We start from the raw sequence: 72,089 nt of genomic DNA on the forward strand, positions 1-72,089 counted from the left end.
CGGATCATTTGAAAATATTTTTTGATATATTAGAAAATGAATGGAAAATAAGGTCCGCAGGCAACATACAGCTGCCCTCCCCCCCTCTTGACTCAAATCCCCATTAAATGTATGGTTTAAAGATTCAATGCGGATCTCTTTCTTTTAATGTTTTTTGAATATAACTAATTTTGAATGTTGGCTCAGCTATCAGTGTAAATATTTATTGTTCTTCTACTTGTATTCTATGTTTATACAGTATTTATTTATAAGATATTTATTGGTTATTTATTGAATTATTTATTGCATGTTAATATTTATATGATTATTTATTTGCCTAGTTATTAGTAAAACTTATTTACCAACCTTGGTTATTTTGCATGTAATTGAATTTTGTAAATGTATTTTTTGATGTACCCCTTGAGGGAAATCAATAAATGATGATGATGATGATCAAGTTGAGTCAATTTTAAGCAACTCGCTTTTGCTTATGATTCAAAACTCTAGTCAATGCTCTCTCGATGATCGTTCAATTGGTTCTAAATTGATCCTTACATGTGAAAATTATCACAACTGTCCCTCACTACTCCTGTTTTCCTACACCTAAAGAGTCTGTACAGTTATAACTCAGTTTAAATTTGATCGATTTATCTTTAAAAAAATGTGCATTACTACTTTGTTGAATATCAATGTGTGTACTATGATTTAAAATTATATGTATATGGCAAATGGATTTGTATTAAATAAGCACAAATGATTCAAATACATTAGCTTAAATAATTTTAAAAACATCATTGACCATAAATGTATTGAGATTGTCTTGTCGTTCACACACTGTAATGATATTATTTCATCTTGCAATGTGTCACCTTTTATTAACTATATAGTTTATATTTACTCCAGCTATCCTACTGAAACGACTTCAAGCATGTCTCGCACCAAAGAAAATAGAACCTATTTTCTTTGCTCGCACCCATGAAAGAGTAGTGACATTTTATACTAGCCCTATTTATACTACTTTTTACTTTTCTAACTGTGAAGATTGGAGGAGCACCAGATTAGTAGACAAAGCTCGTTTCAAACTAAGGATTGTACAAGTTGAGTCAGTTTGACGCAAATCACTTTGGAATTATGTCAGTCAATGTTCTCTAAAAGATCATTTAATTTATTCTATAAATATGAACAATTGACTAGTCTGTATATCACTATTTATATTTTCTACACTAAGATAGTTTGTACACAGTTGCTATTTGTTCATTTTAATTTTTTAGTTAGTATGTGGATGATCAGTTTATTGAAGATCAATGTGTAAAATTTAAAAACGCAAATTATATGCTTATAATCTTGTATAAATCAACATTGATTTTCAAATATAAATCTAATATGTTAACTCCCACTTCCACCCGGTTTTCCCCTGAGACAAGCGTACGGTTACAAGGGTTCCTAATAGTAGGCCTAAGTGAAAGTATGAGTCTTACTTGAACCGTTGAATCTAAGTTTGTACTTAAGTCGTAGACATCCTGCTTTCACTCTATTTTTATAACCAGCCCTTGTCTGCTACTATATAAACATATCTGTGCTCTGGGGGAGACACACTCTTAGCGAACGCACTTGTGACGCCTAAGCTAACGAGTATTTACCACATCTTGAACACATCATCATCTGAATAATGAGGTGACATCGACTCTGAGGCGGGACAGAAGACGGTGAAGCTTTGTGAGATGGTGGAGGACATGTATTGTGACAGTGAATTTCAAATTTCCCACGAGATAAGTAAATCTCAGGTCTGTCGTGGAGTACATCAGGCGCCACCGTCATATAGCTGGGTAGCTATATGACCCACCACGACCTTGAGAGGGGAAGGAGCTCTAGGAGGTGACCAGAGGACATTCAGTGCGGTACCGTCAAGCTATCGAGTAATGAATTTTCGAAGATGTGTAAGTGAGTGTCGTGTCGCTGAGTACCGAGCGGGGGGGATATTTCCAAAAGGGCAAGTGTCTCTCCGAAAGTTGAAAGTTGTTAATTCTTTAAAAATCTCAGATTTTCTAAGTTTGTCTCGATTTTAATTTTCCTGTATTTAATTCAAAAAGTATCTAACGTTCTTGCTCTCGGTTAGAGGCAAATATCTCTCACCTCGAGACTCTAAATCCAGAAATTTTACACTATATAATCGAACGGAGGCATCTGTCTCGTCGGTTCGATTATAAAAGGCCCTTAATTTCAATTAATGAATCATTTTGGTTGGGGTTTTGTTAAGTGAAAAGTTAGTAGAAGTTTATTTCGGAGTGCACCATTTTGTTGTTCTGTAGGTTAAGTGAGGATAAAGTATAATTTTATTTTCAGTGAGTGTTATTGTATCATATATCAATTTGAAGTCCCCTTTAGAATTGCGATTCAATATTAATGATATTCTAGTAACTCACGAAGTGTGTATTTTATTAAGTTGTATGTTCTGTCCCGTGTGGGGTAAGTATCTCGCATGGTGACACATTTACGGAGAGTGTTATTTTTAGTTTATTTTTCAATTTAAAGTCCCTTTTTGATCTGTGATCTTATTATTGTATTTTAAAGTCCTACGAAGAGTGTACATAAAGTTTTACGTTACGCGTAATATTCCGAGTGGGGTATATATCTCGCATAGTGATATTACCGAACGTTTAAGAACAGCTGTCTGGGCAAAATTATCTTCATAGGCGTTTAGTCGTAAGTTCGAGCTAATTTTCCTCAATATTTTGGTTCGAAGTGCGGTGGTCTTTTGAGTGTTTTTTTAACGTGTTAATCCGCGTGAGGCACTTGTCTCGCGCGTCGGTAACACATCCAATGTAACTATACCCACCCTCAGATTAATTCACGTATTAAGTCTTACGGGGCACTTGTCTCGTGCGACGCAATTCGTAAATATGTTTTATAGAGTATCGGGAGGGGCATCTGTCTCTTCACGAGATCCAATTTATCGTCTATCCTGTAAATGTACCGATTCACTATGTATCGGTTATATTGAGATATCGCATTACATGTAATAATGTGCTACGATTCGCCCATGAGGTGTGAAGTGTGTAGTGTAGATTTGGCGCGAGAAATTAGCACGTTTCGACAAACTGTATACCGTTGTGATTGAGTATCGTTAAAACCCATTTCAATGTATGTATTGCCGCAGTTGTAATGTTCAAGTAATAAATATCGATTAATTACTAGATGTGGGTAATATTTTCACCTTCTGAGATATCTCCTTGCCCCCAGGCAAATTTTTGTGTTACTATAAGGGTCGAACCTCCTCTGTGGGCTTATCCGAGGCAAATATAATTTACTTTTTACTGTGGGAATATTTGACACATTAATAACGTTTACTATTACTATTTATTCCCATTACAGTATGACACCTTCAAAGAGTGCAGAGAAGAGGAAGAGTGGAGACACATTCAGGAGGTAGATGACGAGCTGCGACGGGTGGCTGACGAGGCTGAAGGCTAGGGCACGGCACTAAGTGAAGAGTATCTTTGGTGTATTCTACATTATGTGGAAAATGACCTGCTCCGGGATGAAGCCATCAAGAAGCTCGGTACCTACGAGATCAAAGAACGCTCCTGGTTGTGGTCCAAGGTATATGTTTACCATGAACCCCTATCCAATGGCCAATGGAAGATATTTATGCAGAGAAAAGGAGAAATAGACGGTTTAAATCTAATGAATTAAATTGGAATGAGATGGCCTCCTGAATTGGTTGGGAAAAATTTACTTATCTATACATACTTTATCGATCTACAATAAATATAGAATTCTCATACATTTTGGACCCCTACAACAACAAGAAGACTACAATATTTCACTACAATAAGTCACTGCAATATTTGGGAGGGGTAAGGGGGTTACATTTTGTAAAAAGTTAAATCAAATACAAAAATCTGTGATCACAAACAATGTTATTATTTGAACTTTCCCTGTTTATTGTTTTACAAATAATATTAAGTAGCAGTGTATGTATACAATGGATACAAGGTGGAAACATCCATTTCCAGCTCTGATTGCTAGCCCTTCGAGATTTGGAAAGTCACATTTTGTAACAAAGTTTATTGAAAGTTCAAGCTTAATTTATGATACTTTTTATACACAAGATATTTTACACAAGACACTATATGGTGAATGGCAGACTGGTTATTATTTAGCACATGCTTTTTACAAAGAAGGTAAACAAAACGTGAGTGATTTTGATGGATTTGAGCCTAGCTTGGTTATAAATTATAATTGATGACTTGATGCGTGAGTCAGATGGTAGAGTGTTTGACTTGTTCACAAAAGGCTGTCATCATAGGTATATAAGGGTATTATTTGTAACCCAAAACTTATTTCACGAAGACAGAGGCTAGAGGGACATATCACTGAATGACTGAATGCACATTATATAGTATGTTTCAAAAATCCCATAGACAAAGTACTGAATGTCAATGTTTAAGATTTAAAAGACACATGTATATGATAATTAATGTTATATGAAATCAGAACAAACCTTTTAAATAACTTAAATTAAATAATTTTTTAAAACATCATTTATAAAAACACTAAACCAATAGGCATTATCTTATATTTATTAATTTCATGACTGTCTGTTAATTTGTCTATATTACTTTGCATAAGTATGCTTGGTGTTGGGTTGAAATAACAAGATTTACTGGTAATCTCTAGGCGTACTCGACAGTTTATTTTCCTCAGAGAGTTTAAGCTGTAACAACCGTATGGCTAGAGATCACAAGTGCGCACTCTTTAATTTTCTGAGTCTAAGGAAGTGGTATTACCATAGTTAATCTATGGTATTACCAAGATATGAACTCTACTCAAGTAGAATCATGTTTGGGAAAACTAACAATACACGCCAATGTTTTGCAATAATAACAGAGAAATGTTTTCTATTCCAAATGCATGACCATTTTTCTCCATTTAAACATTGCTAATACTCCTTTTACATTGTCCACATATATTTAGAATAATCTGTTATGCGTAAATCAGGTGTCTTAAAACATAAAAGCTGATTCAATCATTTGTTTTGTTATATATAAGTATAACTTATTATGTTATTATTTATCTATTTTTAAAAAAAAGGTATCATTAAAACACCATAACATTTACTAACTTTTTTGTTTCTTGCAATGTTTCTGTTAAGTTAACGGCTTTCGTGAAATTTGGCATCAAATATTTTAAATGGCTGCCATATTGAAACGGTTAATGTTTTTTTTTTGTATCATTTTAAACAAAGATAGTCCATCTTAATAAGATAAACATTTTTGAAAAATTCTCAACGCTGTATCTCAAACCGTTTAGGAGTTATTCATATTTTGTAAAAAACACGTAAATACAGAGAGATGGTAAACTAAGCACAGACCCATGTTCCTATTTAGTACAGTAAAAATATGTTTTGACCCAAAAAAAATTAACACAACCGGGGAATTTGGTACAGATGTTGGGTGTACCTTCCTTTTGAACATACTAAAAGTCCCCTAAAATTGAAGCTGTGCTACGGCCGCCATATTGGAAAATGGCGGCATATTTCTGTATTTTTCGCTATAGTGACTTTATTATTAGAAATACAGGAAAAAGCTAAATGTACAAAATGTAGGTCATCTAGAAATACACATTTTTTGTATTTGCCATATTTCTCTAAACCCAACGGTTTTTGAGTTATTTGTTATTAAGTATATTTAGTTTTTTCTATTTATCAAAAATAGGTGAAACACATGGAAATTGACCGTTACTTTCAAGGATTATGATAATTTATCCTATTTAGTTAAATAGTGTGATACTATAAAATCTAAAGATTTAAGCTTATTTTATGAGTAAAACAACTCTGCCACAGCAAACCTGCAGACTCAGCAAATTTCCATTTGATTGGATGTTTTATTAACAAATGTATATAAATAAAATTAGATTCAACAGGTACCTAGGTTTGCTGCTACGTGTGTTTTTTTAAAGTAAAATATCAATACCTTACTATAAAATAACTAATTTTCCAAGTTTGATCAAAATATATCTATAAACAAGCAAACTGCAACAGTTAACTAATTCATAAGAATAGCATGGGAGTTTTAAATTTACAATATACAAATTTTGGTTGTGTTTACTAAAAAGATGGCGATTATTTGTCACGATTAGAATATTAACCAAATGGGTTTTCAAAAGGAGATGGAGCCTGTTATTTAAGTAATATTAATTCGTACCAAGCACAGAAAATATTGTATGCAGTAAGGTAATCTACCATATTTTGTAAAGTACGCAATAGTCATATTAATATTTTATCTTCATATTTTACCCATTTAATAGTTAACATTTTAGTATTTTGATGGCACCACCACACTAACTAACTTTACTTGACATCCCATTATAAATTTGGAAGGGTGTTTTTCGTGTCTAGTTCATGTTGGTGACTAATTAAGTATGGTTTATAGTTAGTTTTATTTATCAAAAATCGGTGAGACCCATCGCAATCGACGGTTACTTTCAAGGTTTACGACAATTATTCATCTCACTTAGTTGATATCAGAGTGATAGTGGTAGTGCCATCAAAATATTAAAATGTTAATTTATTAAATGGGCAAAAATTAGTATAAAATATTAATATGACTATTGTGTAGTTTACAAAATATGGTTGATTTCCTCACTGCATACAATATTTCCGATACTTGGTACGAGTTAATATTACAGTACAGTACTTAAATTACTTGCTTCATCTCCTTTTGAAAACCCCTTCGGTTAGTATTCGAATCGTGACGAATAATCGCCATATTTTTTGTAAACACAACCAAAATTTGTATATTTAAATTTGTAAATAGTAAATCTTAAGCTACCATGCTATTATTATGAATTAGTTAACTGTTGCAGTTTGTTTATTTATTATTATGATCAAACTTGGAAAATTAATTATTTTATACTAAGTTATTGATATTTTACTAAAAGAAAAAAAACACACTATAATAACCTACCTGTATCAGCAAACCTAGGTACCTGTTGAATCTAATTTTATTTAAATACAATTAATAAAACATCCAATCAAATGGAAATTTGCTGAGTCTGCAGGTTTGCTGTGGCAGAGTTGTTTTACTCATAAAATAAGCTTAAATCTTTAGATTTTATAGTATCACACTATTTAACTAAATAGGATAAATTATCATAATCCTTGAAAGTAACGGTCAATTTCCATGTGTTTTACCTATTTTTGATAAATAGAAAAAACTAAATATACTTAATAACAAATAACTCAAAAACCGTTGGGTTTAGAGAAATATGGTAAATACAAAAAATGTGTATTTTTAGAAGACCTACATTTTGTACATTTAGCTTTTTCCTGTATCTCAAATAATAAAGTCACTATAGCGAAAAATACAGGAATATGCCGCCATTTTCCAATATGGTGGCCGTAGCACAGCTTCAATTTTAGGGGACTTTTAGTATGTTCAAAAGGAAGGTACACCCAACATCTGTACCGAATTCCCCGGTTGTGCTAATTTTTTTTAGGTTTATGGAATTTTTCCCTTATTTTTACTGCACTAATTGTGAAATGGGTTTATCTTGACCTAAGCAATAACGCTATATATACAGGGTGGTAAAAAAGTCCCTGGACAGTTAAATATTTTAAAAAATAATGCAGATAGAGCTAAAATACTTGGTACAAAGTTACAGGGCATAAAACTCTATTTTAACACATATTCAGTTATCCAATAACTTTTCAGGGGGACGTCCCACAAGGAGTCAGAAGAAGATCTTAAACGGAAGCTTAGGTAAATATGCACATCAAATTAAAGGTCTATTTTAGTAGAATACAATGCCGCAAACCACACTTCAAAAGGTTGATTCTGCGCAAAATGGCAGATGTTCAAAGATGCATTTCATTTACATTGCTATTATACGCTTTCTCCTCAGGGGGCACAGCCCTAGGAATCGGAAGAAAATTGTTAACGTAAGAATAGGTCGATATGCACATCAAATTAAAGGTCTTCACTTGTAGATTACGATGCCGTAAATTCAAGCTTAAAAGAATGCCTGAGTAAAAAATAGCAGTCGTTCAAAGATTCAAAATGGCGGATTCAAGAAATCTTTTAACATCTGCCATTTTGCGCAGGATCAACCTTTTGAAGTGCGGTTTGCGGCATTGTATTCTACATAAAAAGACCTTTAATTTGATGTGTATGTTGACCTATGCTTCCATTTAAGATTTTCTTTCGACTCCTTGTGGGCCGTCCCCCTGAAGAGTTATTGGATCACTGAATATGTTTTAAAATAGAGTTTTATTCTCTGTAACTTTGTACCAAGTATTGTTGCTCTATCTGCATTATTTTTTAAAATATTTAACTGTCCTGGGACTTTTTTACCACCCTGTATATATGTGTCCAGAGAGTTACGGGACAAACTGAATGGATATGATCACGTCAATCAAAACACTAAAATCTAATAAATTACATCTGTTGTATTATAATAGTCCAAGAAGTAGTTTTCACATCAAACCAGCTTTACTGTATCGAATTCGATTGTAATTTGTGACAAACAAACGGATTAAGCTAAAGCTGTTACATGTTAATGGTTAGTGTCAACTTCAGTGAAGGGTGTGTCGATATCGGGAAAGCCATAAATTCCTCCTTTAACCTCAACCTATTCCATAGTGACACGGGGTCAGTCCTGTGTAGGATTTATGTGTCAAGAAATACAAAGTAAAAAAATACTATGATGAAAAGATAAAAACAAATTGTAATATTAATAAAAGTAAAATGGCTTTTTCCAATAGATGCCTTGTTGGGCTATAGGTACCTCTCGAGTAAAAAAAGATTTCAGTTCGGAGATTATAAGCTGCACGTAATTATCTTTATAGCAAGTAAGTATCCAAGTATAGTCGTTAATGAAACACTCTTTATTCGTCCACTGGTCTCACCCAAAGAACTAGGTCAAGTTTAAAGATCAATTTAGGATTCTATAGTTGTTATTACAATTTATTTCATTTTCTAGCCTTATTACATTGTATATTTTACCAATATTGATCCACAATTTAACTGGTTAAATTGAAAAGTATTTTATTTTAGTAATTCAAATTTGAGTTTATGATTATGTTGACAAAGTAAAAGCTTATGAATTCACCCTTCTTCAAACGGTCTTATCTTTATTTTATCTATTTTCTTTGATTGATTGGCGACGTTTTAGCTGTGTTTGTTCCATTGTCAAATTATAACATTTACTACTGTCAGTCTTCTCTACTATAACGCAATTAATTGTAACAGACTAGGAGTAGAATCTATAAATATATATTTAGAGAATTGCCATCAGTACAATGTGAATGAGAAATAAATAACAAAGCAGAGCTAGTTAGAGTAGTCCACAGTACAAAGCCATGCTAAGTATTGTAAAGACAATGGGGATTACCATGTCTACGTACATTGCTGTTTGCTGTTGCTACCATCGATGCATTCAACACGTCTTCTTCGACTGTCCATGAAATATTCAACAATGCACTAAACAATGAGCTAAGAGTGGTCATTACATAAATTAATCACATCAAATGTTGTTAGACATACACTGCTTGAACTCCCCTCGAACAGGCTCAGTGAGCGATTTAATTGATTTAAGAAGTCTAACAAATATTTTAGATATAGAGACAATAATCCAGAACTAGCCCGGACATGCCTAAATCAATATCATTGCTCGTGTTTGAGTGTAGTTATTAATATTTTTATGTGCAATTTGATATAATATTTTGGAACTAATAATTTAGTCCTTTTCATGATATATTCTGTTAAATAAAATTAAAGAAATGTTTGCAATGCCCTTTATTAAACGTACACACTGAAATCTGTTTTTGATACTATAATTTTAAATTTCCGTTGATACATTCATAACACCAACATCCGTGTCAGCAAACTCTAACTCATATACTACTTCGCTAACAGACGGTGACAGTTAGTTTGGGGTTGTCAAGGGTGTAAATGTTGAATGGACTTGGACAGGGTTATATTTAGACGTTTATTGCGCTAGATCACAGTCCTAACGAACGCCTTTAACTTTCATAATTTTTTATTTCAGTCAAATTTTAATTTGTTTATAGTAAAATGCAATATACAAGTACAACAAACAACGACGATATGCCATTGTCTTATTTTAATGATATAACTATACGTTACGTTTAAAGTAAAAAGGTGTTCACCGTTTCTTTACATAAGTAAACAATGAAAAATGTAAAAAAGGTTTAGCCATTCGTTATTGCTTTGAACTTTGGCACCCAAAGGTGTCAATTCAAGTACTTAAGATAATTAACAGTTAATATACTGTACTTAAGATTTATAAGACGTTTCTTTTGGCACTGTAGTTTGGTAAAAGGGGACAACTTTGCATGCCACTTAGCCAGATTTAAAATTAATAAACTGGTTTCGTTGATCAGACTGTTATTTAAGTAACCACAAATAATGTCAAATTAATAATAAAAATTCTTATCAATAAGGAAAATTTGCAACTTTTCACTAATTCCATAATTCAATACGTGAAATACACTCACTTCATTTGATACGTAAAATCAATGTATTATATTTTAATTATTAAATTCTCTAATCTCATGAAAGTGTTTAAACAACACACACAAGTTACTTATGAAACAACTGCACTCCAGATTTGATTGTCCGGCTGTTCAATGCAGTGTCAGTGTGTTAGAGTCCTGGACCAAAGCACCACTCTACTGAATTACAAAACTCCCCAGAGGACAGTGTAATCCACACCTTACCTGGCTCAGCTTCAGCGATACACTTACTGCTATGACATTCCTCATATAAAATATTGCAATCTTTACATTGAAAATAGGACAATGTATTCATACAACAGGTTTCGGCACAGCTTACAATTATTGTAGTACATCAAAAGCTAAACAAAGTTTATGCTACCAATTTATAGTGAAATACTGTGTAAATAAGATATGATGTGTAACTTCTTGATCAGCATTTTACGTGTTATACAATAAAAGAAAAAAAAGTAAATAAAAGAAACGTCTTATAGCACTAAAAAAAACACATATTTACGCTTATACTGTTACTCACAACACGGTAAATTTACATAAAAGATGGTAAGTGGTGATCAATTTCGTTTGGACCACCAACCATCATCTGACCCAATAGGCGAACGAAAAGAGTCTTTAATGTCGTCCCTACATACATTTATCCAAGTACAAGTGGAGTCGAAATTTACTTGTTCATTGATCCAAAATTTACCGCACAGTCAGAACATGTTATGATTACTTGTTGGTTAGCATTACGTTTTTACCAACTTACAGAAATAAAAAAAAACCTTCCTAAAAAAAGAACTATATATACTCATAGTGGGATTTATTAGTTTTAAGCTACAATGTGGTAAATGTGTCTGTCACTATAAATTTCAGTAACGGTATACGCTACAAAGTTGACCAGAAACAAACCTGTATCTGACCCAAGGACCGAGCGGTTCAAATTGGACAGCGCTGCCAACCGCACAGAACGTGCACCCTCTGTCTACTCGGCCGCTTCTACCCTACTGTCGCGCTGCAAGATATTCCTGCGCCTTCAAATGTCATGATACCTTTTGCTCATCACAGCTGCGTTGTTTTGCATTGACAATTTCGCGGGGAATACATTTCGACCCCTAGTCGAACAAAATGAATAAGGGATACGAAGTTATTTATGAAAAGGGTGATACATTTGAAGATGTTCGAGAAACGATGATTCTTGATCTTACCAAAGAGATAATTATTATATAATTTACATACCCTGATGTGTTGGCATAGCATGAATCTACATTGTTGCAAAACCTTAATTAAACTCTTAATATGACGACAGAGAAAAATACTGAGGATTTTGAATTGTGTATGGATGAACTAAAAATAATGTCGTCAAAATTATGTTAAGAAAAATACCGTCTACGAGATAAACACTTCTTTTAAAATTCTGGATGATGCCACTGTTGAGATTGACACCTTGGACTCACGTATCTGGGTGCTGGGGAAAACTCTCTGAGGAAAAGACGGTGACGTGGCATCTGTGATAGCCAAAAACAGCTCGCTGAATGTGAAATTGGTGGAATTGTCAAACACAATAAAAATGAAACCATACCGTACTCTTACAAAACACTAAGCAATTAAACCTTATACGGGAGTTTAATGTTGACACTAGTTAGGTGAAGGTTGTTCTAAAATATTCTACCAATTGATTAAAAAATGTCAAGAGTATTATTAATAGTTTAGATACTGTGTCAGGTGTTAACGATAAGCTTGCAATTGCCGCTGATTTAAATTGAGGCATTCCCTCTGTGATTTTCTATTAAAACCGTCGTTTCAAGCAGAGGAACAGTCATGAGTGTGGTATTAATGTATAATTTGCCAAAGAAGAAACAAATAAAATTATTGAGATCCTCGATGTAATATATTTTTAGTATTTATACAAATTATATTCAACAAATAACTATAAGAGCAAATGTTTTCTCTAAGTAATTTTACACATTACATATTCTATAATAGTATGGTGTTCGAATATTTTATGATTATCCCAGAAGCTTCATAATACGATAAAACTATAATAATCACATATTTAAATTTAGTACATAAGTTAGTAAACTAAGAATTTGTTTTTGTCAAAACTCATATTGAAATAAAAACGCAACACTCCTAGGCCTACCATTATTAAGCTTTGTATTCTTCCAATGTATACCGGTTTATATTGTTAGTCATCATAATGTTGAAAATACTGTATACTTTTTGCATGTATATGATTCAAGAACGAAGGATTGAATAAACAAACTTAAAGTGTACAGTTGGGAAGAGATTCTTAATAACTAGGTGGATGTAGTTTACAACCAGCTCCATACAAATGCGCCAAATACAAGGTGACACAAATTGTTGTATGGTTTGTAGAACCAAACAATAATAACCTTCCCTCTAAATTATCTATATTCATTCCGTTACGAATTGTTTCAGTTGGTATAAACATGCATATTCTAACTAAATGATTATTTTACACTAAAGGTATTGTTGTTAAGGAACGGCAATATTGAAAACGCAAATAATATAGGCTATATTGAGGCAACGGACACACAATCTTTAAAATCATTGATTTACTGAACGAATGTTTGTTATGATACGATACATAGAAATATATAAAAAAATTTAATTTTGTATTTTTCGGTTATGCTACGGATTAGGGTCTACGTAAATCCTGATGAATATTGAAATACAAATTCAAATGCCAGGTTTGGCAGGGAAGTATATAAAATCTTTTTATCTTACAAATGGCATGGACATACAGTTCAATTAAATTTAAACCCATTAGGATGGTTATGGATAGATTCAGTGTAAGTTCCTCATGCTCAAGCCGCTGAGATTGAATATTAAGTTTCCGCTAACGCTTGACAGTTGAAACTCAACCGTAAGGCTTGTCACTTTCAGTGACAGGCGTTAATGTTTAACCTCTCCACTAAACATAGGGTTCGTATACAGCTTGACAGTTGAAACTTGCCTGTCACTGGGGGTGAAAAGTGTTAATGTTTAACTTCTACTGAACAATACTGTAAGTTTGAAACTTGACAGTCGAAACTGGCCTGCCCCTGGTGGCGTAAAGTGTGAATGTTTAACCTCTATACTGAACAATACTGTAAGTTTGAATCTTGACAGTCGAAACTGGCCTGCCCCTGGTGGTTTAAAGTGTGAATGTTTAACCTCTATACCAAACAATGCTGAAAGTTTGAAACTTGACAGTCGAAACTGGCCTGCCCCTGGTGGCGTAAAGTGTGAATGTTTAACCTCTATACTGAACAATACTGTAAGTTTGAAACTTGACAGTCGAAACTGGCCTGCCCCTGGTGACGTAAAGTGTGAATGTTTAACCTCTATACTATACAATGCTGAAAGTTTGAAACTTGACAGTCGAAACTGGCCTGCCCCTGGTGGTTTAAAGTGTGAATGTTTAACCTCTATACCAAACAATGCTGAAAGTTTGAAACTTGACAGTCGAAACTGGCCTGCCCCTGGTGGCGTAAAGTGTAAATGTTTAACCTCTATACTAAACAATGCTGAAAGTTTGAAACTTGACAGTCGAAACTGGCCTGCCCCTGGTGACGTAAAGTGTGAATGTTTAACCTCTATACTATACAATGCTGAAAGTTTGAAACTTGACAGTCAAAACTGGCCTGCCCCTGGTGGTGTAAAGTGTGAAACCTCTTTACTGAACAATACTGTAAGTTTGAATCTTGACAGTCGAAACTGGCCTGCCCCCTTGGGGTGCAAAGTGTGAATGTTTAACCAGTCTACTAAACATTAAAACTTGACTTTAATTATTGTTACAACTATATAGTTACGGTTGAAAAAGGCATTATAATCTGTTTGAAAAATAGTTCTACATGAATAGTAAAGCTTATCAATTGTAAAAATGTAAACGTACGTAACGTTGGATCTTTACGGCAAGATGCATGTTGATTATCAAACTGAATACCAACTACACATTACATAATGTGGGGGATATCCAGTATATAGATGCAATGAAGACTCCATCAACCGACCGTCAGCTGTTGTTGAGTTGGCATTGTTTGTTGTTAATTTGCATAGAAATGGTTCCATCTGGATGCGCAACACCCTTCACTTATTTATTATTAATTTTTACTATTTAGGACTTAAAAAGTATTTTTGTTCATGGCCATATGTCAGATTTGATCAATATTTAAATAACACTATATTTAATGTGTATCTAGGTTTTCTGCTACATGGAATGAAAATGCGTTTTCGGTTTTATATTAATAGTATATGAATAATTTGCCTAATTCGATCACAATGTATCAACAAACAGTTAACTTTTCCCCATGAGAGTAACTTAGGTATTTTAAATAATCAGTTCTCTTTTGGAAAGACGCCGTAACTTTAATCTTACAACTATAGTGGCATGTTCAGTAAATGTATAAGCCACCAGAAGATGTTCATTTGCCGAAGACTGATATAACGTTTGTCATTAAAATAATTAACTAAATCATATGGCTATGGCTCCCCTTTGGCTCTCTTGGTCCGTCCGTCTATCCAGGACGCTATCGTGACTAAAAAATAAATTGATGTAGCCAAAATTAAACACAAAGATGGTCCATAAATCTAGGAATTGTCTAGGCCTAGTCACAACCTGAGTGTTCCTAGGTCTACACCCCGTCGACGTCCATAGTTGTGAGGTGACGTATTTAAAATTAAATATTGATTGGTCTCCATGGTAGGATGAGAAAACTCACAATGTTTACTTTTGTGTTGAAATTTCAATGTAAACTATCACAAAGGACAAATGGTTGGTTCCCAATTAATTTCAGACAGCTTATCCAAACCAATTAAATTTCCCATTTAGCACATTATACACACGTTCTACATATATGCTACTATATATAGGGGAGACAGTAAAAAGTAAATTGCGGTAAGTATTACCGCAATACATACGATAATAGTTGCATCCCTATAGGGGAAATCCGCTAAAGCTGGCCTTAGTTAGTCACAAAGCTACACAAAGCATCCCACTCATTTATACAGGGCGAGGCAGAAAACCATACACAATGTATACGACACCTTTAAAATGAGGTATCACTTAACCTACCTTTGCATTTGAAAGTTTTACAAATACTACCCCCCCCCCCTCCCACCATAATACTACCCTTTTCAGTGCGTTTGGAAGATTTAAAAATAATTTCCCGAAATTTTACGGGGTTCAAATAGTAGGGTTTAAGTTGTTACGTGCTATCTACCTCAATTGGTTTGGCCAGTAAACATTGTGTCTGCATCATTCTGTATACACATTCTTCTCTCATATTTGGGTTCAAATACAACCAGTTACGTCCCCATCTCAAATGTTATTATAAAATAATAAAAGTAACGATTACGGTTGTGAACGGAGATAGGACTCATAGGAGTTTTATGGCCCGGTGTTGAATTAATAAATATACTGTTAAAGGATGCGGCCAATATCAGTTGAGTTGATATATGAGACTGATATTGCGATACGTAGTAATCCAACACTACTGGCCAAGTGTCAGTCACCTTTATATAATGTACTTTTATATTATGTTTTATATAGGAATAATAAATAAATATTTTATAAATAAATACATTATTTATTCTTGATACTATTCAGCGGTTATTTTACATAGTTGAGTGAAGCGAAGCTCTCTGGGATCGACTTTGATTTGTGTTGGCAAAATTGGAGTGCGTTTATGTCAACTCAATGTGTCACTCCGATCCTACAATATAACTTCAGACTTGTGCTCTGTGTTTTAAACATTTTACCACAAGACATGCAATAGTTTATCTGATCCATAAGGATTATGTACCTACATGCTACAGTATGAGTAAGAAGTATGTTTAATCAATGAGTTAAACGGTAAAAGATTTTATTTTCTTTGTAAAGAGGAAAAATCATACTCCTTAATTAGATTTATTAGTTGATCTAAAAACAATCCCTCGTTCAAAATCACATTTTAATATAACTCTACACGTTATTTTGATTGAAAGTTTTTGCAGCATTAGCCATAGGCCATTGAGTTGCCGAGTCGGTTACAAAAAAATGGAAAAAACACCTACTTAAACCACATACAAATACAAATGGATTTAATGTAATTTTTTTAAGCGATTTGGACTAACTGAAACCCATGGAGCAAAACATTGCTCATAGAGCACACTAATGATTTTCAGTGTAAATTTCTGTCCTCCCGGTATCCTTTACTGTATCCTGTTATCCTGAGGATGTCTAAAAGTATACAATGTAGGCCTTCATCTTGAACTACAGCAGAAGGATTTTGTTGAATGTTTTGGGTACAAGGGGTAGAAAGCCGACAGATAAAAGAAACTATTTGAGAAAAAACTTAACAAATTAAAACACAGAAAAGTATGGAATGTTTTACGTTTAAAGTGTTTTAGTTGTTGGGAATACAAAGAAATGAGTAGTAAACAACAAAACGCCATGATCCGCTCAGTTGGCTTTCACCGCTATGAAAGCATTCCTAATATACATTAATTTTATTTACATACGCGTACACCAATACTGACATATGAGCTTTATTATGATGGTTGAAGATGCGAAGTTTGGCTGTTGTAAACTATGTAGTGCATCGATGTTTTATTTAACACTTACTCCGTTAAACTATATCGAAACCACATTACACATTCTATATTTTTCTGTTACCATCACATGAAATAACCTGTTACTAGTGTCCATGTTGCTCGAATTCGAGCAATTGCTAAGTATTACAGGCATTATTTTAAAACGAATAACAGTCATAATTTCTGATGACTTTAAAAGTTTCGACTCAAAGATTATGGAAATACTCAAGATGTACATAACAGATTATATCAATAATTTATCCAGGCTCTCTATCTTTTTTCCATTGTAACACCACAAGTTCAAATAAACTGTCAAATTAGCAATCTTATTGGCTGTTTTCAATTAACATAATATGTTCTTCTTCTCACTTTTAATTTCTGACAACAGCTGGAGTTTCATATATAACAATTTTTGTTTCCCATGTTAATCTTATGGAGAAATACGAAACTTTAAAGGACTCCAGGGCCTCACTCTTTAATTATTTCCATAAAAAGAAAGTTTCCTGCACAACTTCACGTTACGCTCTCTCCAATGACACCAAAAACATGTCAATCGGTTCAGTAGTTTTGGAGGAGTAATTGTCACAAAAATCCTGCTTGCGTATTAAATAAGTATAGATAGCTGTAAATTATTTCTAAATGACCAGTCGATGTTCATTTATTTTAAAACGAGTTCTACTAAATCTACACGTTATAATAATAAGTGGTTTTAAGATGCCAATATGTTGCCAGTTAATTTATTGCAGATTCTTAATCTTACGAGTACTTACAGTATTCGTCTTATTGACTTTAGAATGCAAACCCATATTTATAAATGAAGTTTTCATCACTTACGTTTGTAGAGTTTTCAACACTTACTCCGTTAAACTATATCGAAACCACATTACACATTCTATATTTTTCTGTTACCATCACATGAAATAACCTGTTATAGCTGTAAATTATTTCTAAATGACCAGTCGATGTTCATTTATTTTAAAACGAGTTCTACTAGATCTACACGTTATAATAATAAGTGGTTTTAAGATGCCAATATGTTGCCAGTTAATTTATTGCAGATTCTTAATCTTACGAGTACTTACAGTATTCGTCTTATTGACTTTAGAATGCAAACCCATATTTATAAATGAAGTTTTCATCACTTACGTTTGTTAGGTTTTATGGTTTAAAAATATATTTTTAATCTTACGATAACTTGTTAATTTATTATCAACGAATCCACAATATTTTACAATGTAAGTTAATAATAACAATCAATACAGCTAGATTTTAAATGAGTTGTTGAGTTGTTTAAATGATGTTCGCCTTATTGAATTTAGAATACAAACATCATATTTATGAATCAAGTTTTCATCATTTACGTTTGTTTGGTTTTATGGTTTAAAAATATATTTTTAATATTTTACTTCACTGCATTAAATTGCTCAATTGTTCCATGATTATCTCTCCAAAATAAGAATTAAAAAAGTATATTACGATGTTATTTATATTGACATTGACTTAAAATCTTATTCATAACCCACTTAGCATTATTTACAGTCACTATTTCATTAGTATGAATCTCTAACATTTCTCTGTTCTACAACACCTAGTAACAAAGCTTAGAGTTTGGAGTGTGTATTACCTCTAACTACTTTAGACTTCAATTATAACTTGACCTGAGCAAACCGCCCGCCTACCGGAGATAGAGTTGCCATATCTATAGTCAATTGTGTGGTTGAACGCACATTCATTAGGCGAAGGCTTCACTTATTAGTTGACGTTTTAAGGTTGGATTGTATAAAGAACTATGTGTATTAGTCTGCATGTTTGTATGCCCTCCAAGGACAAGGATACAAAAAGCATACTAACTAGATATAGATATTTTTGACAGTTATGTTGTATATTTACAACACAATCCAGAGAAATGATGCCAGTTGGCGGTGAGGAGCCCTGTTGCGGTGTACTGTGAACTTTATATTATACTGTATAGTCTAATAAAATAAAAAGTCTAAATGTACCTCATATCTTCCACATTTATAAATTTGCATAAATTATAAAGATTTTTTCTGATCAATCACTTGAATGTTAGTGCAATTCAGTGATGTTCCATGTAATAGGAGTCTCAAAGTTTGTGTCTTGTTTTGCTTTTGATAATAATTACGATAGTTGTTGACGTTGTTGGCGATACCAGTGTCAAGTTTGCGAGGCTTCTAAAGTAAGTTACATGGAACATAAATTGAAGACTAAGACCACGAGCTTTTATTCTCTATAATGTTTCTTTGATTTAACAATGATGATTTGTGTTAAAGGATAAATCTAAAAATATTTTGTACCCCGTTACAGAAAACAGTAATTGTTTTTTAGTTTGATTTCCTACGCTTCTCGCTTGGTCATGGAGGCCCGTGGAAAAATCTGCAGCTTGAGGAAGAACCATTGCCAATATGTCTAGTCGTCTTGCTGGATCTACATGGATAGCCACAACTCAAATAAGTTTTGTGATTTTATATTCTACTGTATTGCTTTGTACCCAGTTTACTCTTCTGCTGAATGTAAATAAAGCTCCGTTCAGGGCCATAACAGTTTTTTGCCGGAACTTCGCTTTCATGACTGGAGATATATTGCAGGATATAAATATAATTAATTTTGTACCTTACTGTTCAACCTGAAGCCAGATCTGAAGAAACACTAATAATAGGTACCCATTTCAATATAATACACAGGGCGTTTATAAAATAATAATCAGGTTTTAAAACATTTTATTGACGTTAATGTTAAACAAATACGGATATAAAATATATCACCCGAAAGGAAAACTCTAAAATTTTTCATAGATACCCCTACAAGTTATCAACGCGCCGTCCATTAGCTGTGGAGCAAGTTTCCAATCTATGCTGTAAATTGTCTAATACACCGGCTAGCATCGCAAGGTTGATTGATTCTACGGCATTGCGAATTCGTCCACGGAGCTCTTGAAGTATGTTTAAGGCATTAGCGGTATATAAACTTTGTCTTTTACATAGCCCCATGGAAAAAAATCACAAACCGAAAGATCAGCGGATCTATTTGAGAATGGTAAAGTCATTATCGTTACATTTGCCGATCCACCTCAGTTGTTAAGAGAACTCTTGCGCTACCTCTGCTTTTTACGTTTTAATACACTTCCAGAGTTCTTAAACTGGCGATACCACCTTAAAATGCTTTGGTGTGTAGGAGGAGTCCATCTAAAATGCCCTCCAAACTCACACTGGATCGTTATTAAAGATGAACTTGAGTCATAATGAAAAACACAAAATGTTTTCTCTTGAATTGTAATAATTTTGAAAATGATGCAAACACGTCCAAGAAAAAACCAAGACTGATTATTGAACAACTGATTATAAAACTTGGTAACATTCTTTTTAAGCACATGGCCTAAGAGGTAACCACAGATGTGTTCAAGTAATAATATATTACGTTACTAGTCCTGAAAATAAGTGTTTACCGGACGAGTGTGGTCGTTCCCGTGCGAGACGAAGTCGAGTAAAACTCCGGTAAAACTCCGGTGTCTGGTAAAACTCATCACAGTACAGTAGTACGCAATGAAATCCCATTTGGTTAAGCTGGTGGCAAACAGATGTTTTCTGGACTAAATCCTTGCGTGGGAAGTTCGTCAAAATAGTGTAGTGTGGTGTAAAAATCTTACCTTTATGATTAAACCAAACCTACATACTGTATATTGAATGACCTTTTTAAACTCTTTAATTGAGGTGATCATATAATGGCGTTTTATTTTGAAAATTTAGCTGTTATGGATATGTTTAATTTATAAGTTTATTCAGAGGTTTTAGCACCACTACAAACTATACAGCAACGGTATTAGGTTGTTTATTAACATTAGTAATAAGTAATATAAACTGTAAAAATGGTTGGGGAATGAAATCAATGAGAAAAGAACACATTGGAAACGTTTGTTTTGTGATATTTTAAAACAATATTCCCACGCTAGACTACATATTTAAGGATTAGAAGGCAACAATTAACTACAATTATAATTAACAATGCAATAATGAGTCGTAATCGATATCAGCAGTTTTTTTATTTTACAAGCTATGTATCCTTTGCCTGGCCAATTAATCTACAACAAGTTTTACGTAGTCGAAAATAAGTTCTTTTAATTGAATTGGTGACCCATACAACCAATGGCACCTAAGGGACCTGCAGTTTATACGGGAATCATAACCACATTTTTGCCTTTTAATTTATGAATTGGTCTAAAGTTTTATAGGACAAATGTCTTAAGGAAGATGCATACGTGGCTCAGTAATAAGTTATTACTGTATGTTGATCCATTACTTTTCAATCGACTCGATTTGTAGTTTCTAATGAAATGTGACATCCAACTTGTAACTACAAGTATTATGTTAGTATTTCAAAACCGTAAACAGTATTTAGAAGAAACTAACTGTGTTGTTTAGTTTATTGAACACGTGCCTTATTTCATAAATCATATAAAGAACACAGGTAAGCAAGAAAAATCCAACAAAATGTTATGACAAATTTACTTTTATTAAAGTTTTTGTATATAAACACATTTAACATAACGTTTGAGACCAGAACTTTTATAAAAATAACACAGGATATAAATATGCCTACATTTTTTTAATAAACATTAAGGTACATAGAATCAACTCCAACATTCTATTTTAAAACAGCAATTAAATTTTATAACCTCTATTCATACTCTATCATACTCTAAACTGGCCAAAGAAGCACTTCAAATGGCCTCACTAAAATACAATTTGTAACAAAGACATTCAAGCGAACAATTAACAACTTGAAAAGTGCACAAACCAGCTCTGTAGAAACAACACGTTAGAATGCAATAACATCATGACTAGAGGGAGTGCGACAGAGGGGTAGTCATTGGCTAGGTTAATCAACTGCAGCTTTATATTTTAAAATGTTAATACCATAATAAACATTTCTATGCAGTTTGTGTTTTTATTTATTAGTAATTGTATCATATAATTGTTTATTCATGTTTGTAAAATGTCTGGAGATCTATAAAAAATGTAGTTCAATACAAGAAAATATACATGGCAGTTTCATTTTAATATTGTCATTGATTGGTGGAATGCTAGTTATTCTGTCTAATGAATAAAAAATATGTATTTAATGCAGTTTAATTATTATTTGAGCACTTTAATCCAAACAAAAATATTAAGCAAGATCGTTTTTCCCTTTTGCTTTTTTTTATAATTTAAATGTAGAAAATAATTAATAGCGTATGAATTAATAATAAACAGCTATTGTGTTACATTCTTGCTAATGTTTTGTAGAATAATGCCTACTTAGAGATATGTATAAGTCACATATGACTTGTGAAAATCAGTTAAAATGCGGTAACAGTGTCTTTTTACGTCAAATTAATTTTTAAAGTATACATTATGTATCACAACGAAATTCTTATTGATTTTTAAAAATGTATTAATTATGCTTCGTGTTAATATTAGTAGTTTAAATGCATATATATCTGGTATTGATATTTATTTGTGCACGTTTTTGTACTCATTACATGAAAATCTTAGTATCAGTGACCACATCTCGGTGTAACGAACGAATGGGCTAGATTCCCCCATTGCAATTGGTAAGTATAAAGTGTTTATGTTTTATGCTGTACTTTACGTTTGTGTTTTACTTTTAGTCTAAATGGAAGGTGTTTCTACAACTCCTGACTCAAGGGATTTTCCTCAATAATTGCTTACCGTAGTAATTGAATTAATCTGTTAATGTCGTTAGATTTATTCCTAATCACCCTATGTCATTTTACCAGCTTGGTGTCCTTGCTTAGATATTGAGATTCTAGACTTAGCGTTTTACTATGAGCTAACACAGCCTAAGTTCAAAACAAACCACTGTGACAACATTGCCGAATTGTGGACCGCGGTGTCAAGAAATGTTTATAGAATCATAATTTAATGAAGTTGTCTTACTTATAATTCATTATTGAATACGACTGGTCTATAAGAATAACCTGAATTCCACGTACATAATTATTCTTATGTGATAATTACTTCATTTCAAGGACGTATTTTAGAGCTAAATAGATTTCCAGGATATTTTAAAACTTATTAAAATGTACAATGACAAGGTTTCATTATGTTTGGAATATCAATAATAGTCGATAAAACGGGTACGAGAAAGATAGTGAGAAGAATGGTGTACAGGCAATACAAAATGTAAGCATAGCAAAACAACCGACGAGCATACCTTTGCTATCAAACAATGGAATTCCAGATACAGTGTAACAATAACAACTACTATGTACAGCACTATGTAATATTCTAAGGTAAACAATGATACAAAAGTAACCAACACTGAGGTGAGGAGGAAAGGACTATAAGCCTCAGCTTTGAGATGAGAGTCGACCCTAGGATATGTGAGGTTAAGAAAAAAGTACAAAATTGTCTTTACATAGATCCAAATTTGATCGTGGATGTTTTAGAACCCTTTACGCTTTTGATGACTCAGAGTGCAAACTAGTGGTGTAGCCACACACTCCACCCGAGAACTACTATAATAGTGAAACTCGCGATGTGAACAAAGTATAAAAATACAAAACCCTCTTATAACGAATAACATTATTTATATATTTTAAATCATCGATGTGTAATATAATCTATAAATATTAATTAGAAAAATAAAAGAGCCACACATTTAACTCTTACGAAAGATTTACTTGAAATATATAGGTATATATTATTTTTAATTACAAAACATAACACAAGTCTATACAACTATTATTAACCATAGCTATTCAAAGTCATATCACCACTCATATATACAGTAATAATTAGCAGAGCTTAAAAATAATTATGTATTTCCAGATTTTTTAAAAATTTATACATAATATACAAGGTAAAAAATATTAATACACATTTACTCAAAAAACATTTTTCGATATAAAAAAAATGGGAAACAAATAATATTTGTTTTTTCTTCACTTATGTTGTAACAGTTGTGCGATTTACGATTATATATTTATTTTCACTATCACCTACAATACAGTTATATTCATACTCGCGACTGAACTAATACGAACATAGCTTTCAAAATCAGTCACATCCAATGGTTATTTACATATTTCACCAGTTAAAACCTCAAGGGAATTTTAATACATCTTAGTACAGTAAACTGGACCTACGACGAATCAAAATATTGTTCGGTGCTTCTAAATAACATGGTGAATGTATAGCAAACAATCATAATCTGCGATGGAAAGCTTGAAAACGTAAGAACATATTATTTACAGTGTAACCTAGTTTCCAGGAACTTATTATAATTAACTTACCTTTTGTATTTTTTAGTTGCCTAATTATTCTTGATGTTGTTGTTCAGTAGTTAAATTAACAATAGTGTTTCATAAACATTGAACATTTAGTTGAAATATTGTAGATTCTCTAAAGATTCCTCAATTAGGCGAAATGCGCACCAGTAACTACTGAACAACAACATCAAGAACGATAGGGCAACTACTAAATATAAAAGGTAACTTACTTAACTATGAAAAAATATGAAAGATACAACAACAAAAGTATTGTTAAATATGCAATTAGAAATTAAAGCTTGTTAATTTTAAAAAGCTGGATTTTTGTATAATAGGAAATTAGCTTTTTGGAAATAGTAACGTTGGTTTTGTTTAAATTATTTTTATAAGAAATAAGAGCTGTGATTGATTAATATTATGGTCACCACAGTGTCAGACTATTGTTTTGTAGAGAACACTAAAACCTGCTCAGTTTGATAGATGTCTGCCAAGCATATAAAATATACTATTTTGAAATTCATCGTAGGACTGTTCTTACGATACAATTACATAGTCACACGATTAAAATGATATTTGAAAGTTAAAAATAAACTTATTAATTGTTATTAAATTATTTTCTTTGTTATATTTTTTGTAAGTAAAATAAATACTTTCAACATCAACATTACATTGTATAAAACGAATCGTAGACAAAACTATTCCTTTAAAGAGGTAAAGCGGCGAAATTTTCCTCTTAGTTTTTGATTTTTTAAGATCCTAAGAATACGAAGATTACAAGAAGGACCACCAAGGTAAAGGACTTCTATTTTACCCCCTTCTTCTAGTGACGATATCAATGACTTGAGAGCTTCATTCCCGACATCCTTCGAACTCAACTCCAGCATGGTTCCCGGGAACCGTTCCCGGATACATTTTCCGAAGCCCGCTGCCTGCCCAGGTGTCAGGGTGACCCCTACAATACTCATCCACGTCAGCAGACTGAGACTCGACACCACCGTCTGGAGGAACAAGTGTTCTAAAGAGGTTCTATGCACATTGTCCGTCACCACCAGACCGTTAGTCTTTATGTAGCTCAGAGAACAAGTTTTCAAATACCTTCCAATCGTCTTCAAAGTTTTTTCACATTCCTCCAAGGATACTCGCCAATAGCTCATTTTGAGACTCTGTAGAGTCCTGAAGTGCATGGATAAGGTCTGAAAGAAGGTTATTAACGTCTTGTCGTCAATGATGAGTGGATTGCTGTTGGAGTGACCGACCGAGTGCTTCTCCATAGACAAGTCTAGATCGCTGAGGTGAGTGAATCCTCTGAGGAACGGTAGCAGGTGAGGACCCCTGAGAGCCACTCGGTCGTTGACCGTCACTTGGAACCCTCCGAGTCGCAGGAACACGATGCTGGGAGAGACAAAGTGCGGCAGACAAGTAAGAAGTTCTGCCACAGCGTCGTCTTGGCGACCCAGGCGTGAGAGGCGGCCATCGTGTACTGCCATGTGGAGGCGACAGTTGGCCAGAACCAGGTCACGGATGGAGGTGGCCTGCAGGAAGGCGAGAAAAACTGGCAGTGAACCTTCTTCCTACAAGAAAAAAAGACTTATGTTAAAAGCATAACGGATTATGCTTAACATAAAATGTAGAATATGATTAGCTGGTAGAATATATTATATGATCTCATTAAATAAAGGTTAAAACTTACACTCTTCAAAAAACTATATATTTAAAACGTAAGGTAAATAATCTTAATGTTGCATGGGAGATACTCCCTGTATTGTTTTGGTCCCACCATACATTTTACAATAAGTATATTTAATGCTAGACCCAGTGCAACGAACCTCTATCCTGAACGTCCAGCCTTCAAGACTGAGCAGCCTGAGACTATTGTTCTTGATCAGTGACTGACATACCAGCTGGGTAGGGCCGTCCTCTAGCACCAGTCTCTGGGAGCCGAGGTCTAGCAGCTGCAGAGACTTGTTGTCACCCAGACCTAGTAGCACCGGCAATACCTAGACACATCATTCACTACAGTAGTACCATTGACTGTATATACGTGCTACTGTAATATTACAGATATGTGCAATATATATATAGTACCACGAGTATATGTATTTGCTATATCGGTTAGATTCAGCGTGTGATGCTGTTGGCTAATGTTTTGACTGATTTTATTTGCTGGGATACAGTTTCATCATGACTGTTTATAATGGGTCATTTTACACTTTAAAAAGACTCCAAGCAGAGCTTTTGACTCATGATAATAAAAAAATATGCTTTCTCCATTACTTCTGATTCAACCAAATTGATATAATTGATAGTAGTTCGCATTTACATAAGCAAATTCATCGGTAAGAAAGTTTTACCTTAAAAAAGCAAATTAAGGATAACCAGGGGTAAGGATAACAGTGACCACTATTTTTGTAAAAATATACAAAATCGTAATACATTGAAGCAAATAGTATTTTATTGATATTGTAAAACCACCCGGTCTAACGTGAGACAGCACATTATTATTTACCTCGCCCAGTCTTGTGCCACCCTCCAGCTTGAGGGCATCCAGGCAAGTACACCGTCTGACAGTCTCCCCCAGGCAAAGCGCGTCCTCAGCACCTAGCAGACACTTGCTCACGTTGAGGCTCTTGAGCTTACACCCGGAGCTGCGGATGGCCTCGAATACATCGTGGAACCCCGAATTGGCGTGGGCAGCTGGGTCACACGTCGGCAACGGATGAAACAATCTTTGGAACAGAATTGAATCGGAGTTTCTCTTGTGGTCGGTCGTGCCGTAGCCATCTAGCATGATCTGGTGCAGAGGCTGACGAGGCAGAGTGGCCGGTCGGCTCAGGCTGTTGTAGGCTCCCATGATACCTCTGGGTAGTGACGAGAAATAGTAGTTTGAGCTGCCCGAGGTCTTGGGGGACAAGGATGCCTTTGTAGCCTGTAAAGTGCTCATAGTGCTTCCGACGCCTCCACTGCTACCACTTCCTGAACCTGAACAAAAGCGATGATAGTTCATGATCGGTGATAAAATCGTGAGGATCGATAATAAAATGTAATTGTCGGATGATTGGTCTAATTAGGATAGACATAGAATCGACATAAACAACCAATTATTGTTAAGCGTAAATGATTGAAAATTGTAATTTCTCTATTTGAGGATAATATGAATGTTTGATCAACCATCTTTACCAATATTTAATATTTCACATTATAATTTCCCTTATCATTAATATAACTCACAACGTCTTATCAGTTTTAAACACCACGTGTATAATTGTTGACTGAGAATGCACGTCCCTTTATGTGAGGCAATAGAAAAAAACATAAAAGAGCAAAATAATAATAAAAGCCCGGTTACCGGTGGAGGAAGGGGGATCGTCTCTACGCATGCCCCAGCTGCCGGTAAGGTTTAGGGCCACCAGAGGCCTCGCTTTGACCAGGTTGGCGATGGCCTTGAGGCCGTCTCTGCCACAGCCGAGGTGAGGGAGATGCAGCACGGTGACTTGAGGAGCGTCCTCTAGTGCGCCACACAGCTGAGCTACCTGCGAGGTCCCCAGGTTGAGATCCAGAACCAGCTTACTGAGCGATGCGGAGGCTGCGTGCTGGACAGACTCGGCCAGAGCATCCACAAGCGGCTGGAACCTACACGAGGCGAGGGATGAATAAACAATGTATATTGGAACAACGTATATAATCGAAATTATATCGGCTGAAACATATGAGAATGGAAGTAGTTTCCGGCGGTGTGGTTTGAGGGTAGCGGCTATTTGTCAACCAGTGAAAAACAAATAACTGTTTGCTAATTATTTTTGTATTTTTAAAGTAATATATACAATGTTACGGTGCTTGATCAATAAAAAACCCGACTCATTAAAACAAATAATGAGTTCACCCCAAGTTATTTTCAGCAAACGTTTTAGGTAATAAAGAAGAGGTATCTTATCATTCACGTGTAGTCTAAACAGCAAGTTGATTCTTAGATATTAGACAGGCGATCCAGACCAGCTTGGGGCTTCGAGACTAATTAACGATTATTATGAAATACGTGCCACGTGGGTCCAATTGCACCGGCCCCCGGGGATAGGTGTAGGTAGGGTGTGTGGAGCGACATGCCGAGCCGATGGGGCTGGTGGCGCTGGTGCCCAGGGTTGTGCACTAGTAGTAATCTGACGAACTAAATCGACAATGTACATCATATATCTCATAGATGGCGTTACTGTTGCCTTCTGCTGATGCTCTGGCTCTCTAAAGACTTCTGCATATACACAAAATAGATGTAATCACTTTATGTAACCGATTTACATCCGATTAAAAATATAACTTGAAATTGATGGCAAATAAATAAAATATATTGGTAATTTATAAAAACAACATTTTTTTTTTGTTATTTAACCTAAAAAATAACTTCTATAATATTTTTTCAACTCCAAACTCTAACAATTAGTCAAATGATACTTGTTAATTTCTTTTGCTACTGAAGAAATAGCAATGTAAATACAAAACGTGTAAAATGAAAACATAATATGTTTTTTTATCAGTCTTTTTTTGAAGATAAAACAAAAATATAAACAAATAAAACATTTAGGTAAAAAGACAAAAAAATTTTTATTTGTTTTGAATCAAGTCACCGCCTAGTCCACTCAGTGACAACTATAAACTCACCGATACACTAAGTACACAAACCTACACCGTGGGTGACTAGAACTGAGTGAATGCCACTTGGTGTGGTGGGTGATAGTGCTGGGGGGGGGGGGGGGTGATGTGTAAAGCACAGAGATGGGGCGGGAACGACGTTCGGCAGGACATGACGCTACTGCCAACAACAAGATGTTAATTACCCTCCAAAATAAAAAAATGACCTGACTACCGATCGGATCGGCAATATTTATTATAGAAAATGTTTTTTAACTGTTCAGTGCCGACCTGATTAGTCAAAATTTTTGTCGGGATGCACATCTTTACCTTTTGTATGGACACTTAATAACTATGGTTAACAAGCATAAAAAATCATTTAGGAAAAAAACAACTACAATCTTGTTTGGCACTGCGGAAATCAAACAAAAAACTGGCATGGCACTTAACGTGCTAAATGATCACTAATTAAATTGGTTGTTTCGTTTAGCTTACTTTTTACTCAACTATAAATTTGGTTTTACAGCTGTGTAGGGGGCTCCTGTTACTAATATTAAAACGCTTGAATGTAATAGAATATAAAGAGGGATTTAAATTACTGTAACTTAAAACTTGGGAATATCTAATACGGTACAGAGAATCTCTCATAATATAATACAGTTGCTACGTAATAGGAAGTCCCAGAATATAAATGTTTTCTTAAAGTACCCTTTCATACTTGCACACACAACCTTTAATTTTGAAGATACTTTCATGATTATTGCACATTAAAACCACCGGTACTGCAATCCGCAATCAACTAAGTACAATAAAACCAAATTGGATTAACGAAGGTCGTTTAAGGACGCGGCTGAACGTTGTCGGAGTTATGAAGTGCGCAACTTTGATTTCCCTCGAGTTTATCAATGAAGTTATAGACTGTTGAAGACGAGCCCTGAAGTGTTTTTAACCTCCTCTCCGGAAAATTAAAACTCCCTAACAGCATTAAGGTATTGTATTGTGTTCCGCTCAGTTTTTGTGGAACTAAGAAAAGTGTGAAATATATAGGCCTACGTATATAGGTATATACATATACAGGGTGTTTAATAACCCTGGATTATCAGTCAAAAACTACTAGAGGCTGAAGATGAGTTTTGATGTAAACTTGAAATATACCTCGACATTTTTTAGTAAATTGTGATTAATTTATTTTAGTGATGAGTAACCGACAACCTAAGAATAACATTAAGGCTTGTGCCTTATATAAATATACTAACACAAAATAAGTTAATTAAAAGAAGATATTATAACATTGAAACACTTTTGTATTAAGAAAGAACTACAATAATATCAAATATAAAGTTTACAAACAGTCAGCTGATCATATGATAATTTTAACATTCAAAGTATTATATAAATATACTAACACAAAATAAGTTAATTAAAAGAAGATATTATAACATTGAAACACTTTTGTATTAAGAAAGAACTACAATAATATCAAATATAAAGTTTACAAACAGTCAGCTGATAATATGATAATTTTAACATTCAAAGTATAGTTGAGACAGTAATTAGCAGATTCAAATTAATGGCAAAGCCATGTAGCCACATACTCCCCTCCCAGTGTCAACGAAGAACGTAACGATGCGGAGGATGAACACTACGACCTGATCTTGTAAAAATCAGTGTTTTTTTAAGGTCAACATCTTCATTTCTGTCTTTGGTCTTGTCTACTTGAGTTTCTCTAGATTGCATGTCATTTTTTCTTACATTAATGGTCGTATCCCTCATAGAATCTTGAAGGAGGAATGCCGGTTTGAGTCGGTCAATAGAAATCGACGTAGGTCCTCGTGGAGTAAGAATAGTAAACCACTTGTCAGATCGCGAAACCACTTGGTAAGGGCCATCATAGACAGCTTGCAACGGTCTTCGGGATGAATCATGACGAACAAAAACATGGTTGGATGTTCTTAATTCTGGATGAACAAAGACCTTCTTAGAAGAATGATATTTGGCTTCTATTGGTTTGAGATCATTCATTTTTCTTTTCAAATTGTACACTAAATCAGGAACATTTGTTGATGTATCTTCTGTGGTTTGAAAAAGATCGCATGGCAGTCTGATGGACTGACTTAGTGTCATTTCTGCAGCAGTAACATTGTGTTCTGGAATAATATAAGATCTTAGTCCCAGTAGAACCATTGGTAACGTCTGTGTCGAGTTAGATGCGAGTTGAGCTGTTAATGCAGATTTCAGATGTCGGTGCCATCTCTCGATCTTTCCATTAGCTTCAGGGTGATACGCTGTAGTTTTAATGTGATGGATACCGAGATGTTTTGTTAATTCCTTAAATAAATTGCAGTCGAATTGTCTTCCTCTATCTGTAGTAATGTTTTGAGGAACTCCAAATCTAGCAATCCAGGTAGAAAGAAGTGCTTCTGCAACTGTTCCAGCAGTAATATCCTTGATAGGCGTTGCCTCGACCCATCGTGTAAAGCGGTCTATGATAGTTAGCAAGTACGTAAATCCTTGAGAAGGCGGCAAGGGTCCAACTATGTCCACATTTATGTGAGAAAAACGTCCATTAATGTTGTTGTAAGCTCCAATCTCAGAAGTAGTATGTTTCCAAACCTTTGATTTCTGGCAAGCTACACATGCTTTGGCCCAAAGTCTGACATCTTTATTCATGGAAGGCCAAACAAAACGTTGTTTAATAAGGTCCAGAGATCCTTTGATTCCAGGATGTGCCAGGTTGTGAAGGGAGTCAAATAACTGCTTTCTGAACTGCTGAGGAATAAATGGTCGTAGCCTTCCAGTACTTGTGTCACAACACAGCTCTGAGCCATTAGGAAGTAAAATATTTTTGAATATCAAAGAAGTTGTGTTTGAGTACTTCAGGTTTTTAAGCTCAGCATCTTGAGATTGAGTTTCAGAAATTTGTTCAAATGATGTAGATGAAGGTAGGTCAATAGCACTTATTCTTGACATGAAATCAGCAGGAATGTTTTGTTTTCCTGGAAGATACCTTATGTCGGTAGTGAACTGTCCAATGAAGTCTAGATGACGCAATTGCCTTGGACTAGATGTATCAGAGGGTTTATTGAAGGCAAAAGATAGAGGTTTGTGATCTGTATATATAACAAAACTTCGCCCTTCAAGGAGATAACGGAAGTGCTTCACAGATAGGTATGCAGCCAGGAGTTCCCTGTCATAGATACTGTATTTTTTTTTAGTTGTTGTAAGGGATTTAGAGAAAAACCCAAGAGGTTCAAAGTTTCCATTACAAATCTGGTGGAGAGACGAACCTATAGCGAAGTTTGATGCATCGACCATGAGAGCTAAAGGAGCATCAGGAGATGGGTGTGCTAGAAGTGTGGCATTGACTAGCTGGCCCTTTGCATCCTCAAAAGCTTTCTTAGATTCTGAAGTCCAAATTATTTTTCGTTTATCAGATTTATGTGTACCCTTACACAAATCAAATAGTTGTTGCTGAATAGAAGCTGCGTTAGGAAGTGAACATCTGTAAAAGTTTATAAGTCCAAGGAATCTACGAAGCTCAAGAATGGTTTCAGGAAGTTTGCAACTAACAATAGCTTCAACTTTATCAGGAAGAGGAGAAATTCCTTGTTTCGAAACTGTGTAACCAAGAAAAGATATCTCAGTCACGCCAAATACGCTCTTTGACGTATTAATATTAATGTGATGCTTATTAAGTCTATCAAAAACAGTTTGCAAGTGATTAATATGTTCATCTTCTGAGGAGGATGCTACTAGAATATCATCTAAGTAACAAAAGGTAAACTCTAGATCATGTAAAAGAGAATTAATATATCTCTGGAAAGTTTGTGCAGCATTCCTTAATCCAAATGGCATTTTTAGAAATTCAAATAATCCAAAAGGCGTTATGACAGCAGTTTTTGGAATGTCATCAGGAGCTACTGGAATGTGATGAAAAGCCCGAACAAGATCAATTTTGGAAAATATAGTTTTTCCATTTAACTGGCTGTTAAAATCATGCAAATAAGGTATAGGATATCTATCAGGAACTGTTTTTGCATTTAGGGCACGGTAATCCCCGCAAGGTCTCCATGTACCATCAGTTTTAGGAACTAAATGAAGTGGACTGGACCAACAGCTTTTTGAAGGTCTGCAAATGCCTAACTCAACCATCTTGTGAAACTCATTTTTAGCTACCGCAAGTTTTTCTGGAGATAAACATCTAGCTCTAAAGTTCACAGGCTGACCTGTTGTCTGAATTGAGTGAAAAACTGTGTACTGTGAAACTTGAAAATTGGGATTTTCTTTCAGTAAATTAGGATATTGGTTGATAAGTTTTGAGTATTTACCTTTTGGGTCAAGAACCAATACAGATTGTTGATTTGAAAGTTTTTGAATTCCAATAACAGATAATTGAGTCCTGTTATCGATTAGTCTTTTATTTTTGATATCAACAAGTAAACCAAAATGAGATAAAAAGTCTGCGCCAATTATGGGTTGGGTTACGTCTGCAACTATGAAAGACCAGACAAACTTTCTTTTCAAGCCTAGATCAAGTTTTATGTCTTGTTTACCGTACGTTTTGATAACAGAACCATTGGCAGCATATAATTGTCTATTACTTACAGCACATTTGTCTTTGTTTGTGAGAGGCAAAACAGATATGTCTGCTCCAGAATCCACGAGAAACTTACGACCACAGTGTAAGTTAGTTACAAATAAGCGGCGAGATTGAAAGCCCCTGTCATCCTGAGCCGCATTTAGTGACGGGGCAGGAAGTTTTCCTGTTGTGCATTCTTTTTTGGTGTGAACAAACAAGGTTGAACACATTTTTTAGCATTTTCACCAAATTTGTTATAATACCAGCAAATTTCACCTTGATCATTTCTCTCTTTAGGATAGTAATTGTTCTTATGTTTGACTGGGAAGTTGCGTTTACTTAACTTAAGAAGTCCATCAATAGACTGAGTTAGTTCGCTGACTTGTTTTTCTAAGTTGGCAATCCGATCACTAGATTGTGCAACATCTCCTTGAGCACAAACGTAGTTGTCGACAGCTGATAGTTCAGCTATTTGGTCACCTAATTTAGCTAAGTCATCAAGAGAATTGGTTTGAGAAGCAGCTAGAGCAGTACGAATGTGACTAGGTAGACGTTGTAGAAAAATAACTTTCAAAAAATTGTCAGTTACCTGTGTGCCTGCTAAGGTTCTCATTTCACGAAGAAGAGTTGTCGGCTTCTTATCTCCGAGAAAAACTTCTGTTGTCAGTTGTTTTAGTTTGGCATTTTCTGAAATTTCGTATTCTGAGCAGAGCCTTTCTTTTAAGTCAGAGTAGGGAGTTTGAGACAAAGGTTTGGTAATAAAATCTGAAAGGTGGCTTGCAACTTCATTGTCCAGTGAGCTCATTACATAATTGTATTTAGTTCTTTCCTTTGAAATTCCATGAAGAGAAAACTGACATTCAATTTGATGAAACCAAAGTGAAACATTTTTTGTCCAAAATGGTGGAATTTTCACTTGAATTGGCGAGATTTGTAAAGCCTCTGGTGTACTAGGAGTTGGAGTAGATTCTTGATTATTCATTATGGTCTAATTTAATTAATGACAATAAAATGTACAGTAAGGGGTCACCAAATAAGGCTTGTGCCTTATATAAATATACTAACACAAAATAAGTTAATTAAAAGAAGATATTATAACATTGAAACACTTTTGTATTAAGAAAGAACTACAATAATATCAAATATAAAGTTTACAAACAGTCAGCTGATCATATGATAATTTTAACATTCAAAGTATAGTTGAGACAGTAATTAGCAGATTCAAATTAATGGCAAAGCCATGTAGCCACAACATTAATAATGCCATCACGAAGGAAAAAACATACCGGAATGAATTATCAGTCAAACTAAATTACAGTATAATGGGGATTTATTTATGTATACATATTTGAGGTTCCCAGCTCAAATATTAACAAGATAAAAGATAAATTAAGGTTCAAATAATGGTAGTTTTCATGAAAAAAATTGTATTACTGTGTAAGAATGACATTTATTATAAAAACACATTTATTATTTATTGCTAAAATAAAGGCCATTTTAAATTTCTCACACAATTTACAATAGGAATACTATATAAATTTCGGGGTTTTGAATGAGATTCTACAAAAATTTCTTCATCTTCATCATAAAGTTAAATTATTTAAGATGTAAAATATTACCAAAAAACCTGTATACAAAATACATCAACTCTGCATCGTTCTTAGAAGTAATTTACCATGCAATTCAACAGACAAAACATCGAGTTTACTGAAGTAATTCTTGATAAAGATTGAATATTTAAATATTGTATTTACTTACTTTTTCAATAATTTATTTTGTGAGAGGACGCATTTCGGACATGAAGTCATCTTAAGCCCTTCGTCACATTTAAAGTGTGATAAATTACAATATAATTTGTATGACCATTACCATTAAAAACTTGGATGATGTGTTTACAAGTGCAATTAAATGCGATCATATGTATGAATAATGTTTACATAAATATACAAGTGGACTGTCAAGTTCTATCCTATGTTTTATAGGTTTCGAATAAGGCTATCAAAGTTCATTAACAATCTTACTATTTTTCTGGCTAATTTACATATATGAATGTATATTTATCACATTACGATATAGAAAAATATCAAGAATGCATTATATATAATAAATAGACCAACTTATTTCATAACCAAAATTACAGTTTGTTAAAAAAAACACACCTTTGCAAAGGTGCTTTTGAATAATTTGTGCGCTCTATTTTAAAGATCCAATAATTTGATGTACGAGTATTTTAAACGTTTAATTACTTTAATATATTTCAAGATAACGAGATGAAATTTGGAGGATGCCAATCGTATGGAACGAGTTACCGCTTAATGGAATAGCCTTAAAACTTACAAATTGGTGACTTGTCCATCAACTTACTTGGGGAGTAAAAGTTTCTATATGAAAGTTTTTAGAAACCCTCGCTTCTCCCACATGTACATCACAGTTTGAATTATAAAGTTTAAAGATTATTATTTACTAATCTTGTATAAAACGCCCGGCGTAATAACAATTTGCCCTTTGACAAAACTTAATCCTGGTATTAAATACCTTTTGCATTGCTTTATTAATATATATGCCTAAAACATTATTTTGATGAATCAAATTCGCTTTGTTAGCCTGATGCATATCGTAAAAAAATGATCATACACCCCAGCCATCATATCTTAAGTAAGCGAATGCACAAGTCTATAAATAGCCAAAGTCCCTAATCTCCGGTTATACCCAAACACGATTTTGGAAATAAATGTCTTTGATTGGTCCATTAAGGCCAAAAGGACTGAAGAGAATTTAATTTACAAATCACCTTTTGTATACAATACCCCAGCTGGGATGAGGAAACAACATTCAACTTGAAATATTTTTAAAAATATGCATCTTCTTTAAGACATAAACCACTATAAAACCATCAATTTGTATTTAACAGCCATCAAAGTTCGATGACATTTAAAAACCATTAATTTTCATTATTTATTGGCCAAACAAATAAAGATAACAGCGTTACGTATGATTTTGACGTTGTCAAAAAGGTTTTATTTTCATAAGAATCTAGATATCAGTCATATCTCAAAACTAACTAATTGCGTAAATAATTCCATTTATATTTTTAAACTAAAAATTGTATGCATACGACTATTAATAATTTATTTTGTTCTAACTAGAGGTTTATTAGGATAATTTTGACCATAATCATAAAAGTTTTGATAAAGTAAACTAACAATTACCTTTCTTGTATTCCATCCTCGAGGCAAGTGATGACAAGCTCGAAAGTGTGAAGTCTTGGTTTGGGCAAAGTAGTTTTGACATACACTGCTAGACGTTCTACTTCAGCCGTGGTAAACTCATGTCCTAACAGTGACGAAATCCTCACTATTCTGACGCTATCATTGGCCGACAACGCCGCAAAGAAACTGTCTAGAAGCTCTTCACAGTCGGCTCCTTTATCGAATTGGAAAACCAGTTCTAGGGCTTCTAAAGAGCACGCTTCACTTTTAAGGACACTTGCCCACCCTTCTAGCTCTAATGGAGCAGTGTGGACCAGAGGGATAGGAACTTTTGGATTAGACCCTGGATTCACTCTCCCCATTCCTGTTACCCAACAGCCAGTCGAAGCTCCCAGCAACCGGCTGACTGCTGCGACGTTGGCCTCGGATGGCCCACACGCCTGAAGAAGCATGAATAGTGTCCTCGTTGGCACGTCCAATGGACTGAACTGGTTAAATACTAGATGACCTTTTCTCCCAAGCAATCCCATCAGAAATCTCAAGATTAAAAGTGTGCTAGAATCTGTTATGCCATTAGGGTTTCCTGTAAGACCAGGAAGGTCTTCGAGCTCTCTTCGTAGAATGTTTGCGTAATGCACTACTGATGATATGTAATATGCGGCAAGAAACTCTGCAAAAGATCTATGTATAGGAGTGTAGCAGTCCGATCTCTTCTTTTGAACGTGACATTTAGAAAAGTTAAGTCCTCTTATCAAAAACCCGAGTTCGGTTACTTCTAGGTTGCCTCCTCGACAATGTGATCGAATTTCTCCATCGGTATACATGAATCTATCTTCCTTGATGCAAGCTAAGGCTAGCTTTCCAAATTCTGCTAGTAACTTTTTACAGTGGCCAGGGAGATCGGTAGAGTTGCTTAATGGACACGTAAGCATATCTCCTCTTTTCACCAGACTACGACGTATAAGGCACTTGAATAAAGCCTGGTGAAGATCCAACGTGTCGGTCGGAATGTATCCACAGTCCTCTTCGTATAGTACACATAGCATCAACCAGCCCAAAGGCCATGCAGCTAACGGCCTCAAAACGGCTGGGCTAGAGCACACGGTGTCTAAAAGTCGAGTAACATGATCCTGTTTTTTACTACCCACGAAATAGGCACTAGCTAGTTTTTCTACATGTTGCCAATCTAGACCATTTAATACGATTCTCCGTTGTACGTAGTTTGATAGATCATTACTCCATCCTGCACAACACGTCACGATAACTCTACATTCTGGAAATATCTTGCCCTCCAGTAATTCGAGGGTGTCTCCAAGAACTTCTCTACCGCCGGAAACTCCATTACTTGTGGATTTGTTACCACTTTCAAATCCACCGATTCTTAAAGCTTCGTCGTAGCCATCTAGAACAAACAACAGTCTATCTTCTAACTGATTTAACGTTTTCCAAACTTGCAGAAAGCTACTACTTCCCCCAGCTGCTTTAGGTAACAACTCTTTACTAAGGTAATGTGATATCGTAGAGCCTTTGAGCTCCCGAAGTGGTACAAATAAAGCTAGTTGTATTTGAGGACCGAACCAGTCGTCTTTGGCCGCCCAACAGTGCAGCAGTTTGAGGCACAACGTTGTTTTGCCGCTGCAAGGACCACCTTCGATGACTACTCGTCTCGGAGCTTCGTGGACGACACCCTCTGATGTCTGAAACATACGCAGAGGTTTTTAAAGTCTACACAATTCACGGATATGTACTTAAGGGAATATGGCATAGCTTTGTACAGGATTAACCCAATCTTTAGCTTAGATATTATTTGATCAATGTGTTTTGGTTCCGTACGATTTCAACACAATATAGCGAGTACAATACTCGTAATTCACAATTCACACATGAACATACATGCTTGACGTTGGTGTCAGTTACGCTGTGATAATAAGATTTATAGCTGAGAAAAAAATCTATGATTACTAAAACAGAAGGATTATGTCATTGGGAGTAAAAGATTTGATAATCGATACATACATATCCATAAAAATAGGTGAATGAAGTAATGCCGGTAATCGGATTCTCACCATTACTTTTGTCATAAAAAAATTAAAGTTTCATGTTTACTAAAACATGTGTACTATGTGTGTATGTATGCTTTGTAAACGTAATTTACATAACATATATCTGTGAAAGCTTTTAACGGATAATTTACCATATGGTAAGGGTCAACCGAAAGCAGGCCGCAAGCCGTATAAAATGTAGTAGGGGAAGTAAATGGCAAGGAGCACCAAACTTACTCTGACTGCAGAGAATATCTGGTCCAGCCGTATTTGGTCCTTGGTGTCGGTGTCCCCGCGACTGGTGGTGGGCACCAACAGTAGTGAGGGCTCGAAGGTAGCAGGACAGGACGTGCCGCTGGGCAGGGGAGGGGCCCAGGGAGGGTAGTTAGCGGGGTCACGTGACGCCAGCTCTCTGTAGAAGGTCTTGAGGAAGCGGAGAAGTTTGGTGACAGGGTCCTTCTCTTTGTCCGGGCTGATGCCGCCTCCACGGCGTGCTGACGCCCTTAGTGATGAGATGTAGTAGCTGGGGGCGGCGGGGGCGGGCGCCGGGGGCGGTGATTCTGTGGGTGAGCATGGCGGTGTTACTGCCCCTCCATCCTGCAACATGACATGTAGTATAAACATGTCATATTATGCTTCAGCATTGTCAAAATAGCCATATCACCAATCTTCGAAAGTCAGGTTCCAAAACTTAAACACTTCCAAACAGGATATAAATATTAAATGCTATTTGTTCTGATTCGTAGATGATAAAGAGTTCTAAAATGAGCTAGATTTCTTTAGAATATGTTTAATTACACGTTACGCAAGAGCTTGTTTACATCACTTAGGAGAATTATGCAACTCGCTTCCGCTCGTTGCACAACATTTACCTGCGTGATGTAAAAACGCTCTTACTACACTTGTAACGTAAATAGCTATTATTAGTAAGTGATTGCATATTGTATTACTTCACGTATTTATTTAGAAAGTTTGTACACGCCATGTAAAATTTATTTCACTTAAAATTGAAGAAATGTATTTAACATTTACGACCACAGAACCAGAGTTTAATTTTATCAATATCTTTATCCCACTATACACCAATTAGTAATATTTGCAGAGGAAGGTGTTATTTTTTGGACATACAGACATCTCCATAGATTGAAACTACCTGGCGAGGCGTTCCCTATGTATATGAATCCCTGCCACGAAGGGTCTGTGACAACAGCCAGCAACTGGTAAGCACTCTGATAAGGCGGGTTCTGGATTAGCATTTATATTACTTTAAACAGTGCTCTGAGCCCGGTCTTCACCTCATAGGCAAAATACTTGTATGTGTAAGAATGTGTTCCTTTCAATTTTAGGTTGAATAATAAATAATAAGTTTATTTATTTTACATCCAGTTTCTAGATTAGTGCCAGCCTTGAGTGTGCAAGAAGCGAGTTGCTAATGACAAATTTTTTTATAATAAAACTGTCAGTTAAGGCATGCCAGATTTAATTTGTAGAATACAAACTACAAATCGTCTTTGTATAGCATGTTTCACTGACTTGGTTAATGTTTAAAATTATGTGACTTTTGGGCAATGTACCAAATGACAGACATTCATGTTTTTAACTATCAAGTATTTTAATACTGCACTGTAAACTAAAGTCGACATTATTGTTTGTGCGATGATATAGCTTCATAATCATAAACCTTTTTCGCATATGCAAGAATTGTCTATCGTTTTCTGCTTGCAAAATCCAATATCAAATAACAACTTTGTTCAAAGAGAAGAGGCGTAATAAAGCGAAATGTAATTTAATCTGTACTAACATACTTCATACTTTTTAGGAGATTGTTATGTCCATTGTTTGACGTACATGTGGTGCATGCCATAAGAGTACCAGGAATCTTTAAGTTTGTAATAGAGTATTCTTTGCTTTTTCTTAAGAGTAAGTCTTTCCTGATCAAGAAACCTCCTCACCTACGTAATTTCCCTTTTCGGCCAAAAACTCGCTCATATTATCTATTATTCTAATTCCGTAAGGAATTTATACAAAAGAACAACATCCGTCATTTTAAACTTATCTCTTAAATCTTTCAGTAATACCTGTTTGTATTAGATGTTTCAAATTACATGTTGTTCAAGTTCTAATTATTATCCAATTATAATCTAATTATATTATCTATTATAAACTACTTTTACTACTTATTGTGAGTATCCAGCTCCAGAAAGTAGGTTCCCTTATTTTAATTATAATTTGCATACATTATTAATAAAAAAAAAACTTGATTTTATATAAAATCCAAACGTAATATGAACCAATGGATGTATTTCATTAGATATGTTTTCAAGAAAACATTTGGACGAAACCATAAAGCTAACATTAACGGTGACAGAATCATTAAATTCATATTCAATACATTTAAGCGGCCAATATATGAATTGTCCATTAGCTCAAACCTGTCACACTGTGGTCGTAACATATGTTGGAATTAGGGTCAATAGGAAGCCGCAAATATCCAACCCATATACCACATATGAGCAAAATGGTGGAAGTAGAGGGTTGCCAATTATGCCTTGGATTAATATGCTTACGAAGTCCCTCCTTTACAGTTAAATAATGCACAGAACTATAAATAATCTGTATTCCAGCTTCTGTCACAGCAGCCACTAGTATTGGCTCCTGTACATCCGATACAAGTATGAGTATCATAATGGAACGACCCACACATCTGTCGCCGTGTACTCCATATAATATAATCCCTCTCTATACAGCACAGAACAATAGCGGACTATGCTTTTGAACGAAGCTTACCATTTTAGTAAACTCTGTTACCTCCCAACCGATTATTAATAAACACAATTTTGATAGGATCGTATATTAATGTTGTACTTTTCTGCAACAACCTAGTAAATTATTGATTCAATTGAAATAAAGTGAGTTAGTTTAGTGTATCTCATTAAATATAATGGAAATATCCATTAAATATATTCCTTGGTCAGGGTTTTAGTTGACCACTGTTAGGCGCACCAGAATTCCTAATTTATGCTAATTTTAGTCCATATTTTTCCATTTTGTCTTCTAATTTTACTCCGGAAACTATTGTCTGTTTTATATCACATTAATTTATTAGAACGTTTTATGCATGTTAAAATAATGTAAAATAATTAATGTATGGTAGTATTGCTTCCTTTTCAATAATAAGCTAGAATTTTTTTTATATTTTTTATAATTATTTATTGTATTGAATAAATTAACTGTATAAATTAGTTTGTTTAATGTTGAGTGCAGTGTGGTAAAATATGTCTTATTGCATGTTCAGGATTAGAAAAAGGGAAAGCATACAATGTAGGAATGTCAAATAAACACATACAGTTACCAAATACATATTATTTTTGATAGACAATTTTTAATTCTGAAAAAGATATTGATCAGTATGAAAAATCGTATGCCATGTTCATTTTATCCTAGTGTTTGGCTAAATTATTTTCCACCAATCAATTATTTTATGAGTTTTGTATTTATTATTTGTTAACATATATATATATATATATATATATATATATATATATATATATAATAATAGTATAGTTACCTATTTAGTTACCAAGACTTGATATATATCTAAACAGAATTTGTTATCTGAATCTGTATATTATAATAGGAGGTTAAAAATCCTACTAGTTTATCCGAAGTACAATATACAGATAGAGAACTCACATATCCACACTCTGGATACGGTTAGACCGCGAGGCTGCGGTGTTGATATTCTTCTCGCAATTCCGCATGAAATGAAGACATTCTCACTCCTCTCACAAAAGGGAGTTTCAACAATAACGATTCTCGCAGTTGCAGACACAACTGAGGCCCAAGTTATTGAGGCAACGGCGCGTATCAGATAACCAAAGTTTACTTCTCCACGCTCACTGTGGATTTGGTAACAAAACCAGTAAATACACAGTCACTTTACATTCAGATGAATGCTCTTACTGTTGTTCCTTTGCATTGTATTATTTTTTGGTAAGAGATAAGCGAATGATCACGATATTTAGTTACTAATATACTCTCTTTATAGTTTGATGTAACTAAATACCACACAAATTTGTTTTCCAAAATATCATTCAGCATTATCTTTTATAGTTTACTAAAAAACAATCAAATTCGATGAAATGGAAATGCGAATTATAATTCAGAGTCCTTATGAACAATAATTGTCGACTTTCAGCCAATAATACTTGAAAACGTCCGTTATACAAGAAACGTTGATTTACGCCTAAATATTAATTTTACCGTCCGTGTTTGTTATATGTTGTAAAGAGCTGATTACAATGCTTTAACTGTGTGGACACCTGAATAACTGGGTCGTTTATGTTTTAAAAATTGAATATTATTGAGCTAGTTAAATTGTACCTTTAAAATGGTGGTTTACAATCTTAACATGTACACTCATAAACTAATTGATTTGTTTAACCCCGGTGGATAACAAATTATACCAGCCGTTAGGATAAAAGAAATATGACATAATGTTTTCGTAATAATCTTTATCTTTTAGAACTCAAAATTGTCCATCGAAAAGAAAACGTAAAGAAAACGTTCTACCTTATTTTAAATGTTTGCACGATACAAAACTGTATATGTTTGACATCCCAAAATGTTATGCTTTTCCTTTTTCTAATACTGAACATAAAAGATGACAAATTCTACTAAAATACATTCAACATTATGTAAACTAATTTATACTGCATTAAAAACAAAAAATAATTACCGGTATGCTAAAAAAATAAAATCGGTAGCTATCTCTTATTGGAAAGAAAACGAGACTATACATTCTTTATTTTACATTTAACATTTATAAAACGTTCTGATAAATTAATGTAACATACAACTGAGGATAGTTTCTCACTTGCGTGTTGTTATATATTGGCACACTTTTTAAGAATTTTAATTAAAATAATTTTTATTTAACTATCGCTTGAAAAAAACAAACAAAATTTCTTGAAGAGTTAAATCGCCGATATGGTATGTTTACATAAATACAAATACCGATACAATTCAAATAATATAAAAGTTATATTGAATGAAGTGAAAAAGTTAGTTAGTATTTCACACACATAGAAATGACAATGTAAAATAAGCATAAATCATGTTTAAATCTTTATTCAACTTCATTGAGTTCGTTGATCGTTTCTGGGCATCCACAGTATGTTCAATAACTAAATGTAATTGCACCAAAGTGCTCCCAACCACTTGATGTCTGAATTGCTTCATAAACCTCATGTCTTTTACATCTAATTATTGTGGAAGAAAATGAAAATATGAGATTGATATTGACCTTTTCAAAGAAGCTACTTCGCCAAAGACGTAAAGTGATATATAAGTCTATATTAATGTATATCGTTTATAAAACAAATATCCTATCTTATTTTAGCATAGTTTCGTTTTCATTTAATTGGCCATAAAATGTAAGTAGAAGAATCTGTATTTTCTGAGTGGAAGTCCGTGCCTCAGTAAACACCATTTATATGCAAATGTTATGATGAGAAGGACCGGGTAGACGGAACGACGCTACTGGCGATATTCAGATCTTCTAATACAACCGATTGGTGATAATACTGTAGCTTCTCAGGCATCCCTTGCTGATTAATGATTAGTAATCAGGTTATAAACCATATCATCTCGGACAACCGCTATAGGTTGGACCACTGTACACAGAAATGAACAAGAATTATAAACAGAATCATGCATGTATATGGAAATCATGCTTATAAATTATTAATCCGCGAATATTTATCCAACTAAAAGAATACAGGTACAAATTGAGTCAAAGTATACAAAGTTTAATATCCACGCTAAAATATGCTAAAATAACTCAAAAGCTTGTAAACCTTCTAAAGCTTGATGGTAACAAAGTCAGCTCTACATTTCCCATACGTAAATTTTGGTAAAAAAATATAAAAATTATAATAGTTATCGAAATCCAGTCTTAGACTCACGATCATGGCAAATAACAAAATGCATGTTGTGGGAATCCAACTTAAATAACACAAGCTAAGTATTATTACACTAATGGGACTACCACAACGGCCAACACTGACTACTGATACTTGAAAAGCACATAAATTTTACGACGTTCGACTAAAATAACACAGTAGCATGCAAGTAAATAACCCCCACTTTCACCTTGTCCCATATGGTATACAATATACTCAATCACACACAGGACCAATGTCATTGTGACAAAAAAAGTTAACAATTCAAAGCTAGTAAGACCGCGTATCTGTGAATACAAATGAAAGGGAAATTAAAGCGTTGGCCAAATCATAGCAAATAGACGTAGACATTTCGTATTCACACGTTTCTTACAATATTGTAGGTAAGCAAGAATCGAGTGTTTTATTATAAACACACCCATCGACCTCCATTCCAAGAACTTTTTCCATACTAAGTGCCAATTGATAAGCCAGTTTTAAAATGTGTTAAAACAATTCGTTAGCTTGTCATTGTTTCTTCCCAAAAATTACCCTCTCCCTACTTCAGTGCTTAGGTGACCAAATTATCCACTAAATAAACAGTTTTATAGTTTTCTTTTTGTATATGAAAAGTCGATGCCTGAACTGATATTCAACAACTGATTCATCTATGGCGTAAATAAACCACTACTTCGTTATACTGTATGTTGAAAATGACTGTCTCTAGATGATTATTTATATGTTAATTTAATTCATCAGATGTTTTATTTGTTTACATTTTGCAATTAGTGTTTTCCTTTTGATGGATTGTTAAGAGTTGGTCTTGACTAGTTATGTCTGAATAAAATTGAGGTTCTTTTTGTACTATGTTTTCTTGAGATCATTTAAAAAGTATACCCCTTTTAGAAGAATCAGTCTCGCGTTTTAGCATTTGGCGACCGTGACAGGACAGTATGATGAGTGAAACTGATGTTAGAGAATTTAATAAGAACAAGAAACATAGAACTGTTGTTAGGGCAAACTTTTCAAGACTAGTGAACCATTTAAAGGATGAACTCACACAGGAAACGGTTCACTTAGATGAATTGAAAGGTAGGTTTCAAACTGTAAGTATGATTTATGAAGAGTTAAAGAATTTAGACACAAAGATATCTTACCATTTATTTTAATATGAGGAAAGTGAAGCAATTCTTGAAGAAGAAGTGTCTAAAGCTTATAGTTATTTGGAAAACTAAAATCAAGTAAATGTTTTGGTACAAAGTAAAATAAATGAGTCTAGAGATTATGATTTGGTCACTAGTAATTCAACTAAGAGTGGAAGTTCAAATTTAAAGACCAAACTTAAACTTCCCAAGATTGAACTAATAAAATTTAGCGGTAATCTTAAAGAATGGCTTCCTTTTTGGGGAATTTTTAAGAGGATAGATGAAGATCCCTCTATTGATGATGTTGATAAGTTCCACTATTTAGTTCAGGCTACTATTCCAAATTCTAAAGCGAGACAAATTGTAGATAGCTATCCTGCTACATCAGAGAATTATAGAGACGCTATTCAGAGTTGAAAAAGTCGTTTTGGAAGGGATGGTCTTTTGATAGAACTCTATGTTCGAGAACTTTTAAAGTTGCTACTCAATAACTTGAGCCAAAAGGTAGTGATTTCGACTTTATTTGACAAATTAGAATGTCAAATCAGAGCTCTTGACACATTAGGAGTAACTACTGATAAATGTGCGGCTATTCTTTACCCATTAGTTGAGTCGTGTTTGCCAGAGGATCTTTTAAGGGCGTGGCAACGTCATTCCGACTTTGATCCAGAAGCTGATTTGAAGAATAGACTCGATGCACTTTTGAAGTTTCTGCGTATTGAAGTGACAAATGAGGAGCGAATTTCACTTGCTACCTCTGGTTTTGGGGACTCGAAGAGACAATTGGGTAAGTCATCCAAACCATTCTTAAGTGACGAAATGGAATCAATAACAACTGCAGCCGGACTTGTCAACCAAAAGGTTGGTAAACCCCCTATGAAATGTATTTTTTGTGGTGAAAAACATTTGACAGAAAATTGTAAGAGTTGTAGTAATCTGACACATTTAGAAAAGGTAAACCTATTATCAAGTAACAGATGTTGTTATCGTTGCACAAAGTATGGCCATGTCAGTAAGAAGTGTCATGTTCGCTTAAACTGCTCTCTTTGCAATAGTCGACATGCAACAGTAATGTGTAACAAGTCTCAAGATAAATCTAATGTAAATTATGTTAATGATAACACTTTAGTACCTTGTGAAAGTAATTTAGCTAATAATGCACACTCTGAAGTATTTTTACAAATTGTACGTGTGAATATTAGAGGAAGTAATAAAGAACGAGCAGCACGAGTCATTTTTGACTCTGGTTCTCAAAGGTCCTACATTTTGAAGAAAACTGCAGAAGAAATGGGGTATGTATCATTTGGAAAGGAAACCCTTAATCATGCATTGTTTGGTGGATCAGTAACAAATGCTGTAAAACACAATCGACATAAAGTAAGGTTAAGTGATTTGGGTAACAATTACTATTGCAACTTTGAGGTATTAGATCAAGATGTGATATGTAATAATATTTCAACAATCAAAGCGGGCCCTTGGATAAACAAATTACAGTCTTTTGGTATTAATGTTTCTGACACTGTAGAAGGGCCAATTTAAGTTTTGATTGGATCTGATATTGGTGGAAAGTTGTTTACAGGGAAACGTCATGTTTTGACAAATGATTTAGTTGCAATGGAAACCTTACTTGGTTGGGTGTTAATGGGGAAAGGAAAAGTAAAAGGAGTGACATGTAGATCAAGTGTAATGACTATAACATCTTTGTTAACACCTATTTCTGACAAGTGTAGTGTAGACATTCCTAATATAGAGGATCCTGTAACTGTCAAGATGGAATCTGAAAATAATAAGATTTGTGAATGTGATGAAGACGCTTTTGGATATGAATTTAAAAAGTCTGTATCATCAAGTATAGCAATTTTGAACTCAGAAAGTTCAAACAAAAAAGAAGTAGAAGAAGTGCAAGATAAAAAAAGTTCAAATGGAAAAGTTGTAAATAAAGTTAAATTTAGAAAACGAGGAAAACAAATTAAGTTACCAAAAAGACTGAGCTTTTAATATGATAATATGTGTTTTGAGTCTTTAAATAATGGAAACTTAAGACTCAAAAGGTGGGAGTATGTTGAAAATGACTGTCTCTAGATGATTATTTATATGTTAATTTAATTCATCAGATGTTTTATTTGTTTACATTTTGCAATTAGTGTTTTCCTTATGATGGATTGTTAAGAGTTTGTCTTGAATAGTTATGTCTGAATAAAATTGAAGTTCTTTTTGTACTATGTTTTCTTGAGATCATTTAAAAAGTATACCCCTTTTAGAAGAATCAGTCTCGCGTTTTAACACTGTACAAGATTAAGTTCGAAACTTTTTCAGTAATTGAAAATGTACCACTCTCGCTTCCTTTCAATTTATAAGAGTCTGTTAATGCTGGTAACAACAACGTCGGGTCACTGAAAAATCAGGTATAGTTGTACAGAATAACATATTTTTGTTTCAATATCCTCGCTCTCCAATTAAATAGTGAAGATGTTCGTGCTCAAATGTTAAATGTATTCTACCTATAAACTGGAAAGCTATGGCCTTTTAGGTTAGAACAAGCCATTATATATTATATTCTAAAACATTTAGTACATCAATAAACAAACTTCAATCTAGGATTTCGACTCTTTCGAGGCTAATAATGTATAATATAAATCAATACCAACTGCATAATTGTATATCACTCACTGGTAAACGCTATAACTAACTATACATTTAAAATAATACAGACAAATATTGAACAGGCATTGTTGAATTTTAACTTCCAACGATTACTTGATCGATTACTTAAACGATTACTACACAACAAGAACTAAACAACAACAAAACAATTATTGAGCATGCCAATTCCACGAAACATTCGTCAGACAACATCAACCACTGACAATGTTACCAGGAATTCACAGGAGTCGACAGGTGGACCGGGCCCGACAGCGCTGAGCTCGGCGACCACTGAGGAGGAGAAGGAGCGCCGTGCGGGCAGCATGGAGGCGGCGACGGCGGAGGCGGCAGTGTGGTGGCGGCATGGTGGTGCGTCGGGGAGGAACCCTCGCCACAGGGGCAGATCCCTGGGGGGAGGACACGTCCTAGAAAGACCTCTGGAGGGAGGCTCCTCGCTCTCCTCACTGTCAGATGCGGGGAACACACGCTCTGCCTGGACGCAGCACATGTCTCACGGGCCTGGCATGACTCCACCTGAGACAGTGGTGCCAACTGACAGATGGGCTACGACTTTCCGGCAGAGTTGAAAACAAATTAAGGTTTGTAGGCTTTTCTATTACACGCAATGGAGTGTAAATGCAGCTACTATAGCTAATATTGAACTAGTTTGTTGGACCTTAAAATAATATAGCTTTAATGACTATTGCAGTAACAGTGAGCAAGGTGTGTCATCTTTGATACAATGCATGTTTTAATTATAGTTTAAATGCAGCCCTGTGTTCGCCTGCGATATCTTTTGTGATTACGTTTCCTATCATAAATACCATGTTATATTGATTATGGAGATTAGATATAAGTACATTAAATTATAATTCTGCAACGCAACGGCGAAACACCAGGATGTATATTTCAAGGCGAAGAAGTTTTTTTTTTCAAGCGAACATCTCTGCGAGTTGCAATGACTGAATCATTGCTTTTTTTAAACGACTAGATAACAAAAGCACGTAGCTTATACGACCACTGTTCTATGACTACAGATAATGTGTATGCTTTCCAACGAGCCTAACCCCACCACCCTCACCACCTGTCGCTGAACAGTACGCTACAGAAGATAGATAGTTTTTTTTGCTGCACGTTTGGTTTAAAGGTAAAGAGAATGAGCTTTTTCAGTTTTAAGTGTATTGAAAAACGAATTATTTGCTGAATTCACATTCGGTTTAAACAATTTTAAACGTGGTCTACACATGCCATTAAAACATTTAAAACATAAGAAGCTATATTTAGATTTAATTCAGTACCTTTATTACCAATGTACTTTGGGATTGAAAATTAAATTTGTTAAACCTCAAGCTATAGAGACTTCAACACATTTCTTATTTCGTACAGATCTCTAGTAATGTAAAACTTTTGTAGTTTTGATTTTTCAGTTAAAACATCACAAAAGAGGAGGGAAGGTAATATCCCTAATACGTTGAGGCGGGCGCTTTCGTTTGGAAAATAAAAGGGTTTAGAACAACGTGGCGCCGCTACAGCACCTGTCTGGTGATGAGAGTGAAGCTTGTCTGATGAAAAATAGCTGCTCTGTAAATTAAACCTTGCCACCAATTCTACTTTTTATCACCACCAGACATATTTGCACTGGCATTGGTATAGCTTTTAATGAAAAAGGTGTTAGTCATGTGCTAGAAATTCAATTCATTACATATTGGGATTTGCTCCATGTAGCCTGTGTAAAATAGTATACTGTAATATGCTGCATGGTAACTTTCGCAATACAGAATACACATAAATGTAGTTTATCATTCCATTTTTCATTGTTGATTGACCAATGAAAATACAAATGAGTTTTTGTTGAGTATAAATGTAATGCCAAGCAATTAATAATATATTAAAAATGATCACCTAAAGTAGGTAGTTAAATTTACTACCATTATAGCTTTGAGCCAATTAATGTGTGTGTTTGGTTTTATATGATAACTGTAATTGCTCTTATACACCACACAAACATACTTACCCACACCATGCTGGTTGGGTATAGTATTACTTTATAACTATTGTTGAGTGTATGAGGGATAACATTTCTCTAATATTTTTCCATCGCGAAATTAAAGCTTGATTAACTTCGAGTGTCATGAACAATTTCTAAATACCCCCGCCGCAGCAAACCTGCAGACTAAGCGAATTTCAACTTGTCCGATTACATTTTTACAAAAATATTTCCATAAATAAGACATATTTATTCCCAATTTAAATAACATTAGATTTAATGACTGTATAGGTTTGCTGCTACAAGGAAGGTAAAAGGTGTTTTTGACCATACGTCAATAGTATAGGATAAAATAAATAAATTTGCCAAATTTTATCAATATATATCCATAAACAAGTAACCTACAACAGTTTTCATTTTCTCCGTAAGAATAACATGGGAATTTTAAATTACACTATTTTTTAACTTTCTCCGTGACCATTAAGCATACAACAGCGCTTCAATATAATAAATTATTTCTTTTTTTAAGCTCAAAAAAACGGTTTAAAAATAAATTCCAAAATGTTTTGTTTTAAGTGTCAAAAATGGGAAACCCCCATTTTTACCCCATAAACCCCTGTTCCCATGGTCCGATTATGCTGGTTCGCGAAGTCGTTCGAATAAACGTAGGTTTACACGTTTGTACCAAATTTCATCAAAATCGGATCATTTTTGCTCGAGTTATCGCGCTAACGGACACACACACACACACATATATAAATAAATAAATATATATATATATATATACATGAATTTGAACGGAAGGTGTTTTTGGCCTCTAGGGACCTCAAAATGAAAAATTAAATCGGTCCCGGGTCCAAAAAAATGGCTAAAATGGTAATGAAATTTAGTCACCGATGCAAAGTAGCTATTTTCTTTCCCTTGAGTGAGGAATCCAGAAACTTTACCTAAATATGCTGATGGAGCGCTATATCGTTTCGGATATTTCTCTTTGCGATGAAAACCCAATGCAGAGAAATAAAATCTAGTACAAATCAAAGTGAAAAATATTCAATATAGGTTTATTTAGTAACTTATCAACTTCTTGATAGACTGTAAAATTTAAATCTCATGTTTATAAAATGATTTTAGGATAACAATTTACTATAGACCTACATACTACGCATAAACAAATCAGATAATGTAATTATAAACGGGGCAAAGCCCGCGGGTACAGCTAGTACAGTATATATATATAAGAAATGCATCCTTGAAATTATTCACTCCCCGTCAGTTCATCAAACCATTGACCTAAAAATACCACTTGGACTAACCAGTGCTGAATATAAATTAAATATTTATGCACGTTATAAATATCAAAATCATTTACGTTAGCAATTAATTGTTAAAATTTACCATTATTATCAAATGGCGGTCTCTCTGATGTGGACAATTCGATCTTTAAGGACCAGTTGAAGCCATTTATAAATTGAACTACAGTAGGTTACAAAATAATGAGCCTCTACGAAGTATGCTGCTAACTATAAATCTAGTTTATACTTTTTTGGCACTTTTTTAGATGACATAAAAGACGCTCTAGCTCACAGTTATACTTTCAACGTGGTTTGGCTAAAAAGTTATGTATTCTACAAGGATCGGTAGTTGGTACCAGCAACTCTGTAGGTAACTTATCGTAACTATTGAACGTTGATTTTTACTCTAAAACTGTCTACAGCTTTAACACGGGGTTGAAAAGTATTTTTTACAATAGTTAAATGCTAACATATAATAATAAAAATGAATATATGCATCCTGATCAAAACTATTCACTTTAAATATTAAGGATAAAACATTGTTATCAACCATTCATTCTTATAATCAACACTCACCTTAATTCTATTGAAACGATGGGAAACTACAACCTCTATCCTTAATAAAATATTTGGATCTCTATTGAAACTAAGAAAAGTTAAATCCTAATATTTAAACCATCTTAAAAGTGACATTTGAATTATCCCGCCTTGTTATTTTAAACATTACAGAAAAATGGTTAAAATTTGTCTCTAAAGTAAGTTTTATTTGCTTGGAATTGTACAAGCATACTATAGCCAACAATTGTCACCTAAAAACTATACGTTTTAAACTATTTTATTACATTCAACGTAATCTCTGGAGGCTAACTTCTAAAATGAAATACTTTTTAAGTACAGTGCAGCATAGTTATTTACACTACTTTTTTAAACCCTATTGTTTTCAATTATCGGTTTGCTACACCCGTTTTGAATATATCGAAACAATTTCATCAGATGTTTATTCCCAAGGTGATCAAATTATTCCAATTCGTTTCAGCCGTCACGTCCTGTTCCAACCGATCGCCCCACATTGTTGTTTTATGCAAATTAACTGCGCTATAAACATTAAAACAATTGATACATTGTTGCCATGTATTGTTGCATTGTTGTTATTCAAATTTGAGGTCAATTATCCAAATGAATGGTGATATGGTATACTAAATATTTTCATCTCTTTCCACGTCTAAAGGGTATGAAAGAAACACAACACTAAGAACCGATCAAATTTACAAGAGATTTAAAAATGCATGTAAAGGTATGGTATTGGTAACCTTTAATCAATTCAACAACTATGTCATTGATAGTTTAAAAAAATCATCTCATAGCATAAAAAAATACTAAACTCAATTTTCCGTTTAGGAATCACAGTTTTAAAACTATTTGATTATGATTTAGGATAAAATGTCTCTATGGTAAGCATTACCTCTTTTTAGTTTACAGTAAAAATTAAAATGATTATATTCCTGTCTAACCAACCAGAAAGCAACAAGGGGCTTACCCTACAGCTCATATGATTTAGGGGATACTACGATTTCCATACTAGGTTTATGATAAAACTTCCTTACGCAAAATGTCACACTTTTCAAAATAAAATATAAAATTATAATTATAAACACTCATCAAGTATTTAATAGCTCTAGCAGAGTACCCGTCCGTTGTACGGGGTTGATGTATGTTTGAATTGTGCTTATTGCAATCTGAAATACCCTTGCAATGTGAAATCTACATGAAGTATCTAAAGTTTATGATAAAGATAGGTCGCAGCTACCACTGGATCATAGAGCATAATAATTAGGGGTAGTAATCTAAAATTATATTATTAAAATGTATGAAATAGCAAATAGTGTGAACGTAACTTTTCTAGAATTGGCAAAAATATACCAATCTATTTGTACTCTCTATTTGTTTTGGAAAAAAACTCTTTATATTTTTAAGTTGTATGCTCTTATCCAAAAAAAATGTTAAGTATGTATTAAATTTACAAACAAAAATATATCAAAATAATTCAACTTATGTAAACACTATAATTGTACTACTTGTTTTTTTACAAAGACCTTTAAAATAAAATTATTCAAATTAGCTAAAATTTAAATACTTACTTAGTTTTGTAAGCTAAATTGATGCAGAAACTGTTATAAAATATTACTTATTTCCTTCAATAATCAATTAATTATCAAAATCTAAGAATAAATGGACCATACGTGGTTAAATAGATAAATAAATAAGCCACGTGCTTTTACAGAATATTAAAGGCTTATTACATTTTTAACCAGCTCTGTGGAATTGTAAATTAAAGTGCATTTGACAGTTCTGCTTATTTAGCCTATATTGAGATGTCACAGCAAATGTAAACAATGTTTGCTAATTGCAGCGATGGAGACCAATCAATAGTATCTTTTAAGATCCTCATCTCTGAACTTTAATAGCCAAAGGGACAAAGCAGTAGTAAAGGGTCAGTATCGAAGTGTGAATAGTCTTAAATGGATCCTTGGTATAGTAACTATATTTTTATAAAATTTAACCCCAGTCGGTTCAGTAGATTTTACGTGATTAAGTAACACACTCACACACACATACAGACGCCATTTCATTTTTATATAATAGTTTAAAGAGTATCATTGTGGTAACTTTAGAAATAAAGGAGAAAAGTCGAATGTTAAGTCGTCATCATTTTTTCAGAGGCAACGATGATTAAACATTTTGGTACGTTTTCACTCTCGTGTAGGCCTACTGTCTCATATACGAGCACATACTGTCATCGTTTTAGTTGCACAAGACATGTTTGATCATTTCAGCGATTTATATTTAACTTTTTTTGGCAAAATATAAACCATTGTTTATAGCAAATGAATTCCTACATGTTACTCATGTTAATAAACGTATAATCTATCTTTTTTTAGAGTATGCAAATGATAGTAAGTTATTTTACTTATATTACGACTACTAGCTGATTCAGGTATCCGGTTTCAAATTAAAGAAAAACTAGTTGGTAAAAACTTTTAATAAAATACTATGATCAATGACATGATCTATTGTTAAAGTGTAAAAGTTAAAAGTAAATTATTTGGAAGTGTGATGGATACAGTAAATGCGGAGTTGGACCGTTTGCAAATGTAAACTAATGCTGTAATCGATACAGTTAGAACGCAAAGCAGATCACATTCTGAACGTGTTAATTGAATTCCTGTAATTCGAATCCAATTTATGGTACAATTCAGCGTCTGTCTATTATTTACTTTGGTAGAGGAGGGCTATTTATTACATCGTTACATGTGGTGCTTATATCAGGGTCCAGTTGAATCCACAAATTAATGATGTTTGAGTAAAATCAAATACACTGTAAACATTTATGGTAATGATTGTGTGTTGGACATAATTATTTATCTTCTCAGCCAGAAAAATGTGTATGGCAGTATTTAATATCCTGTATAATGTACACTTATGACCTGGAATTAATCTCCATATTTGGGTAGGTAGGTCTCCAGTGAGTCTCCCACTTCGTTTATAGTCAGTTCATTGTTGTTTCAACACGAATAGACCATATTGTAGTTTTAAATTAAATTCAAGGTGTATTTTTCAAACGTACGTTTCACCTAAGTAATAAATATATACTAAATATGCAATAATGGATATAATACATGCTATATCCGATGGTAATGTAATATTCACAGTATGTAAAATTGTTAATAAGCAAATTATTTTTTTTTTTTATTATTATTTTGGTATAATAGGTGAGTGATAACAATTTTTTTTACCGGACTATAACATTTTAAGTAGGAAATAACCAATGATATAAATAAACATATTTTTAATAGTATAACAAAAACACCATATGTTGAGTAATCATTATTATACTACTTTATTCTAACTACATACTGTGTAACAGAAACGTTTTTGCAAAATATTTACTACAGTTAAAAAAAGTTTAGTGTATACTTTATTTTCTTTACTATGGCGTAACTGTTTGTATTAAACTGCATTTAAAAATATAAAAATTGTATATTTTGGTTCAACATGGATAGTAGTTTTATACAATGTAAAATCCATTAAAGGGCTTTTAAAATAAGCTTTGTAATGAACGTTGAACGGTTGCAACGTATGCAAAACAATAAATTATTGATAACAGAGCAGAATCTGCTCTTCAGCGGTCTCTACGTATATGAATAACGTGGGAGTGAATGATGTATTTATGAATTAAACAATTATTCTAAGCATAACTTTCTGCAGCACGTGAAAAGCCTAGTTATACGTGAAATGTCATTGTTTTGATATAACGCATCACGTAAAAGGCCACAGCATAAATTTAATGTAAATTTATTAGATCCTTTAAATAACTAAACATTTTGTCACTGCACACTACATTAAGTATTTTTAATGTACACAAAAATTATAATTGTATCTACTATCCAGCGTAAAATATTTCTGCTTCAAGATTGTCACGATAACTCTACGGGTGAGTGAGTGCGTACTTTGCTCCCGGGCGGGATGCGTATCCAGATAGGCTACAGTGTGTGTGACTCACGGTTATGATGACTGCTGTTGTTGCTGTTGTTGTTGATGATGATGTTGATGTTGGTGATGAAGATGTTTGTGGTCCTCACAGTCGACACAGATCACACAGAGCCACCGAGGCCAAACATCACCAGACTGTGGACCCAACCCTTCAGCAGCCCAGGCTGGTTTCCATGGTAACGCGCCGCAGCCACTCGCGCACACTCCAACACGGGCAATTGACTCGTGTTGCCAACTATACCAGTTGACTGTTTGACAGCTAACTTTGTAATGTTGGTAGTGCAAAGCGCCATCTCATTGACGAAATAGATAAACATCCACTTTGATGTCTACTTGTGATTTAATTACTTTGATGTCTTGTCTATGGTAATTTAATTGGAAATGTTTCGTAAATGTAATATTTAATTTAATTGAAATAGTTTGTAAACAGTAGGAAATATATGTTAAAGTTTAAGTATTACCTTATGAAATTGGTAAAATTCAATGCACCCAAAGCTATAAATTAATTAACCACTTGTTAAGTCAATCGATTATTAAAAACATGGAATTTAGTATACATACACTATAAAAATAACGCATTTTACCTCCTATTTTTGCTAAGTAGACTTCAAATAAAAATTTACAAAATGGAAAAAAAAACACTGCACGAGAATATTAAAACACCAGGCCACAGTTTTGACGTTTTGTTTGGTTGAATTAAAATTTTAAATTCTTTAGTGACGCTAACTTTAAAAGGTTCTATTATAAGGTTCTAAAAAGTAACATTGATTATTCGTTTAAATAAATCTAGCTGGAATCTAAAAATACCGTTGGGCCTTTAAAGTAATCAATAAACATAACATAATTTTGAAATAATCATAAAGAGATGAAAAACAAACATATCAGCTTGGTATTAAATTCTAGCACGACATAATGCGATCTGAGAACTAAAAAGTATATTCCATTATAACTAACCATAGAGTAGTAGTGTTTTATGTGTGGAGCAAATTTGATCGAAAGAAATGGTGATCCCCATTTTATTGGCGATGAAAACAAATATAGTAGTTGTGTGTAGTAAAATGTGACAGCTGTACTTTCAACTTCAACCCCCAATTTGGCACGAAATTAAATACTAATAATTATTCGATAGTATTCTTTTTTATTTACAAAAGGTACAGTCATATGTTTATTTTAAGAGTATTTATTATACCAATATGAATCTACAAATAAAATTTAGACGAATATGTTACACAGCTTCAAGTTCATTAACATCTTTTAATTTCTGTCATCAATAAATGACTCACATTTTTATAGAGTTGTTAACCAAAGTTTTAAAATACCACATTCAATTCGCCAAAACATGTTACTTTTTACTTTTATTTTAACCTTACGAATTCTTAAAACGCATCTTATGGAGTCAAATAGTATACTATGTATGATATCTGCAAAACACGTACTGTAAAACATCTTTTATCATGTTTTCAAACTAAATTTATAGACACGTTCCCCGACATAATCAAAAAATGACGAGGAGCGTATATCAATGTATAGTAAGGATATTTGTTTATTTCATACACACGATAATTGCCATATAATTATGCAAAATTATAGCTCAAGGAAACTCCTTTGAAAATTTGCAATTTTCTTATTAAAATACATTTAGATTATTACCTGTTTCTTCTTTAACTTGTTCTCGAGCACTAAGATTAAAATATTAAAGTTACATTTAGTTTTTTAATGGATACATGTTGTCACTAGATAAAAATAATGATGTTATTTTTTCTTGTTATATTTCCTAGTATGATAGAGAATAAACATTTTACAATGTGATGGAATCATTATTAAGTTTATAGTATTCAGACAAACTTATATTTTGTATTAACAAGTTAACCGAAGCCAAGTTAAGTTGATGAGCTATTCAAAAGTCAACATTTTGAAAATGGGTAACTGGTTCATGTAAAGGATATTGACTATCCGAACGATTCTTCTGAGACAAAATTCTCTTTTTAAATAAACTAACGTAGTTTTACAATTACTTTATGAGGCGCCTTTAATTTTGCAAAGTAAGGATAAAGGACGGTTAACGAAAGGTTAAGTAACATTGAGAACTTGATAATGAGCTCAAGTTCAACAGAGCTGGCACCGCGACGTAACCTAGATGTTGCTAAGCAAGTTGTAGTAGAGACAAAATTACAGAGGACAAACTATATGGTTTTTCTGAATAATTCCTTATGCCCCAACAATAGAATACTTGTAGCTACGACCCTTTATAAAACATTGTTTCAATAAGCATTAATAAGTGTATCATGAAGACCACTGCATATTGGATCTAATATTGAAAAATGAACGCTGGTTAATAAAATGATAAAGATATATCAAAAGATATTTGGTAAAAGGGGAAGCTAAACCTCTTTTAACGTTTACAACAGTGGTTTACAGACCATAAATCTGTTTTAAATAATAATAAATAATGAATGAGTTCAATGACAATTGTAATAACGAGGTTACTTATTTCTAAATTGTATGTCTGTCTTTTTATAAATTGAACTACTTAAAATTAAGCAATCAGAAGTCTTAAATTCAGCTTATTAAACAGTAAGATATTCAAAATCTAAGATTAAAAGTTTTTTAAAGGTACTGGATATTTACAAATATAGCATAGAGCAAAATTCACGTAAATGTCCATACGTTAAGTTTCCTAATACATGATTTTGTAAGAAATAAAATTAAAAATAGATTAGCCTCCACACATTACTCTGCATTTGCTTATACAAAGTGTATACCTACCAGTACATTAAATTTGATAAATTAGTACAAATTTCATGAAGTTAAAACATTTAAATAAATAATTTCTGCAAAAAGCGACACTTCATTCGTTGGTGAAAGTACTGACCAATTTTAAACCAAATCATGATTTTTGACAAAGTAAGCAAAACAGAATTAATAAGGCAAAGGAGATTAAACTAATCTCATTAAAATGGGGTGGAGTTTAAAAACTAGATTACAAGGGATTATCCAAAATTAAACACTTTCTTTCTTGCTTCTGACACTCGCTTAACTTCGATATGTGGAGTCTAGCCCAAGCTTGCCAGTCTAGTTATTTCTCATGTGACGTGTCCTACTGGATGTTATAATACAGCTCCAGGGGTTCCTTGTTCCTGACTAGCTATATACCGTACTAGTAAAGTGATCTTCCACTTCAACTTAAAGACAGGCACATCGTTATCGATGTGTCTCCAAGCCTGCAAGATACATTATACCTATCACTAATTAGAGCGTCTCATAGAAAACAACTCTGTAAATCGGTTAGGTGTCCATTCAAACTCAGTCCCTGAAATTAATTGGGGTAGAAGGAAAGCTGACTTTGAACTTTGGATCGAATGTGTTGATAAGCCCTTTCAGTTCATAAATACAGTAGCTGAATGTACATGCCGAACAGTTACATCGTTATAAGCTATAAAATATAAAGATTTGATAGCATTGATGAAGTTTTCTAACTTAAGTTGAATCCGTTTTATTGGAATGTAATATTCGATTTGCTACAGGGTGAATCACGTTGATAAATTAATTTAATTGATTTTTTATATTTTAATTAGGCCCAACATTAATTTCATAAACCAGAAAAAAAATAAATATAATATTTACAAATGTAAAGAATATTACATTTTAATTAAACTAAAAATTAATATCTAGTTTAAATATATTCTAGCCTTTTCCGATTCTTCAAAAGTGATTAGGAATAAGGAGATTTTGTCCTCAATGTAAAGGATTTTTGTGGCTTTTGGCCTCTACCACACGGAACGTAATACAGTGAACAAAGAGAATGTGGTTACTTTGAAAATCATATTTCTGACAGCAGATTTTTACACACACCGCCTCCTTATATTATGATACCCTACTAAAACGTTTAAACTAATATATTTTATACGTGTTTTCTTAGAAACATATTCAAGGGTTATACATTTGGTTCATCTGAAAGTACAAAAATACGTCAAATAGCACTTGTAATATATATTTACACTTATATTTTTTTTTTTACTCACAAGACATATAAAAGATGATAAGTGGTGATTAATTCCGATTGGACACTCCAATCATCATCAGACCAAATAGGCAAATGACAAGAATCAAAATGGAGTCCCTTAAATTGTAGTTAGGAGCACATCTAAATGTTACTTAGGGTCTGATTGGTACATTCTTCTTGTGTTTTTTCGGGATCATTTTCATCACTGGTGATTTGGAATTTGGGATGTTTATCTTCTGTTGACATTGTTTAGGAATTACTCTGGTGCAGCTCTTCTCGACATCGACACTTCTTTTTGGTAATTCTGAGTTTTAATTCTTGTCATTCGCCTATTGGGTCTGATGATGATTGGAGTTTCCAATCGAAATCGATCACCTCTTACCATCTGTTATATGTATTTGCCGTCTTGTGGGCAAAAAGTAAAATCGTAAATATTATAACAAGTGTTATTTGACGTATTTTTTGTGCTTTTAGGTAATTTTAATGCCACGTACGATGGTGATAAGGAAGTTATTTGGTTCATAGGAAAACATTATTCAAAGTTCAATTAGAATTATTAATCGTGTTTGGCAAATTTCACCTTGTGGAGGAAATATTTCAGTGAGCAAAGAGATGACTAGACTTGTATAGTGGATTTTATTTGCTTTAAGGGCCTCATGTGAATCGTTTTACATTAAAATAATAATTTATACTTAGAGTTGTGTTCAGCTTCGGTGTAACCGAAAATAGTTTTTAATGTTTAATGGACCCAATAACCTGTAATAATAAATCTTAAAACCTAAAAAAAAAATCATTTTCTCATAAATGGTTGCACTATTTTGATAAGCGAAGTTTCTTATTTTAATATCCTAAATTACAACAAAGTTGGATGTTATAAAATCTGTGTAATTAATTTGGTGCTCGTTCGTTTTGTTTAAGGAGGAAAAAGATTTTAGATTTTATATTGCAAGTAAACAATTTCCATAGTTTAATTTTGCCTGCAACAAAAACTCCCTGATAAACTGTACACCAGAGGGTTGAGCTAAATGTAATGCCATTTACAACTAAGTGTCTAAGTGGATAAACAAGAATTTTACTGAGACAAATCTGAGATCACATTGTGTGTTGAAAAAGCGTTAAATTCTTAAATACATCATAAGCGATGATAATTTCCAACCACGAACTTCCAGTTTATACAAAAATATGTCTATAAGAGGTAACAATCGATAGCCTGTAGCATTACAATTCAAATAAATAATATAGTTTATTGAATAGATGTTCAAGACTCCGAGGATAATGGGCTAACATAAGAGTGACTGCAGCATGGAATTGCATCGCTTCTATAATATTTCACACATAATAATAGACGTACATATTTGCAAAGACTTATTTTTAAATTACCTTTTTATAATACCGTATCAACCCAATCAGTATACTATGTATGCCTAGGTAGGTACACCATATTTGTGTGTATTTGAAGAGGAAATAAATAACACTTTCATTCGTAAGTTCTTCTTTAAAATTGTAAGAAATAGATTTACCATTAAGCTCTTACTACCATTGAAGTATTTTAACCAAATACTCCTTAAGTAAATTTTTGGCCAATCTTTCATTTTTGTTAAACACCAAAAAAACTTTCTACGCATGTATGTTATATTTTAACTAGACTCACGGACATGAACACATAGTGCAGATATGAAATATCTCAATGAATAAATCCAATAAAAAACTGCTGCAGAGATGTGCAAAGCAATAAATCGGTGTTATATTTATCCTGACTTAACCCTGTGATAAACGGGCTGATTTTCCGCCTCTGCTCCGCAGACGCTAACACACCTCTGCAATAACAATTTGGGGAAGGAACTATTTAAAGAATAATAGTGGAATAAACAAGTTGATAACTAATTTACATTTTAGTGAATGCAAACAATATACTTTGTGTTAGAATATATAAATAAATTTCTAGTTTGCAATAAACAGTACTTTAATAAATGTATCCCAATCGGACAGGAGCAAAATAAACATAGCTGTAAAAACCAAAAATCATTAGTTAACAGCATCAATCACGTTTTTTGATGATTCGCAACAATTTATTTTATCATAATTTGAAAGGTTAAATTAGTTTTAAGATTTTACGTTAGGGTCATTGGTCTTATTTAGTTACGCATGAATGTTTTTATGTTATCAATATTGCTTTTACTAATGTTTAAAATAATTAGGACACATAGAGGCATATAATTGTATACTATTGCTTGTGTTCTGACATTACCACCAAATAGCAAATCAGGATTAACATTCAACAGTAACACGATTAGTCTACTTACCTGACATTCTTGCATATATTGATAATTATTATGTAGACACTGTTGTAGGTAGAGTCTAAATATGGATTTTGTAATGTAACTCAATTTTATAATATCACGTGAGTTTAACTAATTTAAGTTTATATCCCTGTAAGTTGGAATAACTAATGTATAGGGTGTCCACAAAAGAACTAAAACAATTAAAAGGCAAATACTGATACTAAATAAGAGACTATGTTTGAATATGTATTTAAAGCTAAAATTCGTAAGTTTCATTAGAAACTCAGTATAACTCGACATGAGCACCACTAGTGGCCCGGCATAAATCTAAGCGAGATTTGACCTCTTCCCAGGTTTTGGTCAGTAGGTACTTCATAGGAAATAAACGGTGACATGTTAGAAGAGTGCGTTTTCCCACAGTTGTATGAAATTGAGATGGAGAATTGCCCTGACTATTTTCAATAGGATGGAGCGCCACCACACTACAGTTTGCGTGTGCGAGAATGACTAGATACTCGTTTCGACGATCGGTGGATTGGCAGGGAAGGGCTCATCCTATGCCCCCCCCCTAGGAGTCCAGATACAACTCCTCTGAACTTTTACCTTTGGGGGGCTGTAAAGAATTACGAGTGGGCTACTCGGTATACTGATGTAAGGGAAATGTTAATTAAATTTAAATTCTTTTAATTCACATAATATAATATACATATAATATCATGATCAATGGCTAACTAGTTTCACTGTATTTACACTTCACCTTGTTGGCAGAACTGGAGAACAGCTGTTAATTAACTAAAGTCATTTTTGTAATGAGCTGCTTCTTCAAATCTTTCTTAGTTGGCTGATTCCCTTAAACATTGTACAAACTCGTGAAAATGTAAGTAGAAAACATTTAAAAAATAATAAAATTGATTTATGTGGTTTTGTATTGTAAATAATCTTGATTGCCATGTTTTTACCTATGATTATATATATTCTTTTGATTGTCTGTCAGTTAGTAACTTTGTAAATGTTAAATATTAAATACTCAACTTTCATGTTACATTTGAATGAAAAAGCACATGTTTTGAGAATATTTTGTAAATTGTAAAATCACCTTAAATTAATTATGTTTGCCTCAATTATGTGAAATTAGTATTACTTTGGTTTACCTGTTATTATTTCTTTTGAAATTGTTACAGACGAGTTCAAGCATTAGGCCTACTGTACTTGAAACAGTCATAGTCCGTAGGAACTGGGAATCACAGCCTATTTAAGCCAGTCAAATCGTAGGAAATTTACCAAGTAAGACTGTTGCCATTTAATTACTGATATAGTAATATTAGGTATCATTTATAAGGAAGATTATAAAGGATTTTCATTATTTTGAAGAATAAAATTATAAGTTGTTAATACCATGCATTGGAGTAATTTGTGCAGCATCCTACCATCTGAGGGAAAACACCAAATGATAGGTTATCTCAGCAAACACCGTCTTAGCTGTTAGCTTGGTGTTGAAGAATAATAATTCTAAATTAAATCTTGCCTACCTACTCTCCGGTGATTGGCCTATACTGGGGTACTGGGTAGCGTACATCGGTGCAGATTCAGGATCTGAATCACCTCCGACAGAGAATAGTCGCATGTGTTTGTGCAACATCCCCTGAAATACTGACCAAAACCTGGGAAGAGGTCAAATTTTGCCTAGATTTATGCCAGGTCACTAATGGTGATCATATCGAGTCATACTAAGATTCTAATACAAGTTTAGAATTTTAGTTTTAAATACAATACAACATTAACATAGTCTCTTATTTGGTATCGATATATGGCTTTTAAATGTTTCAGTTCTTTTGTGGACACCCTGAATATCAATATTCCTTATTTAAACAAAGCTGTACTCATATTTCAGGCTTGTTACCGGTACGGAGAAGGTGTCACCCAAATGCTTCTCAAAGCTCGAGTCTTATGATATTTATGGGCCTCATTTTCTTCAAGTGTGTTCTTTGTGTTCCTGCCTCTCCCTCACAACCATGGCAACGCACATTCCGTGCGTGAAAAAACGTACATGTGCGTTTTAAAACCTACATTTAAACCAACAATTGGCTACCCATCACATAAAACACATCTTTCAACAGTTCTAACATAACGTAAACCTTTTGTAACATCAATTGTACTCAGTTAAATAAAGGCATTATACAGGGCCGTAATTTAATGGTTGGAACTGCTAAACAAAGCTTCTTAAGCAGCCTAGTATCGTGTTGGTAAATGATACAGCAGGCTCCTCAGAACAATGCCAAGCAGGATTAAGTAAACAACTAATTAACGCGGACAGCCCTGTGTACTCCACGATAAAGTACTTTTAAACAAATATTACTTGTAACAAAAAATCTAATTATTGTGTTTTCATGACATTATTAGCTCTTTATTTGTCATTTTTACGGTTAAAAGCTATATCATTTGGTTATATAGTAAGGAATTGGTAATTAATACCTCATTGCATGAAAGGAAATAGTGTTTTTTTTATATTTTTTTTACAAAAAACCACATAACTACTCACGATAAATTGGATTACTTAATGATTCTCTAAAGCAATCTCCTTTGACAAATATTGCATCGAAAAGTAGTGGAGTGGCAAATGTGGGGGTGAAATGAGATGCCCCAGTATTATATGAAATGTTACATGCAACTTGAAGTCATCTTTACTCAATAAAGCATTTTCTGATTTTATGATTTAAACTTCTCTCTTTCAGATAAAATATCAACATTTCTGTTCCTTTACAAAAAATCTAAGGTCACATATAAAAAATAGTTAAGAAGGTCTACTGTTCAATTGTATATTGCATATGACGCAAGTAATATTACAAGTGCAGAGCTATACCAAAATAAGTTGCCGACGTTTGGAAGTATCAACAAAAAGATTATTTGATTGCAGGAGTGCTCAGCTCCTGTAATACGATTTACACGAACCGTTTCACTTTATCTACTTCTCTTAGGTTTTGCTTGAAATGCAAAGACTATGACAAATTATATACATTTTCAAATTGTATTTCTTAACGCTACTTCATACGTTAACATGTTTATTTTCAGTACAGTTTTAAACTCACCGATGGATGAGCTCAACCATAAATGCATTATTAATAGTAGCTGTAAATATTACAAATAAATTATTACTAAATTATAAAATATAATGTTAGGTAGTCACAATTTAGTTAGCCAGTCGTGTATACAAAGTTATTAAACATAGAAATTCATTGTTTTTTTTATAATTTATTATTTGAAGTTACTCTACATAATACAACCAGTAACAATTTCCGTCCATAGTAAAATTATAAACAATTAAAATGAGACAGGAGTCCAAAATATTTTTGCTGGATAAGTAACATAAACACAGTTGTTTAGATTCGAAGTAAAATCGTATGATAGTAACAATTTAACTTGGGATAAATCAAATCACCTTTACCAGCCATATATTATAATAAGGAATTTATTGACAACATATTCTGAGTAACATCGACGTTACAATAACCTTAAAAAACTATATGTAGAGAAAATGAATGTTTTTGTGTTGCAAAATACAGACTTAAAATCAGTAAGTAAATACGGTATAGTGAAAAGTGTAAAGTAAACTATTTCGTTACTTGTATTTTCCTCAACTATATTTAAACATACAGCATATAGAATAATATTATGTTCAATAAAACCAGTTGAAAGAAATATACTGTAATTCGACGGTTGGAGCGTCCCTCTCAGATGATAGGATTCACGCAAACCATTTCCTTGTGTCTTTACGGTTTCCGTTAACATTACGTTCCTTTTACGGTCATGCAATTTTTATTTTATAGTTTACACACATTACTATATATATTTTGCTATAGGATTAGTTTAAAGCCTCTTACTAAATAGCAACTTCATAACTTTTTAACCTGAGGGGGGGGGGGAGAAAATTGTAAGAACAGTGAATAATCCAAATGAATTAGTTTACAATCAGAGTCTTTATAAGTAGAAGAGTTCATGAGATTGTGTGGATTTGTATAACGCCCAGGCAGTTAAATGTCTTAGCAAGCACTCTTTTATTGTGCTTACCTACGATACAATAGGTATGTTAGGCAATAATAATCATTTGTATGACAATATTTTGCCTCCGACTTTTTTAGTCAGAAAAAAACTCCAATACACCTTTAAAAATTCCAATTGTATTTTGGGACACTTGACGTTTCAAATTACGTTCAAATTAGTTTAGTCTCAGTTTACATGAGATATTATGTATTACATGATATTATATGATTTAAGATATTAAAGGACTCTTTGTTCCCACTGCCCTGGTTGTAAATCCTGGTCGTTTACTAGTTTTCATTCTGTAATTATTAAACGTATATAAAATATTTTTTTTTACTTGTAAACAGAGAACAGCAAGAAATTAACTTTCTCCATAGCTAAAACTCATGTATTTACTGTATTATTTAGGGATTTGGTTTCACAAACAACTACAGTAGGCCTACTTGCTATTGGATGATGAACATACACAGCACCCATAGACTACCACTGGCAATATTCCACCAGAGAAACTGACTTTGAGCCGATTGAAAACATGAATAACTCCTTTCATATAATTATATCATGAAACGTCTTAAAATGGAAAAATCTGTTTGATTTTTTTACTATGGTGATGTAATCGATATCCTGAGTTTCTTACGGATAAACATTTATTTAATGCAGTCTACTATCTAGTTTACTGTAACAATAAAGAATAATAAATATCACGTTGAAGAAAAATGGTAAAGACGAGTAAGCTATATTTTTTATCGAAGCTAAGCAATGAGCTAACTTTGAAGAAGATAAAAAGTAAGATATTGATTTCCGTCAGCTGCACGTGTTACTCGAGAAACGCCACATTCTGTTGCTTCCTTCTTCTGCGATTACAGTAGTTTCAAAACTTGTCTCGAAAAATTCCGTATACCAGACACGTCATATTTCAAAGGAGATTTAGATTTTGGTAACCACGCGTTTGGTTATGAGTAATATATTGACTATAACGCAATGTATGACTCGTTGCAGGTATTAAGAAAACTGTTCATATTATTACTACCGTATGGAAATGCAAAGGGGAAACAACCCTTTTAGCGAATTTCCCTATAGGGAAGTAGCTATTACCGTAGGTGGCACGGTAAGACCTAGACCAGGGACCGATTTACTTTTTCATTTCGATGTCCCCAGAGGCCAAAAACACCATTCGTTCAAATTTTTATATATATATATATATATACGTCCGTGAACGCGATAACTTGAGTAATTTTTGTCCGATTTTGATGAAATTTGGTTTAAAGGTGTAAAGCAGGATAAACTTGAATGAGTTCGCGAACCAGCACGATCGGACCATGGGAACGGGGCTTTACGGGGGGTTTTATGGGGTAAAAATTGGTTTTTCTCACTTTTGACCCTCAAAACACAAAATTTCCCGATTTCTCTTTAGACCTTTTTAAAGAGCTTAAAAAAACAAATAATTTAGTATATAAAAGTATTTTTGTTCGATTATTAGTAACGGAGAAAATTAAAAAAATGTTAAATTTAAAATTCACATGTTATTCTTATGGAGAATATTGTCAAATGTTGTAGTTTGCTTGTTTATGGATATATTTTGATCAAACTTGGCAAATGTATTTATTTTGTACTAAGCTATCAATATTTTACTCAAAAACACACTTTATTAGTTTCCTTGTAGCAGCAAACCTAGGTACTCGTTAAACCTAATGTTATTAAAATATATTTAACTGAAAATCAATTCAGACAAATGGAAATTCGCTTAGTCGGCAGGTTTGCTGCGGCGGGGGTATTTTGTTTCTTGTCTCACTAAGCTTTGTTTAAATGTTTTACTCTCTGTGTATGGTTTGAAGTTAATGTTTGGTACCCATGACTATTGTGTACCTTACAGAAGTTATTTTGTTCATCTGTAATTTGGTTCTGTGTAAAGAATCGCTGTAATAATGCTCGTATTCTATCTAGAAATACTTCTTAATATGTTCTAAAAGTGACGTAAATTTATGACATGCCTCCTCCGGACAGAGAAAATTTGCTACTTAACACATACAATGTTCATGTAATTTGTACTTTTAGTCTCCCTCTTCGATGTTTCAGGCTTTTGCTATAATGTATTCAACCTCTCGTTAAGATTTGTTTTGTTTAATATAAAATGAAGATTCTATAAATGTTTTGAAATTGATTTTATCCTAGACTCTGATCCAAGCTATGTGTGTTTGTAAGCTTCTAAAGTTTCCTCGAAATTAAGCTGAAGTATTCAGAAATACGAAATGTAGGTAAACTACAAACAATAAAACTCTTCACTGACATATTTATTACCAATTTGGCAATCAAAGTCCGCATAAGTACCAAATAAGATAACTTATTATTAGAGAAAAAATAATATCGGTTTAAACATTTGGTGCTGAATACCTCGGCTGTAATTGAATACATCAATTAATATGAAACTAAAGTCTAACTTATGTATGGACAATTAAAAAGAATAAAGCGCTTCAAAAGATATGAAACTTAGGAAGCAATCAGACTAGCTAGGATTGCCAATAATAGAAAGCTTTTGTATCAGCAAGAGTTAGTATTAACAAGCTAAGTTAACCTATGCAAATTCATGTGTAAAACACTGTTGGCAAAAGAAACTGCTTCCAAGTACCTTGAAGAATCATGGGCATTAAGGACCCGTAAGAATATTTACTAGCCGAAGGAAAGGATTTTTATGTACAAAAATAAAATCAAAACGGTTTTGCTCATATCAAAATTGTGTTACACTGTTAAGTATGAGTAAGGATGAGAGATGGTTGACGAGAGGTTAAGAACAATTGAGAACTTGGTAATGAGCTCAAAGTTCAACAGAGCGGTTGTCAAGACAAAACCTAGCTGTCGCTAAGCAATTTGTTGTAGATAGTTTACATTAGAGACGAACAAGCAATATGAATGGACTTTCTTCAATAATACCTTCAGGCATAACAAGCTACAGGATTGTGCTATCGATCCTTTATTAGTAAAAAAGCTTTGCATATCTAATTTTTTTTAATTAGTAATTTTGCATACTAGATGTAATTGTTAAGGATTCTCCTTCAATAAAGAATAAATGTTATAAGAACTAGCGGTTAACGCGGTTTTGTTATAATTCAGTTGTTGAAAATATAGGTTTATGTACCCAACAATTGCTAGAATTAGTAAGCAATAAAGAGCTCCAGAAACTTTTACCAGCTACATTTATAAGGCTTTAATAATTATTTTATGGGATTCGGGAGACATTTTATTTTACTTTATATAGACTACTAAAATAAGACCAATAAAAATTCATCAACAGAAAATTATGTGACAACTAAATCAAAAGGAGTGTTGATGCGGGACAGTAGAGGAATATTAATACAATTGAACGCTAAAATTAAATATACGAGTACCAAAAATGTCATAAAAAAACACATGCTAGCGGTTTTTTTTATCATATTTTGTTAAAACTGAGGAAACAACCACATATTCTTCAGTATTGGCCTATTTTATAATACAATACAGTATAGACAAAAGACCATATTCTTTATTATCATATTGGTAGTACAGCGTCATATTTTCACGTATTAATTCATTAAGTAAATGCCAATATACATTTTGTACAACGCAGTATAAGAAGCTTCTCTTTATGTGCAGGATTTTTGAAACGTGTTTGTGGCTATCTACCGTACCGCATGGAGCGTAATACACCGAACAAAGAGAATGTGGTTACTTTGACACCCATATTCCCGACTGCACATTTTTACACACATCGCTTCTTTATATTATGTTACACAGTCACCTATAACCTATTTACCAATAAGTATGCAAAATAACAAATACGTTTTCTGAAAAATTAAATTTAAGGATCAAATATTTTGTGGATTATAAACGAATTCGGTGGATGAAATATTTTATTGAGGCGAGTAACAACTTCATTTCGAAGGAAACATCCTAGGGTCCAACTGAAATCGGTAAGCGTAAAAATAATAGGTTTTCACCACACTATGATGTTTTTAGCTGTTTTACATACGTTAATTGGTGGCTGGAAGTTACGTTTTGCTGGCCATGCCAGCTGTCATCGTCATTTGGGGACTGAGCAGGTTTTTACATCCCTAGGGCCGCAAAATCAGCTGCCCGCTTACATTTTTTTAAAAAATGAATGCATATTAAATACACATTCAGTATACATAGCATTGCAATATAATTGTTTTACTGTCACCACTGCCTAGCAACTATTTATTATTATTTTTGCTGATTCTTCAAATTATTTCTTCACATATACTTAAAGTTGTAGTTTTGTTGATAGTGATATAGGTATTGAATAGTGGTAATAGGGTATAGTGTGGTGAAAAATAGCGTTCGCACTACGGACCGAAAAGGTTATGCAGCTCTTGATCGTTTTAAGTTCTCGACCCAAACTTAAAAACTCTCGAGTCGGCAAACCCTCATTTTCGGCCCTAGGTATGAAATGTAGTATTACATCTGTGATTTTAATCCATCGAGTTGTAAATTCTTTAGAGACTTCAGTAACTATTTTGCAGAGCATATTGCGTTATTTAACTAAAAAAACGTTGCCATTTTCTTTTATTAGCTGAAAATCATTTGAAAAGAATTTACTTTTATGTTAAAACCATGTTTTATAGAATTCATATCCAACCAAAAATCCTACTTTTATTCTTAGATAGCAAAAAATAAATATTATGCTAATTGTCAACCCTTTGCGTCACAGACTTGTATAACTTGTTTGGCACTTGATTAGTTTGAAGTCTGAAAGTAAAATAATATATCTCCATGACTTATGTAAGCAGAATGTCTTATTTAAGATACATTTTATGAATACTGTATACTTTAAGATAACTTTAGCCATAATGCCTAAAATAAACAGATTGTAAGTACAGTATACTATAAGAGCTTGTCTCAAAAGTTTTCCTTTGTATATCAAGTGGTTTTGTGAATTATTTTTGAGATTAAAATGTATATCACCGAGGTAGCAATTTCATTTTCTAATCTTATTGGAAATATGTTTGAAGATAAAACCATTTCTTTTCGTGTGTAGAAAGCCACCTATGAGAAGAAAAATAAATTGGTTCAGTCTGGCAATTTGTCAATGGATTTCAGTTCAGATAATCATAAATCCGATTTAGAACACTAATAGATCACCTCATCTATCACTATAACAGTTTTCCATCTTGTATAGTAAACGTGGCTTTAAAACTCAATTTTGAGGAACTATTGTTCAGAAAACTAGTTTTGCGATAAGGGATGTAATATAATTAGGGAAGTAAATATTGCTTCTTTGAAGGAGTTTTACCAATTACTAACTAACAAGGGTTCATTTACTAATTTTGTCATGAAATATTTTATCTTTACATTTTTCAGCATTTTGAAGCATAAGTAGTACTTTCCCTATTCTACTGGTATGAA

At 33.5% G+C, this 72,089-nt stretch overlaps 1 protein-coding gene across 1 annotated transcript; it reads right to left on the minus strand.

Moving 5' to 3' along the window:
- Positions 1–21,591: 21,591 nt before the first annotated feature.
- Positions 21,592–56,547, minus strand: LOC128985453 (uncharacterized). The gene is made up of 8 exons (XM_054404944.1): positions 56,380–56,547; positions 48,772–49,073; positions 39,047–39,406; positions 36,768–38,464; positions 27,706–27,989; positions 26,866–27,338; positions 26,186–26,356; positions 21,592–25,930 (listed from the first exon to the last, which is right to left on the minus strand). Exons 2-8 carry the CDS (start codon positions 49,045–49,047, stop codon positions 25,055–25,057), a joined length of 4,137 nt encoding a protein of 1,378 aa, XP_054260919.1. The 5' UTR covers positions 49,048–49,073; positions 56,380–56,547; the 3' UTR covers positions 21,592–25,054.
- Positions 56,548–72,089: the final 15,542 nt, after the last annotated feature.

Source organism: Macrosteles quadrilineatus, unplaced genomic scaffold, assembly GCF_028750875.1.
Source record: "Macrosteles quadrilineatus isolate MER2022 unplaced genomic scaffold, UCM_ALF_1.0 Scaffold_1__1_contigs__length_201487025, whole genome shotgun sequence".
Classification (NCBI taxonomy): domain Eukaryota; kingdom Metazoa; phylum Arthropoda; class Insecta; order Hemiptera; family Cicadellidae; genus Macrosteles; species Macrosteles quadrilineatus.

What these genes read in the sequence shown, in the direction of transcription:
- LOC128985453 (XM_054404944.1), bottom strand. Translation starts at nt 49,047, where the DNA reads ATGTGCTGCGTCCAGGCAGAGCGTGTGTTCCCCGCATCTGACAGTGAG. An exon ending in AGATATTCTCTGCAGTCAGA is followed by an intron (nt 38,465 to 39,046) that starts GTAAGTTTGGTG and finishes CGTATGTTTCAG; the next exon opens with ACATCAGAGGGTGTCGTCCA. An exon ending in GTGGCACAAGACTGGGCGAG is followed by an intron (nt 26,357 to 26,865) that starts GTAAATAATAAT and finishes TGATGTGTCTAG; the next exon opens with GTATTGCCGGTGCTACTAGG.